General features: G+C 39.5%; 3 protein-coding genes across 4 annotated transcripts; 2 read left to right on the top strand and 1 right to left on the bottom strand.

Annotated features, from left to right (window-relative positions):
• The first annotated feature begins 23682 nt into the window (after positions 1-23682).
• On the top strand, positions 23683-29141 carry LOC126613228 (serine/threonine-protein kinase D6PK-like). Its single transcript, XM_050281159.1, has 3 exons — positions 23683-24152; positions 24853-26305; positions 28001-29141. Exons 2-3 carry the CDS (start codon positions 24897-24899, stop codon positions 28875-28877), a joined length of 2286 nt encoding a protein of 761 aa, XP_050137116.1. The 5' UTR covers positions 23683-24152; positions 24853-24896; the 3' UTR covers positions 28878-29141.
• A 1488-nt stretch (positions 29142-30629) lies between these two features.
• On the top strand, positions 30630-35247 carry LOC126613186 (putative pentatricopeptide repeat-containing protein At5g08490). 2 transcript variants are annotated; one of them, XM_050281156.1, is made up of 3 exons: positions 30630-30830; positions 31338-32747; positions 33114-35247. In XM_050281156.1, exons 2-3 carry the CDS (start codon positions 31509-31511, stop codon positions 34173-34175), a joined length of 2301 nt encoding a protein of 766 aa, XP_050137113.1. In that variant the 5' UTR covers positions 30630-30830; positions 31338-31508; the 3' UTR covers positions 34176-35247. The 2 variants fall into 2 exon arrangements, with proteins under 2 accessions (XP_050137113.1, XP_050137112.1); XM_050281155.1 differs by having other exon boundaries at positions 31338-35247.
• Positions 35248-45360: 10113 nt separating this feature from the next.
• On the bottom strand, positions 45361-50406 carry LOC126613212 (nitrate regulatory gene2 protein-like). The gene is made up of 4 exons (XM_050281157.1): positions 48983-50406; positions 48670-48857; positions 47500-47723; positions 45361-46429 (listed from the first exon to the last, which is right to left on the bottom strand). Exons 1-4 carry the CDS (start codon positions 50289-50291, stop codon positions 45640-45642), a joined length of 2511 nt encoding a protein of 836 aa, XP_050137114.1. The 5' UTR covers positions 50292-50406; the 3' UTR covers positions 45361-45639.
• Between the last annotated feature and the right edge of the window lie 21683 nt (positions 50407-72089).

Genomic DNA, 72089 nt, shown 5'->3' with positions numbered 1-72089 from the left:
AACATTAAATAAAGTTATGGGATGATTTTTGGTTAAAATGTAAAGTTTGAAGTCTTTTTCATTAGTTTTCCTTTTAATTAATTCTTTTCATTGTACTTCAATCGCCTTTGAAAACATCTTTCAACACTTTTAGTCATAGGACGGGCGACTGGGCACGCTGCTTTGAGAAAAGCAGACAATTCCATATAGTCACTATGGTCATGCATTTTGGTCAAATGTTCTAAGAACTTTACTTGCCGCCGCTCAGTACTACGGTCTTGTGGTATTCCTCTTCACTTATGAATGAGAGGTTTTAGGTTCGAATCTCGTGGATGGCAAATTCAATACCAATTTAGGTTGCCCATTGTGTGGCTTAGCTGAACTCCCTTTCCCCTTAATGTAAATATATCATTGTACTAAAAAAGAACTCTCCTTGCTTGGAGAAACTTGCGAAGCTTTAGCCACAGGACCAGTAGCCGACACACAACTATTAAAGAAGCAGATGAATCCGTGTAGCCACTATGGCTGTAATCTTTGGGTTAGGAACTCACAAAACTTTTCCATAGGACGAGCAGTCACACATGCTACTTTTAGAAAACCAGACGAGTCTGCATAACCATGGCTGTGAGTTTTGGCTTAGAGACTTTGCAAAAAAATTTAGCCATATGACCAGCAGCATGAGAGCTTGGTTGTTTCATAGTCTGCTGTTCAAACCTCCAGGAATGTTGAACTACAGGTAAGAATCTTTGCAGGCCCTACCCATTTAATGAGCGCATTCTTTTCTTCTTGGAAAAAAAGTCCACGTGTCATCTCTAAGACTTTTGGAATTATTTTTTGCTCCACATATGGTATAATAGTTTCTTTTTTTCTTTCTTTTTTTTTTTTTTCAGGCTAACTACATTTTACACCCTCATAGTTTGAAATGATTTTCAAAAGTAGTAATGTGGTTTGAATTTTCTCACATTGAACCTTAAGGTTTTGTAATTGTATCCATTTACACATTAGGTCTATTTGAATGTCTAATTTTCCGTCAAATTGATGAATTTTTAGTCAATTTAGTACGAATGTGAATACATGTCAACCCAATTACAAGTTTAAATAATTTGTTAGCCAAGAAGCATAAATTGATACATTTTTAAGACCTTAGAGTGTAATGTGAAAAAGTTAAAACCTTATGACCCAATTTGAAAAACACTCCAAACCTAAAGGTAGTTAACCCTTTTTTTTTTAGGAAAAAATAGTATTTGGTCTCTAGCTACTAATGTTTATTAACTCAGACCTTATTAATTTACAGATTTTGATCAAAGTGTAAGATCCCACATCGCCTGGGGGAGAGGAGGTGATGTGCCTTATATGTGCATGCCCACCTCCCTATAGTATGACATGTTTTGGGTGGAACCCCAAGAACAAATCCGTGAGGGCGTGGCCCATAGTGGACAATATCTTACTACGTGGATTGGGATGTGACAATTTGGTATTAGAGCTAGACTCACCGTCCGTTCGGATGTGCCGATAAGGACGTCGATCTCCCTAATGGGGGTGCATTGTAGTATCCCACATCGGCGGGGTAAGGGTTGGTCCCTGGCCTTATATGTACATGCCCCTCTCTTCCTAGCATGACACATTTTAGGTAGTGAGGTTCTCTTGCCCAGGAACAAATCTGTGAGGGCATGTCCTAAAACAAACAATATCGTGCTACGGCGAAGTCTAGAGGTGACAATTTGTGTCTTCCAGCTTTCGAATAAAGATGATAACTGTTGACTTTAGGTCATGAATGAGATGGTTCGTTTCGAACAGTTCTGACCGTTGAAAATAACAAGAGCGATACTTCATCGTGTTGTCTCTGCACAACTGAAACATCTGAAGAATACGTTCTCCTGGATTTAGAAATGATCAGGGTCATCAAAATGTGTAAAACAGGAGTAACGTGAGACAACACTTTAGTTGTCAGGAACTTTGCTCATTTTCAATAACCCAAACTAATTTAATTTTCCTCGGTCATAAGTGAGGAAAACATTGTAGCCAAAAGGTTCACCAACAATTTGTCGATAAATCGACAAGATCAAAGATATCTCAGTTTCACAACGCTTTGCGAGAATTTCAACCTTCTTCCACTAAACTCTTTTGGAAAAAGGAAAGAATGTCATTTACTAAGATCACGTCTCCCAAGAAAGTACCAAGTTAACAAGGGTTACTTGAGGGGATGGCATAAAGCTGAACATCGGTGTTCCCAAACATTCAATTTTTTATGCTGAAGTTGAGGAGAGAAAGTTGTTGGTAAGACTACACCGAATTTCGTTAGGCTATGAAAGAACTCTCGGTTTCCAAAAGTTAATCGAAGAGAACAACAACTTAAAGTAGGACTAATGGCTTTAGTCGTCAACCGATTAAGTTGTTAAAGTCTAGGTACTACTCTAATGTTTAGCCTTTCGCCTTCCCGTATAGGTTTGAGGTTCCCAAGATAAAGTGTTTAGTCCCTGGTTAGGTAAATTCCTAATTGGTAAACTTTGTAACCGAGTTTCTGAATGACGTAAGAAACGTTCAATATGAAGCAAAGAAAATTGGTGTAATACTAGGAAGTGGGTCGATGATGTACTTCACTTCACAATTTCGTGATATCCCAAGTAAAATTTTGGAATATGATGCCAAAGATGTACGTCCTCGAAACATATTATATTACTAACCAACTCTACGACACGAACTAAAAGGTCTTCACAATTTTCTTGAAACTCAAATCACTCTAACAGCAAGATATTATCTCGTACATCGATTCTACTGTCTACTTATGGAAGTGATCGAGAGGTGGCTAGTCGAAGAGGTTTTGTTTACCTAGGTAGGTGATAATGTAAAAACAACCATGAGTTTATTGTCCTAATACAAAGCTTGTTCCTAAGCTTCCATGATTCTAGTTTATTCGGCTCAAGTAGCCACTGTAAATTAGTATATCAGTAGCGTCGCTAATTAATGCGCTTAAGATATTTTAATATTGTTCGTTACCCTGAAACTGTGAACCGACATTCTGGCATAAAGGCATCACTCCCAGATACTAGCACCTATGTCCGGTATCATAAATCATGCCACCGAATGTTGGTTAACAGTCTTTGGATATCGGACAACATCATCAATTAGTAACATCATCGTAAGCTGATTACCGGTTAGAGCCCGTTCGGGTAGAAAGCATCTAGTCACTAGAAAGGAACTGGTCAAGTGAAGTAGTTTGTTGATTCTAGGAGGATTTGATCACTACTTTTGGGATTCTTATAACTCCTGAGGTATGACAACTCATACCCATGAGCTTATACTCACCCAAAAGATGAGTACAATATCGAAAAGAAAATCTAGGAATTAGCGTTTGGTTAAAAAGTTCCAGGGCTGGAAAAGACCTTGCTAAAGATCTACTTTGAAAATGACTTTATCGGGAGTCGATCTTCCTTTTGAAGATCCAGCATGAACACCAATACATTTGAAGATGTTTATACCATACTTAGGGCCTCTGTATTTAGATCTCGTATAAATACTCGAGTGACTTAAATGTAATTATGTAATAAAGGAAGGGGCAAATATGTAATAAGCGAGGAGCCCTTATTCTATAAAAGGACCCCTCACCCTCACAATTAGGGAGAGCCTCACATCCCCTCTCATATTCAGAGAAGCTCATCCTCACATAAGGAAGCTCTCTCCCCTTCTCTCCCACTTCAACATCTCAGAGAAATACAATAATCAGTGTGGACGTAGCCCAAACATTGGGGTGAACCACGATACATCTTGTGTTATTTACTTAGTTGCAGATTCACGGTCGGATTTACATTGTTCCAAGACCTCCGATTTTTTGCATCAACATTTGTCGCCGTCTGTAGGAAACAACACGAAAAGCTATGTCGGTTCTCTCTCAATTTTTCACCTCCGTCGTGAATCTGCAGAAACCCAGAACCTCTCTCCTTGGGCTTTTCCAGAAAACCCCCACAAACACAAAACCACCAAATCCCACGGTTTGCAATTTTCTGCTGGAAACGAAATTCCACACACCCTACCTGTAAATCTCCCTCCGCTCTCCTCCTCCTTCTTCTGTGTTTATTTAAGGGCTTGAGCTGTTCTAAAAGTCACAGAAAACCATGACTAGGCCCAAGAATTTCCTCAATAATCTCTTTAAAACTTTTGGGTTTGCACCCAGCAAAGACGGATAGACCAACAAAGACCAAAAGGAGGAGGAAATGGTGGGTTCAAGGCACGGTCTGTCCTCGTGGATGACCACGACGGCAGCCAGCAGAGTTGATTTCGAAGGAAATGTAGATACCATGTTCAGAGAAGCCAATGAGCAGTAGAAACTGTTTTATCCGCCGTCGGCGCCGTTTTCGTCTCTGCGATTCTCGTTAACCCTTTTGACGTTGCCAAGACAAGGTCGCAAGCACAGGCTATTGAAGTTCCTTATCAGGAGCTATATGATGTGGCTTGTGCAGAATCAAACGCGATGCTTTCAGATTTGAGATCTTCCATGCCACGGACAAGCTCAATACTTGGATCCAAAACTGTCTGCCCTCCAGAATGTAACCAGTATAAAGGAACACTAAATGTGATGTACAAAGTCATACGCCAGCTGCCAGATGATCCGACTCAAGCTTATTCTCCATTTTTTCCTCTTGTCAAACAAGAAGACGATTAGGAGATGTCAGACTGTTTGACCTGTATAGTTATTATGAGCTCCGACAGATGCAAACCCAAGAAGTGCCCCCAGGAATGCGAGAGGAGTTGTCTCGTTGTCATCACTACTTCGTAGGGAGCAATCGTAGACGGGCGGTGATGGTAGTTCTTCAGATCCAATAGCTCCAACGGTCGACCCGGATCAGCAACCAGCACCTACCGTGGCAAAGCTCAAAAAACCCAAATCCGCCGTGGCAAAGCTCCGGGTCCCCCCAGCTCCGCTCCAGTAGACCAAGACCAGTAAACCAAACCAATACCAACAGTGGATAGCCCAAAACGACGATGCATTAGATCTTGAGTATACATTCGCTATTTGCTGGACTAGCTTCGCCTTTATCCCAATTCTCAGATCTCTGTTTCTCCGCTCTCACCTCACCAGTCTAATCGATGACGTCTTTGCATATGTGATCGTCTTCAACAGTCAATTCGAACAAGGCGTACTTTTTCGGAAATGGCGGACGGCACAGCTGGCGATTTTGTGACGAGAGCATTCGAGTTTATGCTCAAGGAGTGCTCTCCTAAGAAGCAAGCAGATTTTCAGAAGGCTATTCAAGCTTATTTAGATAGTACGAAAGAGGTCAACCAGACTCCATAAATAAAAGGTGAAGTTGCAAAAAACTAATACATAACCAAGTCAGTCTCAAACTGAGGAGGCAGAGTTTGTTGCCAAGCCGACGATCACCACCATAACTATTTCAACTATCCTAACAAAGGCTGGGAACACCTTAGAAGAAGCTCAGGCAGAGCTTGTTTTGAATCCCCTACGACTTGCTTTGGAAACAAAGAACTTGAAAGTCCTAAAACATGCTCTGGATTTCCTTCATCTGAAGCCTCGTCTTCGTCAGGTCGACCGGAAACGTTGTCATCAAAAGCTGCACAAAAACCTGTAGGGCCTATCAAGCACCACCCCACGCGGTGCCAAAGTAAGCAGTGAATATACTCATCACCATTGATACGAAGGTCCTCATGGTCGGGGCAGTTGCCGACCCAGATCCCATCTCCTGCGAATACCACGGGAAAAGCAAAAATGGAGTTAAGATTATTTTCTTATTATTAATTCTATTAATCTTTCTTGTCTGCCATCTGCAAAAGGGAAAAGAAAAAGAAAAAGCAGAAAGCAAAAGAAGATAAAAAGAAGCAGACATAATTGCGGTGGTGATGGCATGCAGAAAAGGGAATTATGGGCGTGACCCATTGAACAGAGGGTCGGATTTATTTTTGAATGATGTAATTTATTTTTCTTATCTTCCAGAGACATTTGTATAACCCCATCAGAAGGTAAAAAAAAAAACCAAAAAAAAAAAACAAACGTCAAGCCTAAAATAATGGGCTGGAATGTTATGTGGAAGGCCAAGGCCCATATGCCTAAAAGAGCCAGGCCCTATAGCTCCAAAATTATTCGGCAACCTGCCACTATTATCACCAACTAGGTGATCAAAAGTACGCCCAATACTCCAAAAATTATTCGGCAACCTGCTGCTATTATCACCAACCTGGTGATCAGAAGTACGCCCAGTACTCCAAAAATTATTCGACAACCTGCCGCTATTATCACCAACCAGGTGATCAAAAGTACGTCCAGTACTCCAAAATTATACATGAGCATCACTCATGTCAATCATACATAAACATTCATGAACATCACTCATGTATGATGCATAAACATTCATGAATATCACCATGTCAATCATACATAAACATTCATGAACATCACTCATGTTAATCGTACATAAACATTCATGACCATTATTCATGCCAACATTTATGACCATCATTCATGCCAACATTTATGAGCATCACTCATGTTAACACCCATAAGCATCACTCATGTCAATCAACATAAACATTCATGAGCATCACTCATGGCAATCAGCTTCAAAAGCTTCATTTACAGAGTTCTAGCTTCAAAAGATTCATTTACAGAGCTCTAGCTTCAAAAGCTTCATTTACATAGCTCTAGCTTCGAAAGCTTCATCTACAAAGTTCTAGCTTCGAAAGCTTCATTTATAGAGCTTCAGCTTCGAAAGCTTCATTTACAGAGCTCTAGCTTCGAAAGCTTCATTTACAAAGCTCCAGCTTCAAAAGTTTCACTTACAAAGCTTCACCTACACAGTTTCAGTGCAGGGTATACAAATACCGCCTCCGAACAACCACTACTTCGACTCATACATGGATTCAATTTGAATTCTCCAGCTAATAGACTCTATTGACCGAAGACTTGGGGGACTACATTAGGTACCATATATTGGACCTCAACTGGGCCTCATGAAAAATAATGGGGGGACTTAGCCCATTATTTATGTACTGAGGAGCGAGCCCTTATTTTATAAAAGGGACTTCCTCACTTTCATTTGAGATCACCCATTATTCATGTATTCAGGAGTGAGCCCTTATTTTATAAAAGGGACTCCCTCACCTTCATTAGAGAACATCGCTGCCAGTTAAGCAACCACCTCGTTGCGAGCATCACTCATAACCCATTATTCATGTACTAAAGAGTGAGCCCTTATTCTATAAAAATGACTCCCTCATCATCATTAAAGAGCATCGTCGCCTACTGAGCAACCGCCTCGCCGCGAGCATCAACTCTAGCCCATCATTTATGTATTAAGGAGTAAGCCCTTATTCTATAAAAAGGGCTTTATCACCTTCAACGCCACAAGCCGAGCCAATCAAGGCAACATAAGCCACGAGCATAACAGCCTCGCAACTTGTGCTACTTCTAGTTGAGCATCATTTCACTTTAAGCACCGTCTCATATCAAGTATCAGTTCAAGATGACATCTAGTTACTTCGGCCCACACATGTATTAAATTTCAAGTCTCCAGCCAAAAGACTCCCTTGACTGAAGACTTGGGGGACTACTGTTTATACCATACTTAGAGCCTCTGTATTTAGATCTCGTATAAATACTCGGGGAACTTAAATGTAATTATGTAATAAAGGAAGGGGCAAATATGTAATAAGTAAGGAGCCCTTATTCTATAAAATGATCCCTTACCCTCACAATTAGGGAGAGCCTCACATCCCCTATCATATTCAGAGAAGCTCATCCTCACATAAGGAAGCTCTCTCTCCTTCTCTCCCTTTTCAACATCTTAGAGAAATACAATAATCAGTGTGGACGTAGCCCAAACATTAGGGTGAACCACGATACATCTTGTGTTATTTACTTTCTTGCAGATTCACGGTCGGATTTACGTTGTTCCAAGACCTTCGGTTTTATGCATCAACAGAAGATATTAGTGCTAAAAAGGACCAAAATGATTGCCCTTCAGACTATCTTCTGTCAAATACTACCACTTTAGCACCAGGTTGTCGTTTCAAACATTTCTAGAATCTTGACAAAGTAACTTTTGCAGGGATTCTAAGAGAGATTAAACTAATAAGTGTTACCAAAGAAACAAAACCATTTATTGTTTCCTAACTCGAAGGGTTGGTAAAAATAGTGGAAGAAAAGCAATAGGATTTATCGGTAAGTCCTTAGTTATACTCATCCCTTGATGCATTAGCCTGGCTGCGAGGCTAGCAACTCGTTCTCCAAAACAGAAATTCCTTGGTAGGAAGATTCGTCGTTTAAAGTCTAGGGGCGATTTTAAAAACGATTTTCTAAAATGACGATAAGTCATCCAAAGTACCCAAATTTAAGTTTAAATTTATTTACATCCTTTTTCCACTACACTACACTTTATGGCTTCGTCGCCCTCTAGGTGTCGGCCAGCACAACTCGATTCAAAGTCCAAGTGGACATTTCGGGTTGAGATGTGTCAGTTTGTTATCAGAGCCACTCCACAGCAGGAAGTGTGCCGATGAGGGCGTCGAGCCCCTAAAGGAGGTGGATTGTAAGATCCCACATCACCCGAGGGAGAGGAGGTGATATACCATATGTACATGCCCACCTCCCTATAGTAAGACGTGTTTTGGGTGGAAACCCAAGAACAAATCCGTGAGGGCATGGCCCAAAGCGAACAATATCTTACTATGTGGACTGGGATGTGACACAAAGTCCCTAGCATTAATGTATTAATGAATTTACATGTCAGTTACATAATTTTTTTAAATAAAAATTAGTAAGTAATTTAGGGTTTTGATACTCATACCTTTATTAAATTCCTAATTAATTTTCAGTTCAAAATTTTCCATAATCAATAAAAAAAATTAAAATAAGTTTGCACCCATTAATGTTTTATAAAAAGATTTTCAATTTTTTAATCCTAAATATACCCATTCATATAATTTTTCAATTTTTTAAATCTTAAATGTACCCATTCTTAAATGTTAATGTTTTATAAAAAGATTTTCGATTTTTTAATCTTAAATATACCCATTCATATAATTTTTCAATTTTTTAAATCTTAAATGTACCCATTCTTAAATGTTAATGTTTTATAAAAAGATTTTCGATTTTTTTAATCTTAAATGTAGACATTCATATAATTTTTCAATTTTTTTTAATCTTAAATGTACCAATTCTTAAATGTACTAATTTGTTAAATGTAAAATTTACCCATATTTTCAAAATGTAAAATGTACACACTTTATATATATATATATATATATATATATATATATATATATATAATCCATTCAATTCCTTTCTAATCCATTTTTTAAACTTATATGGGTACATTATACACACACACACACATACATACATACATACATACATACATATAGGGATAGGATCAAGGGACAAAGATTTTGACAAATATTTTTACACTCCTTTATAGCCTTTAGATCTTATAACATCTAACGGTCTTGATTAAGAGGGATTTGGAGACTTTTAAATATTAAATGACTTGGATTATGATGTGGATTACAACTAATAAGGAAAACACTACTTTAAGTTAAAAATAAATATCAAATAACAATCAAACTTTGAAATATCCAGGTTAAAAAAATATAAAAAAAATAGAAAAACAAAAGCATGAAAAATCCATCTCCTTCTTTGCCGATGAGATCTGCAACTTCCAGTTGAAAACTCTTCTTTCCTTTTATCAAACGATGAACCCTAATTATAACAACAAAAAAATTAAGTAATACCAGGCAAAGAGAACATGAGAAGGGAGAGAAAAATCCAACAAATTTCAACACATGCTTCTTTGATTCGATTGAAACAAAACTATTATAAGCTACCATTTGATCTTTTTATTAAAGGAAAAGGATCATCTCCAGATCCTCTATGTGGGGATCCGGGGGATCAATTGACACACCCCAACCGAGATCAAGGCATGTTGGCCGTCACGTGAGAGTGACGTAGCCATTTGCACAGTGCGGAAGCAATAATGATAAGAAATATAAGAATAATTAAAAAAACCGAACTACTAGAGTGCAATACTAAATAGGAAGTGTTAGGAGTAATATACAGAAGTAAACACTCCTAATTAGAGTATAGAAAGTCTAGGTGCAGTCCAATAGGACAAGTACTAGTTATACAGTACCATAAGATGTCCTACAATTATTTAGATGTGTCAGAACCGCCGAAGTCCTCGCACTTAGCAACTGCAAACTTACCTAAAACCTGGAGGGACGCAAAACAGAAACCGTGAGTAGGAAAAAACAAATGTTTTACAAAACCGTTTCATTTATCAACATATCTAACCCCTCGCTGTAAAACATGTATAATTTTTCCTAGAATCAAAATATAAGCATATACATAAATATTATGTAAATATATCAATTCAAATCATGTTTCACATAATCATATTCATATGTATGCCATGCCAAGATATAACAAAGTAAGAAATTCAGGTAAGAATAATTTCATAGAAATATAACATGTTAGCCGGAACCCCTGTGGTAATCTGTACGGTTGAATTCATAGCTTAAAATCAATCTAGCCAGAGTCACTATAATGACCTATACAGCAATATACTGCACAAGAGTCGGAACCAAAGGAAAAGGTCTGCACGACAATAATGAGTGTAATATAATCATGCTCAATACTATTCTCACATAATAGCTGGGCGATAATTCGCTAGTCACCTACGAGTCGGAACCATAAATGAGGTCTGTACGACAAGACTTTGCACCTAAATTGGATCCAATATGAGCATATGGTGCGGGAGGTGACATAATAAACAAGCCTGTTCCATAACTCTGGCTAAATCACAAACACCCTAAGTGCAGTTTTATGAGCTCAACATTATTCAATTACATATCACATCATTGATGATTCACATTACCAAACATAACTTACTTGAGCTTACCTGAGCGTCCACAGCACCACAATTATATATAACGTATCATATACCAATTCATGTACAATTTATAAACTTATATGCAAGGCGTTTATGGCATACTTTCATTTAAACACATATTTTTGGGAAAATACCAAGTATATAATATATACTGAAAACCAAAAGCCCACTCACTGGTATGTCGAAGGGTCGTAGCCCCCGAGTCGCCCTTGGATACGCTCGTCCTCGGGATAAGTCTCACCTATATGTGAATTAACTATAAAAACGGTATTTTAGAGCATATAGACAAAACTAGCTAATAACTTCTCATACATAGCTCAAAATGGGTATATAAATATACCACAGTGACCTACACAACCTCAAGATCATCCCTAAATTTTTAGATTAATTTTTCATCCACCCACGCACCGGCGAGTGCACGGCAAGACGCGCCGCCACGCGCAGGGAATCCTGACAGATTCTCTAACTGTCGTTAGGAATATTCCGTTAAAACCAACTGTAACTGTTAATTCTAACTGACGGCGTTAGCATATTCTGTTAACCTTAATAGAATATGCTCATTTCTTCTCCGGTGAGTCACCGGTCACCGGTGACTGATAGGAGCATATTTATGCGACTTAATAGGCTTGTTCTCGTGCGTTTACGTTGTGTTTCCTTAGTTATTTTAGTGTTTTAAGTCATTTTCGTTTGTTTGTAGGTCTTAATAACAACCTTGGCAAGAAAAGTGCATTTTGGTGCATGTTGGATCAATATTGGGCTCAAATGGATTGCATGCATGAGGATGGACGTTTTGGGCATATGTGTGTGCAAGTGTGTGTGTGTAATTGCAAGGATAAACACATGCAAAGAAGCCCACATGCAAACTCAAGGCAAGAGAGGGAGAAAACACATGCAAAGAAGCCCACATGCAAAGTGAAGACAAAACTCATGGCAAAGGTGAAGGAATTGTGTGTGTTTTGTGATTGAAATGATGAAGCATGTGTGTGTAAATGTAAAGGGGAAAACATGGCAGCAAACACATGGCAAAGAAAGCAAACACATGGCAAAGAGAAGAACATTGAAGCATACACATACAAAACTCACGGCAAAGTGGAAGGAATTGTGTGTGTTTTGTGGTTGAAATGATGAAGCATGTGTGTGTAAATGTAAAGGGAAAAACATGGCAGAAAATGTGTGTGTTTTGTGGTTGAAATGATGAAGCATGTGTGTGTAAATGTAAAGGGGAAACATGCCAACACACACCCACACAAGCTCACATGCAAAGGAAATGGAGTGGTCCTATCTCAAGCCTATAAATACCACCTTCCATATTCATCAAAGTAATAACAGATTTTCTCCTTGCTTTGGCCGAAATTTCCCACCACCATTCTCTCTAATTTCAGCCAAAAACCACCCCTAGCCACACCACCCATCAATCCTAAACCTTTCCATACCATTCCCCATCCATTCTACACCATAAAAACCACCCAAAACCGTCCAAAACCTCTAGTGCCGCAGCTTGCAAGTAAGGAAGGAGAAGGAACATCTTGTGCCGTGCCTAAGCCCAAGCCTTGGGAGTGTTGGAGCGTTTCTAGGTGTTTTCTATCTTTGATTTCAATGTCTAATTTTATGTATCTTTGTTTTGCAAGTATGAGGAACTAAACCCCCCTTGGCTAGGGGGGATTCAAAACCATGTTTATGCTTGCTATATGATTTGATTACTTCTAATTGCGTTTCATAAGTTGTGAATTCAATTTACTTATCTATGTGAATTACATTGATTTGTGTGTGTTGGTTGAGAGTGCACGCTTAATTATCATGCATAAATTGAATGCTAGGATATAAGGAAATTTCACCTAATCGTTATGGACTTACATTCACAAGTAGTAAAGGTTGATGATCTCAATCGCGTTAAGTAAATTCTTGGCATAAGTTTCATGCAATCATAGTAACAAGTGCTTCGTCAATGCTTATGGTTTTCATAGAACTTAATGATTCTTGCTTGTATCTCTATTATGCAATCATGTAGGGGACTTATGGGGAATGCTTTGGGTTGTCGTATGCAATCATCCAATTCAATAACGTTAGGAAAATCTGAAGGTTAATTTAAGCGGACCTAATTAACTTGTGGCGTTGAGAATTCATGGTTTATTGAAAAGCAATTGGAAATCGTTTTATATGCAAGTGTGACATGTATGGAGATGAACCCCTTAGCTAGCCTTCCATCCATTCAATTCATCCCAATTCGTTTTAAAATCTGTTTTAGTTTACAAAGTTTTGTTTTGTTTTCAAATTCGTCAAAACCAAACCCCCCTTTATTTTCAAGTGTCATATTAGTTAGAAATCAATTTAGTTTGTGTTTTTAAGTGTCTTGAGTCAAGTTAAAACCAATTTTTGTCCAAATTCTTCCTTAGTGTTCAAAACTACCTAGAAAGTGTTTTTAAGACAGTTTTGAGTGTTTGTTTGCTGTTTTGAGTCTTTTGGTTTGTTGTGGTGTTTTAAAGTTTAGTTTTGCATTCTTTGAGTCTAGTTTAGTGTTTTAAACTTGTTTTTACGTATTTGAGTCAGTTTTCAAGTGATTTAGCAATCCCTCCTAATCCCCGGCCTAGAACGATCCCTACTTACATACTTTACTACATTTGATAAAAAGAGGGTTTAATTTGTCTGCTTATATTTTACGCATCAGTGACTTCGCCGGTTTCTGGGTAAAACTTCAAAACCACTATTCTTCTTCGTTTCTTCACCATTTTCTGTGAAATTTACACCAATGGAAAGCTAGAGATGAGTAGAACAACGTTATACCTGTTTTAGGAACTGTAACCCATGAATTCTTGCTAGAGAAATTTGAGAAAACCGGCCAACTTCGAAACTAGCTATCCCGATATCCAATTTCTTTAAACGAAGTACTTCAAGCTTCGTAAGGACCTTCTTAAGCTCCCTATGAGCTTGAAATTTCCTGAAACCAACATATTTACGTATGCATGAACAGTGACAAAATCGGAGCTAGGGTTTCCACATGAAATCGAAGGTTCCCTTACCTAAAAATGGTATCTTTGAACTCGTATGGTCCTCACGAACATAATGGTGATCTCAAAACCTTCGATATGTTACGTTTCAAATGGTTTTGGGTGATGTCCGTACAAAAGAGAAGAGAGAGAGAGAGTTTGCGAGAGAGAGACAGAGAGTACGGGAAGGAGAGAGAGAAAAAGTGGGTGTGTGTGTGTATGTGGTCCAAAAGTCACCAATCAAAACTAAGAGAAACACTTAGTTCTAATTGGGTCTAACAATAGAGGAATTATGCAAGTTTGAACCCCCTTAACATGCATAACACACACCACAATTCTCACGTCTAAGGGTATAACTAACATTTCACATTGTCAAAAATTAAATATTTGTAACTGGCTATGACAATCTCCCCTCCTTATAAAATTTCGTCCTCGAAATTACATACAACCAATACATCCACTAATAATCATAAAACAAGCATGAATACATCTCTCTCATCCGATCCTCTGTCTCCCAATTAGCTTTTTCCACTGAATGATTTCTCCATAATACTTTCACCAAGCGCACGGTCTTATTCCTTAGTTCTTTATCCTTCCAATTCAAAAGAGTCACAGGTTCCTCATCATAGTCAAATCCAGATTAATTTCCAAAGATTGAGGAGGAATCACATGTGAAGGATCTGAAACAGGGATGTGATCCTTAAATGTATATTCCTATCCCTACCTAACACGAGACCTTTTGGGAGCTCACTAGCTACGGGCTCTGCAGGAACTCTGAAGTTAAGCGAGAAGGAGGCCAGAACACTCCCAAGATGGGTGACCCACTGGGAAGTTGCTCGTGAGTTCCCAAAAACAAAACCGTGAGGGAATGATAAGCCCAAAACAGACAATATCATGCTACGGTGGTGGAACGGGCCCAGGATGTAGTGGCCCCAGGCTGGGATGTGACATCAATCAATCATGTCCGTTCATCGTACATCATGTAGTCAGTTTTTTTTAGGTACTATTTATATTCAATTTTAAATTTTAAATGATTTTTAACCACACGATATACGATGAACAAACATGATTGATTGATCCCCCAGATCCCTACAAAAAGGATCCTTTTCCTTTATTAAAATCAAACCTTAAATGCTAATCAACATTAGAATTTATCAAGAACTCAAAAGATTAGAAAAAGGACTAAAAGCAGTTAGCACTAGCATAGGCAAGCATTTAGCAGCATCATTAGTTTCAACCCTACATGATTTATATTTGATTGAATTTTCATCTGGATCTAGAGTTAGAGTTTGATGCAAACACAGAATGTCATTTTCCCCTTATTTGCAATCCCAAATCATTCTTCTTGAACCTAAAATTGCTACCCGCTGCTTTAACATCGCTGAGTTTGACGGTGTGAATGATAGAAAGTTGAAATGTTAAGGTTGGATAAAGCAATTACGATGGTCGTTCTTCTACACTTGCATCGAAACATGCCATTTTCATTCCTTCTTGGGGCTTTTTTTTTCAAATTAAAAAAATCCTCTTAGTTTTTGTTGATGCACAAAATCAGTGAGGACTTTGGTACAACAGAAAGTGTTAAGTTTGTGACCTTCGCTAGATTGCTCCGGTCACTAGTATGGATAAGTATGTAAATGGATAGGGATAGGGAAGCAAACACAAGGTGTACACGGTTCACCCAATTAGCTACATCCACGGAGTATAGGAGTTCTCATTAATTGTGAAGGGTTTACATAAGTACATAGGTTCAAGCTCTCCTTTAGTGAGTACAAGTGAATGATTTAGTACAAATGACATTAGGAAATCAGTGAGGACTTTGGTACAACAGAAAGTGTTAAGTTTGTGACCTTCGCTAGATTGCTCCGGTCACTAGTATGGATAAGTATGTAAATGGATAGGGATAGGGAAGCAAACACAAGGTGTACATGGTTCACCTAGATTGGCTATGTCCACGAAGTAGAGGAGTTCTCATTAATTGTGAAGGGTTTACACAAGACATAGGTTCAAGTTCTCCTTTAGTGAGTACAAGTGAATGATTTAGTACAAATGACATTAGGAAATATTGTGAGAGAATGATCTCTATTTATAGAAGAGAGTTTCTAGTTTCATTCTGACATTGACACGTGTCGTGTTGTGATTGGCTTCTGATGTTGACACGTGTCGCGCTATGATTGGCTTCTGATGTCGACATGTGTCGCACTGTGATTGGCCTCCTGGTTGGAGGGAAACTCTTATGGGTCCTTGACGATATAACTTTGACCGGTGCTCAGTAGTTTCAAGATTGGTCAAGTATGGTACAAATAGTGCTTCCCCTAAGTTCCTGAGTGAGGGAAACTCCTCGGTTGGGGACTTGCAAGATCCAAGCCATTGAATAATCACGAAACTTCTAAGTACCGAAGTGTGGTATCATTTTCACTTGCCTTATCTGTCTCATACGTAGATGTGGCATCTTCTTTGGAAGTACTTTTCCTTCATCCAGGGGTGGTATCTTTAATCGATGAAGATGCACAATGTCATGTATCAATTTCATTTGAAGCTTACTTGTAGTTTTGAGTTTGGTCAAGTGCGATACAAAACCCTATAGTAAGAGTCCCCCAAGTCGCCGAGCTAGGAGATTTACCGAAAGAGGTAACAGACAAGGTAAGCAATCAGACTTCCAAGCAAGCAACCTGGATCGGAGGTTCAACTTCGGCTTCCGGTTGATTGTTCTCCTTCTCCTTGTGTCGTAAACAGCAACAAGGATACGGAGAAGCAAATGGAGAAGAGATGATATGAGATACTTTTGCCTTTGAAGAAGTAACTTTCCACAGGCTTATTCTTGAACTGGGCTGAAAGGTTTTCTGGTTTCCTCCAAAGTATAAGGTCGACTTAAGAATTTGAGGGTCAAAACAAGTCCATCAAATCAAGAGTGCGTTCGACCTTGATGATATGGGATACTTTTGTTGTTAACAAAGTAGTGGATGAATCGGCACGTGTTCTGTTGCGCTTGTCTCCATATGCTTCCTTGTATCATTCTCACTTGCCCTAGCTGTTCCTTAGGCAGATGTGGTATCTTTTCTGGAAGCATAAGATGTTGAAGATGAGTACTCGAGAGCAATGCTAGGTAAGTAGTAAGGCAAGGGGTTCCAGGCAGTCAGTTCCTGACTGGAAGCTTGATTCTAAGTGCTGACTGATTGTTCTCTTTCTCATTGTCTTGCAGGTAAGAACAAGGGCAAAGGAAAAGATAGGGAAAAAGCATGATATGGGATACTCTTGCTTTTGACCCTGATGATATGAGATACTCTTGCTCTGTTGTGGCTAGTTTGCATAGGTATTATTGGGGGGGAAGAAAGCTGAGTATTTCGAAAGGCTTTGTTGGGAGTGCCTTCTCAGATATGAGGAAGGGTTGAGCATTTTTGCAGGTCTGCCTGTCCGTGGAGGATGGAGGTCGACATATATAGGAGTCTCCCTAACAACAAGTAGTAATGTTATTCCTTTACCCTTCTTGGTCGTAGCAATGTAGTGGAAGTTGCAAGTTTCACGTGTTTTAACTTTGTCAGAGCACTTTGAAAAAGTGGTACACGGTATCTGGAAAGCTGATGTTGCGTGTGAAGATTGCAGACAAGCTTTATCCAAGGAAATCTGATTCTCGAAGTTCGGAGAGCGATGCCTCTTTGGTTTTCGAACAAGCAATCAAGTCGAGGATCTGGCTCTCGAGATTCAGAGAACGGTGCCTCTTCAATTTTTGAGAAAGCAATCTTGTTGGAAGTCTGGCTCTTGAGATTCGAAGAGGGGTGCCTCTTCGATTTTTTAGAAAGTAATCCTATTGGGAGTCTGGCTCTCAAGATTCGGAGGGCGGTGCCTCTTCGATTTTTGAGCAAGTAAGAATGTTATTCCTTTACCTTTCTTGGTCATAGCAATGTAGTGGGAGCTGCAAGCTTTACATGTTTTAACTTTGTCAGAGCGCTTTGAAAAAATGGTCTGTGGTATCTGGAAAGCTGATGTTACGTGTGAAGATTGTAGACAAGCTTTATCTAAGGAAATCTGGTTCTCGAAGTTCAAATTTTATTTATTGCTAGTTCTATTCCATATCATCATCCAAGTCATTTAATGTACAAAAGTTTCCACATCTCTCTTAATCAAGACCGTTGAAATTATAAAATCTAAAGGCTACAAAGAAGTGTAGAAATATTTGTCAACATGTTTGTCCCTTGATCATATCCCATATATATTGTGTGTGGTTTTGAAGAATGTACCAATGTTTTGGTACAAAATTTTTTGATTTTGATGAATTGTCATTCTTCAAAATAGCCAGCACAAACTGTGTAAGTTTATCTTAAATTGCCAATCCTAAGGTCGAATAAAGGAGGAAGGGGAGGGCGTCAAGTAGTCGATAGTCGGCACTCATAGGTTACGTCGAATCCTTATGATAATGAATTATGAACGAAATTGCGCTAAAGCTAGGGCGTCACCCTTAAGTGATGCGTTGTGTGGCTCGAGTACAGTGATAAGTGAGTAAGGGTCGCTGTATCTCCATCGGTGCCCAGATGTAGTGTTAAATGAGCAAGAGGGCAATAGAAACTTATTTTTGAATGACTTCGTTCAAAGTTGTTTGGAAGCATCTGCTCCTATCAACTTTACACATGACATGCAAAAGAAGTACTTTGATCTTATTAGACGAGGGAGGGTGAAGAAGCTAGGACGGGAGGGTAAAGTTCAATTAAGAGAGTACAATGCGTTTAGGAACGTGGAATATAGGAACCTTAACGGGAAAATCTATGGAAGTAGTGGAAGTTATAGTGAGAAGAAGGATAAATATTATGTGCCTACAAGAAACTAAGTGGGTTGGTCTTAAGGCAAATGATCTAGAAAACTCAGGTTTTAAACTTTGGTATTCCGGCACAAATAGAACGAGAAATGGTGTTGGCATCATCGTGGACAAGACCTTGACACAAGATGTTGTAGGTGTCAAAATGTTAGGAGATAGAATTATGGCAATCAAGATTGTAATAAGACAAGAACTCATCAATGTGATTAGTGCGTACACACCTCAAGTAGGGTTTGAAGGAGAAATTTTGGGAAGATATTGGAGACTTGGTGTAAGGAATCGCTTAGACGGAGAAGTTATTTATAGGAGGATATTTAAATGGACACGTGGGCAAAGAGACAGGCAACTATGGAGGTTTTCATGATGGCCATGGTTTTGGGGAGAGAAACGAGGATGGGGAAGCCATCTTGGATTTTGCAATGGCATATGATCTCTTCTTAGCCAACACCTTCTTTAAGAAGAGAGAATAACATGTGATCACCTACAAGAGTGGGTCGTCAAAAACACAAATAGATTTTCTTCTAATGAGGAAGGTGGATCGAATAACTTGTAAGTATTGCAAAGTTATACCGGGAGAGAGATTGGCTAATCAACATCGCTTGTTGGTGATGGATGTACATATCAAAAGAGAGAAACAAAGAACAAGACCTTGAAGTGCTCAAAGACTAGATGGTGGAATCTAAAAGGAGAAAAACAAGTCATTTTCAAAGAGAAAGTAATCACCCAATTCATGTGGGATAGAGAGGGGAAAGATAGCCAAATGTGGGATTCCATGGCTAGTTGTATCCGAAAAGTAGCAAAAGGGGTATTAGGAGAGTCCAAGGGCTTTGCTCCACACCAAAAGGAATCTTGGTGGTGGAATGAGGAGGTACAAACGAAGGTTAAGGCTAAGAACGAATGTTGTAAAACCTTATACAAGGATAGGACCGATGAAAATGGTGAAAGATATAGAATAGTGAAGCAGGAGACAAAGAAAGTTGTGGGAGAAGCTAAGCTAGCGGCTTTTGATGATATGTATAAGCGACTAGATACCAAATAAGGAGAGTCGAATATCTATAAACTAGCTATAACAAGGGAAAAGATGGCAAGGGACCTAAACCAAATGAGGTGCATCAAGGATAAGAATGCAAAGGTTCTTGCTACAGAGAACGTGGTCAAAGACAGATGGAGAGGTTATTTTCATAATATTTTCAATGAAGGACAAGAAAGGAGGACTTCTTTGGGGGAATTGAGTAACTTAGAAGAGTGTAGAAACTACTCATTTTATCGTCGAATTAGGAAGGAAGAAGTGGTTATAGCTTTGAAAAAGATGAAGCATAGAAAAGCAGTGGGCCCATATGATATACTGATCAAAATGTGGAAAGTCTTGGGAGAGACGAGTATTGCATGGCTCACAAACCTTTTCAATAGGATTTTGAAAACGAAGAAGATGCTAAATGAGTGGCGAAAGAGCACTTTGGTGCCTATTTACAAGAATAAGGGCGACAAACAAAATTGCATGAACTATAGGGTATTAAGCTAATGAGTCATATAATGAAGCTCTATGAGAGAGTTATTGAGCATAGACTGAGGCAATAGACACGGGTCTCAGACAACCAATTTGGGTTCATGCCAGGGCGCTCAACCATGGAGGCAATCTATTTCTTACGAAGATTGATGGAAATATATAGGTATATGAAAAAGGATTTACACATGGTCTTTATAGATTTGGAAAAAGTATATGATAGGGTCCCAAGAGACATACTTTGGAGGATTTTAGAGAAGAAATGAGTACAAGTAGCATATATCCAAGCTATAAAGTATATGTATGATAAAGTAAAGACTGCCGTAAGAACTCATGAAGGACAAACCGAAAGCTTCCCCATAGCTGTAGGGTTACATCAAGGCTCATCTTTAAGCCCTTACCTTTTTGCATTGATAATGGATGAGTTAACGGGACATATTCAATATGATATTCCTTGGTGTATGCTTTTCGTAGATGATATAATGTTGATAGATGAAACTTAGGAATAGGTAAATGCAAAGCTTAACCTTTGGATAGAAATGTTGGAATCTAAAGGTCTTTGCCTAAGTCGGTCAATGACAGAATATATGGAGTGCAAGTTCAGTGCAAATGAAGGCTCAAATGAGTATGGGTGATGATCGAAGACCAGGAAGTACCAAAGAGCGACTGCTTTCGCTACCTAGGATTTGTTTTGCAAAAGAACGGAGAATTAGATGAAGACCTCAACCATATAATACAAGCTAGCTTAATGAAGTGAAAGAGTGCATCCGGCGTGATGTGTGACTGTCGTATGCCACTGAAGCTTAAGGAAAAATTTTATAAGACGACAATAAGGCTAGCGATGCTATATGGCACGGAATGTTGGGCGGTAAAGCATCAACACGTACATAAAATGGGTGTAGCGGAGATGAGGGTGATTTGTTGGATGTGTAGGCATACGAGAAATGATAAGATTAAGAATGAGGATATCCGAGGTAAAGTAGGAGTAGCCGAAATTGAAGGAAAGATGAGAGAAATCGGTTACAGTGCTTTAGACATGTGCAACGAAGGCCTACTGACGCTCCGGTTAGAAGATGCGACTACGAGACAGAGGTCCAGGGCCAAAGGGGTGGAGAAAGACCTAGGAAGACTTTGGAAGAAACTCTAAGAAAAGACTTAAAGTACTTAGATCTAACAGAAGACATGACACAAAACCGAGCGGAATGGTGTTCGAGGATTCATATAATCGACCCCACTTAGTGGGAAAAGGCTTTGTTGTTGTTGTTGTTGATGAAGTTTACATTCTATTAGAGAGTATAATTTATCTTTTAATATTTTTAATCCACAAGTTATAAGATTTTATCTAAAATCTCATTAATATAAACAACTACAAATTTCAATTTTAATTTAAAAATAAAATAACTTATGTAGAAATACATTATTACATTAATGTCGGAAACTTCGATAAAAAACTGAAAACCAACAAGGTTTCAGTCAAAGAACATTGAAAGTTAGTAACCTCATCCAAAGTCTTCCTTTTTCTTATGTTAAAAAATCTCATCAATCCGAATCTCGCCACTCCCATTTTATAAGAATAAATGTGCAAACATTTTAAGTTTCTAAATGAAGGACAAGAGTTTGAGTCTTGTCTTCTCTTTTTCAAACAAAAAAAAAAAAAAAAAAAAAAAAAAGCAAACGGAAAAATTCTATACAATCTATCTGGCATTTACTAAAACTAAAGAAAAAGAAAATTTCACTAACTCAATGAGAGCTGCAAGGATTATTGTAATAGTTTGAATTTCATCATTTATTTATTTATATTTATTAAGCAAATTAATAACAAAAGATCATATGCGTGTTGTGTGGTAAGAAAGAGTTCCACGCAACTGCAATTATACGGTGGAGCGGCTACCAGTGGCAGTGCAGTGGTGGTGGAACACACTTACGCACACGCAGAAGAATCAGACCCTGCACACTGACTTTGTTCTTCCACTTGGTTGCTCAGTCGATCGTCGTTTTATTCGTCCAGTCGTTCTTTTAATTTCCAAAGGAACCCGTCGTTTACGCCTTCTTTTAATTATTAACTTGCATTGAGAAGCCTGCCCCTGCCATGCACGCAGTGATATATCGACATAGCAGCATGCAGCATGCTCATGCACGCCGAGTCTGCCTAGTATTTTATAGATTTATTCTACGGTAAGAGGTGGGGGAGTGAGCTGTGCCCCACAATGGACTAGCAATACTGTGGTTCAAATTCGTCTTTGGTGAGAATCGAACCTAAGACCTTTCACTTACAAATAAAGAGAAATACAACTAGACTATATAGTACTAAGTGACAAAACACTAAACTAATTAGCAAATGTATCAGTTAACGAGTATCTCAATTTGTGCATTATGGGGAGGTAGTTGTGATTGTAAGAAATGTAATTAGTTAGGCCTTCTTCAGTGGGAGAAGTAAATTCAACAACCTAAGATATGCATTTGACAACTTCACAATAAATTTCAATTTCAATAAATTTTGAAATAAAAACCCACATCTCACCGAAATTTGTAAAAAGAAATTATAGAGAGAGCATTTTAATTTTATTTATCGTTTTGGAAATCATCCCTAAAGTTTAGATTGGATTTGGTATACCCATGAAGCTATCACACCATAAAAATCATCCTAATAAGAAAAGAGAAATCATAACATGATTGTACCACCCAATTCATCCAAATAAATACGACACCCATTTATCCAAATTAGAAAATCACCCTAGAGGACCTAAACCCTAATAAAAACACGCGCAATATAAAGCGTGTGGTCATTTTCACAAAAAAAAAAAAAAGAGCTGGTGAGCGACAAGGTCATATGACTGACCCATATCATCTCCACTTCCATTTCCCTTCCCTCCTACAGTGACAACTACTCGTACACTTTTAACAAACACTCTCGACATCCTAGTCACAAACCACGTCGTTTCGGGTTTAAAGAAGTGAAAGAATGGTTGTTGCTGATGTGGCTTAATCTTTACCTTTCAATTAGCTTGAAAATGTTTTGAATGTCAAGGAGGAAGACAGCCAACAGGATCCTCTCTGGATCCTTTTGGTGTGGATCTTTGAAATCAATTAATCGTGTTCGTTCATCGTACATTATGCAGTTAATTTTTATCAGGTACTATTTGTGTTTAATTTTAAATAAAAATATTTAAAATAATTTATGATCCCACGATGTACAATAAACGAACACAATTTATAAATCTCCAGAATCCTCACAAAAATGATCCAGCGAGAATCCTGATTCGGAAAATAGTCAGGGAGAGAGTACTGGTTTGGTACTGAAGTGCTTTTATAAAAAGTAGGTATAAAAAAAGCTAAGTTCAAAAACGTGTTTGTTAAATACTTAAAAACAATTTATTTTCATAATTTTGAACAACAAAAAGCTAAATACGTAAAGCAGTAAAAATAAATTTATTTTTAGAGTATTTTTTCAAAACACAGTAATACTAAATTAGCGTCCGAATAAGTCCGCTGATCCCACTGGTTGGAGTCCCTTCTCCTCTCTGCCGGGCGGACCCTACAGACTCTCTCTCTAGCACTCTTGTCTCTCTTTCTCTCACTCACTCATCAGCTTACTGCTAAAGTGCGCCCGGGCCGCATACAAAAAAGCAAATGCTGGGTAATTACAACCGCCATAATCACGGAGACCAGGGAGAGAGAGAGAGAGTCAGAGCTCTCTAGAGAGAGAAGCAGCTCTCTGGAGAGAGAAAAGTTAGAGAGAGAAAGCTCTTGTCGCGCTTTGGCTCTCCGAAATTGCAAAAAAGGAGAAAAGTGAAGGGAAAAACCTCGGCATGTCATTTATAGCTTTTGTTTTTGGGGAGAAAAGGAAGTGAGTGTGTGAGAGAGAGGGCTCTGTGAGAAAACCCTAAATTGGAAGCTAACCCTTACCGATTTTCGTTGTTGTTGGTCACAAGGACCTTCCGTCTTCCCCAGGCGTAAATGTTCGACTTCGTTTTGCTCTGGTGCGTTTGCCGTTTCGACTCTTCTGCGTTTGGAATTTTGAATTCTGTGTTTCAAGATCTTTCTCTATGGATTCCACATTCTCCTTCTCACTTTTTATTTTGTTTTTCTGAAAAATATTTGTTGGGTTTATTGGAAATTGATGTTTTGCTGTGTTGAACCTCTGGGTTTTTCTGTTTTTTTGGTATAATTTTCTTGTTTCTTTAATCTGTGTTTAATTTGATATTCTGGTTGAGTGAGAGTGAAGTTAGGAATTTGACAAGCCATTGATTGATTCTTGGTTTGCTTTGATCAGGTTGGGGGTTGTGGAAACTTTTGACAATTCGGGTTTCGTGGTTGAAGGGTTCTTGTGGTTTAATTCACATTCCCAAATTGTTTGCTCTATTCACATTTTATATATCAAGTTCTTTATTTTTGTGTTCATGTTGTGCTAGTTTATATCGTGTTTCGGCTTTATTGAATCTATATAAAAAGAAATTCAAACACCAGACACTTTGCGTTATTCTTTAAATGGATCTTTGTTTTTTCATTAAATATTGTCTGTATGAGTGCTTTCTGAAAAGAAGTTCACTTGCTGTTTGAATGTTGTTTCTGATAAAGATGGAATGGGATTGAAGTACTGTTTTGTGGACTGCTTACACATTAAGATCTGACTATATATGCGAAGGATTCGGGTAAGCTAAATCTTGATTTACTTTGTAGATTTTTGCTGGATGATTTTTCTATGAGATACACGGTTATTAGGCATGGAGAGGGTTTCAGAATCAAAGGTGCTTCCTAAGAAATATGATGTGGGACACGAGGTGATTTATTCATATTCGGCCTCAACGAGAGGAGTGGGTCACTTGTCAAACACACGTTCTGGTTTGGCGAGAGCAGCTGTTGCTTCTGCAAGAGACAGGGGTCAATTTTCCAATGGGCAATTGGGCTTGGTGAGAGAAGAAATTGCATTGGCAAGGCAAATGGCTGAATTGTCAAATGTGCATTCTGTTATGGTAAAAGATGGAAGATCTAATGCGCGCGAGTCTCAAGATTCAGACTCGCCTACACCTTTAAGAACAACAAAAGGAAAGATCTCTTTGCCAGAAGAGGAAGAACTTCTGTCTGACTCTCTCACATTCAAGGGAAGTATAGATTCATTTGATGAAGGGGCTCCTAGTTCTTTTGCCGGGGTTAGTCACCCTCCAGAACCTGTTGATATTGATTTAATGAAACCAGTGTATGTACCGATTGGTCAGAATAAGTCCGAGGCTGGATGCCTGATGAAGAGCCTATCTATGAAAGGCCCTTTTCTAGAAGATCTTTCCCTCCGTGTTCCTGCTAAGAAACCAAGTTCAACCGTTCTTTCCCCTGCGGAAAGCATGCTTGAAGAACCCAATGACATAGGTGCATTGTCTCCACCATTTGTGGTTCAGCGTGCGTCACAAAATACGGAAAGTTCACTCCTTCCTCCGGATTCTGAGGAGAAGGAGTGTGTTTGGGATGCTTCTTTGCCTCCAAGTGGCAATGTAAGTCCACTGAGTAGCATCGATAGTACTGGCGTTGTCACTGCTATGAGCATTGTCAATAGCTGTGGTAGTACATATAGGAGTGACGTAATCACTAGTGATGGCATGCTTAGTATCGAGAGAAACTGTGAAAGTGCCAAAGGGAGTGTTAGAAGGGAATCACTTGAGAGTCCAAAATCTAGCGTTAGTCGAGCAAGTGATAGCAGTGGCCTTAGTGATGACAGCAACTGGAGCAACCTTACTGGGAGTGCTAATAAGCCTCATAAAGGAAATGATCCTAGGTGGAAGGCTATTCTTGCTATTCGAGCTCGAGATGGGATTTTGGGTATGAGCCATTTTAGATTACTCAAACGGCTTGGTTGTGGTGATATTGGCAGTGTTTATCTTTCAGAACTAAGTGGAACCCGTTGTTATTTTGCAATGAAAGTAATGGACAAGGCATCCCTTGCAAGCAGGAAGAAGTTGACTAGGGCTCAGACAGAAAGGGAGATTTTGCAACTGCTGGACCATCCATTCCTTCCAACTTTATATACACATTTTGAGACCGACAGATTCTGCTGTTTGGTCATGGAATATTGTCCAGGTGGTGATCTGCACACTCTGAGGCAACGACAACCTGGAAAACATTTCTCAGAGTATGCTGCGAGGTATGGCTTTAATTTCTGAAGCATTTTTTCAGCTGTCTAAAGTATTTTACTGTTCCTTATTTTGATCAAGAAGGTAGCCTCTATGCATATCACTGTTAAATGGTGTATCTTTTTGTGTTTATAATGTCGCCTTTTTGAGAGTTTTCCAATATGGAAATTTTTAAATTGGCAAAGATCTAATTTTTCTGCCACGAATGTCTTTTTTGTTATACATCTTAACGGCTTGTACATGTTTCTCATACTTTTAACAGTACTTTGCTGTATTTTTCATCAATCTCCATTCTCACCGACAGTAATAAATAAAAAATAGTTTAAGCTTCTATACCGCACAGTGACACCACTTCATTTTGCGATATGGTAGGGGTTAAGGAACTCTAGGACAGGTGTGTAATGAAATTATCTATACTTACTATCTATTAATAGAACTCTCTTTGCCAATCAACAATTCAACAAATATGGTGGTTAGTTAGAAAAGCTTTCTTTATGGGCTTCTGTCTTGAAAGAGCGCATCTCCTTTTTCTGATAAATGAATACTTCAATTTGCTGCTTTAGGACATTTTCATATTCACATGAAGGTACTTCGCACTTATTTGCTATCACCTTTGCCTATTTGGAAAACTTCACGATGTGACTTACCTCTATCACTATCACACTACTATTTGGATTCATTTCCCACTTATGGAAATGATAGAGTGCAAGTCATGTCTATTCCTAGATGTTAGTGACTTGCTATATTTATTCCCACGCTTCGTCTGTTGGCCCTCTATTGTATGCAAAGTCATATGATAGAATGCACAGTGATATGCTAGTCCTATGAGCGTCTTTTTGTGTCTTTGTTTGTCCTCTGTATTTTTACAGTTCTCTAGTTTCCCTTTTGTTGTCGACATCCTGTCCACCATTTTGTACTTGTTTCTCTTGTTAATGACGTTTTGTTTCCTATAAGTAAAAAGTATGTACTCCTCATCTACTTTGTATCTGAATCCAAATACTGTGTAAAACTTAACAAATTTTCTAGTATAAAAGCATGTAACTGGCTAAGAGGCTGAATAACATATTGAAGTATTAGTCGTTGGAGGTTTGGCTGTTTATGCTTGGATTGGAAGCCTTTTTGAAACTAAATAGTATGTAGTAGAATAATGATTAAAGCATCAACGTTTGTAATTGTAACGGAAGCAAGAAACTGAAGAAACCATCATTGAAAATATTGCTATTTATGCTTGGCTACATATTGTTGTACTACCTTGACCTATCCAATCTACAAATACATGAATGATTTGGAAGTTGGAGCTATTCATTCAATTACCTTGCCTTCCCCACCTTTGAAAGATTACTACTGTACTGGAGAAAGTCGTTCTTTGAAGCCAATGTAATCTTCTAAAACTTGTTCCCCACATTAAGAATTATATGCTTAAGAAAAGGGTGCAAGGATCCTGACCATGTATTTAAGAATTTTGTTCTGTTTTCATCTTATGCGGCACAGTGGCAAATTTGATAGAGTGTAGTTTATCATATTGCACGCAGATTGGATGCATTATAGTTTATCTTATTTGATTTTGTTCCGTTTTCATATTGTGTGACAGATTTGATGCATTCTGCTAAACTAGTTGTTCTACTAATGTGCTAAACTAAGCTGTCATTTTCTATATACAGAAAGTTGGCAGGCAGTAATATACAAGTCTATCTTTGTTCTTGTAGATTCTATGCTGCGGAGGTTCTGTTGGCACTGGAGTATCTACACATGCTTGGAGTAGTCTACAGGGACTTAAAACCTGAAAATGTGCTTGTCCGTGATGATGGCCACATAATGCTCTCAGACTTCGATCTTTCACTGAGATGTGCTGTTTCTCCGACCCTGATAAGAACTTCATATGATTCGGATCCGTCAAAACGAGCAGCAGGTGGTGCATTCTGTGTCCAGCCTGCATGTATTGAGCCCTCATCGGTATGCATTCAGCCTGCTTGTTTTATCCCAAGGTTCTTCCCTCAGAAAAGCAAGAAGAGCCGAAAGCCTCGAGCTGAGCCTGGGTTTGCCACCAATGCACTTCCAGAGCTTGTTGCAGAGCCTACTCAAGCTCGGTCTATGTCTTTTGTTGGAACGCATGAATACCTAGCCCCTGAAATTATTAAGGGAGAAGGCCATGGTAGTGCAGTTGATTGGTGGACGTTTGGTATATTCTTGCATGAATTACTGTATGGCAAAACCCCTTTTAAAGGTTCAGGAAACCGTGCTACACTGTTCAATGTGGTGGGGCAGCAACTTAGATTCCCAGATTCCCCCGCAACTAGTTATGCAAGCCGCGATCTAATTCGGGGGTTGCTGGTGAAAGAGCCACAGCACCGGCTTGGGGTGAAAAGGGGTGCAACTGAGATCAAACAGCATCCCTTCTTCGAAGGTGTAAATTGGGCTTTAATACGATGCAGCACACCACCAGAAGTACCAAGACCGATGGAAGCTGAGCTGCCAGTGAAATTTGGGGCAGTTGAGGCAGTTGGTGTCGGAAGCAACAGTAAAAGAATGGCTGGGGCAGACGTGAAGTCCGGGGGTAAATATCTAGACTTTGAGTTCTTTTAGTTCGGAGCACAAGGTTATTGTGCTATCTTGTACTCATACCGATCATTTAAATCCCAAACGAGTATGCCTGATTCACTGTGTTCTCTGCTAATGAACTTGAGATTATCTCATAGAAAGAAAATCCCCCTTTTAACGGGGAAAACTGTTTAGTAAAGTTATAGTAGTGATAGATTTTTCAAAAAATTATCGGGATCGTACCAGTTTTCGTGTTTAAACTACGTAGGGATGTCATTAGAGCTAATGCAATTGCTGTGTATTGAGATATTTTTCTGTTCCTGTTGCACACTGTTAATTAAAGTAGCACGAAATGCAAGTACAAGTGTTGCAAGGGTTGCTCCGTCTTCCTCTAACGTGTTTATGCAGCGGTAACATGCACATTAACAAAATATAAGGTTTTGTTTGGAAGTGGTTTTAAAATGATTGAAAGCACTTTTGGTGAAATTGATTAAAGTTTCTTTTGGGATAAGCACTATATATGTGCTTATTGTAGAAAGCATCTAAAATGCTTTTCTAGGATCCATTTGGATTTGTACTGAGGATTGGTTCTAAAAGCATTTTCACCAAAAGCATTTTCACTTATTTTAAAAGCATTTCCAAATCGAGCTCTTTAAGTAATCAAGTTCACCTGAAACGGAAATTAATCTGAAAGATGAAATGTTGTGACCGGTGATTCTTTATTGAATGATCGAGTTGTAAAGAATATCAGCAACTCAAGCTGCATGGGCATTTTGAAAAAAATAAAAAAAATAAACAGAATAAAAAGCAGACACGGTTGCCATTAGCATCACGAGGCATAAATACAAGAGATACAAAAGTATCAACACTCTTAACTAATTACAAATCAACCGGAATAATTAGGCATTGTACACTAATTTTGCGGGCTTTGGTACAAAACCTTCCGAAGAAAATAACGTGAAGGAAAAAAAAGCGCCACACATTGCTACAATTTGAAACAAAATAGGAAAAAGCCAACAACATGAGACCACTTCAAAATTATCTCCCAATAAGGGTTCTCTAACAATCCCTGCATTGAACTACTTGGATACTATTATAAAAGAGCGTGAATGCCCACTGAAAAAACAGTTTGAATGAAGACTTTGAAAAAACAGTATGAATGCCCACTGGATAGATGTCTATGGAGATATGGCACTGTACCTGTTTGACAATTTGTCTGATTTGAATTATGATCTGCAAGTTCTAATTTATGTGGATCTCTTTTCGTTTCTGAGGTTACGTTTTCTGATTCAGTGGATCTTTTTTGTTTGAATGTCATAGAAACTTCGTAGAGATAGAATTGGGTCTCAAAGATTTGGATTTGGAAAGTGAGGGGCAGTGCGGTGGAGAAGATCTGGGGAAGAGAGGATTTAGTGTTTTTTTCTTTTACTTGTTATTTTATTTTAACTAATTTGGTTTAAATAAAGGATAATTTGGAAATGCAATTTCAGAGTTCAAACTGACAAACAAGATCTTGTTTTTTTATTTGATGCATTTGGTGGTTGTGAATTTTTAAATACCTGAAGAAAAAAAAAATTCCTTTTTTTTCATTTCATTAATCATTTATTTTTTCTTAAAAATAATAAATAATTCAAAATCCTCTTATCCGGTACAATATAAACACATTATAAATAATACAGTTATTAGTATGATGTTGCATTAAATGTCTGATTAATTTAGTCAGTATTATCCGATGATAAATTATTCTATCCAACTGAAATAATTAGTACAGTCCGGGATGTGAAACGAAGGCAACAATTTATATCAAAGGGTCAAAACAGTGAGTGTATTTTACAGCCGCTACCCGAACTCTTTTCCTCCTCCACCACGTTCTTGTCTTTCAGTTTAAACACCGTTAATATTACTCTCTCCAGTCTCCAGTCTCCAGTAGAAAACGTTTGTGCAAGGAAAACGCAATCACCACCAGAAACTGAAGGAAAACGCAACTTTGAATTCTGGGTATCGTACTAAAATAACTCTACTGTCTGTCTATTATATATTGCCTGATACGTGTTTGATGAAATGCTTGAATGAGACTTTATCATCAATTTTGATTGTTTGAATGAGACTTCATCACCAACTGGGTTATTTAAGATAACACCAACTGGGTTAACCTAGATTTTGGAGTTATGTTAACCGTTTATTAGTTAGAGTGTGGTGGACTGGATTCATCAAAACAAATTTGGTAGCCAATTTATTTGTTTGTTATATTTGTATTGAGCATCAGAGGACTGAAATTCTAAGAGAGAGGAATGCGTTCCTCATAATTATGAGAGGGTTGGGGGGTGTGGCTGTTCTGGAGGATAATATTTGTTTTCTGCTTTGATTATTCGACATCTTTTTATTCAGTCTATGTTTCTTGCATTTCTATTAGTATTAGAAAAATGGGGATAAGAAAATCAAACGATGGTTTTCTTCCTTTGTTTATGTTGTGTCTAACATTGAGCTGTTTGATTTTCTCTTCAGAAATCAATGTGAGGTCTGTTGTTCTACAATGCTTCAATGGATTTCATGCAGTAAATACCTTTTTCATGCATGTGGTCCTTCTAGAAAAAGCCTCTCACACCCCTGGAAATGTGTGCGAAAAGACTAGTGAATGGATAGTCGCAGAGCTTAAATTACTGATGCCTGGGTAAAATGCTGAGAATATTCAATGTTATAAACCTAAATTTAAAAGGCACGAGAGCTGCCTATGGAAATGCTTCAATCAGATTAGAAAATGTAACCAGGAGCTACCGCGTAGATGCCAGGCACTATGAAGAGTTGTCTCTTCTGCTTCAAAGTTCCCAAAGTTCATTAGCATTCAAACCCAATTACCAAGTATTATGTGCCATTCTAAAATCCTGTGCTGCCCTCATAGCCATCAACTTTGGGAAGTCTCTTCATGGTTATGTTGTCAAACAGGGCCATCTTTCCTGCCAGTCTATCTCTAAAGCTCTGCTTAACATGTATGCCAAATGTGGTGTATTGGGTGACTGCAAAATGCTTTTTGGTCAAATAGGCTCCTCGGATCCTGTCATATGGAACATTATCTTATCTGGGTTTTCAGCATCCCGAAATTATGATGCTGAGGTAATAAGACTCTTTCATGAAATGTGTTTAGGTGGGAAGCCTAAGCCCACATCTGTTACCATTGCTACCATTCTTCCTGTGTGTGCTCGCATAGCAGATTTAGATGTGGGGAAGAGCGTGCACTCTTATGTGATAAAGTCTGGATTGATGACAGATGTCTTTGTTGGAAATGCTCTTATATCAATGTATTCAAAATGTGGGCTAGTTTCTGCTGATGCATACGCTGTGTTTAATAGCATTATTGACAAAGATGTTATTTCATGGAATGCAATGATTGCAGGGTTGGCTGAAAATGGATTCATACATGATGCATACAAGTTATTCAGTTGGATGCTCAAAGGACCAGTTGAACCAAATTATGCAACTATTGCAAATGTTCTGCCAATATGTTCTTCTTTAGATAAAAATACAGCGTACTGCGCTGGGAGAGAGATCCATTGTTATGTTCTGCGTCGGAATGAATTGGCAGCAGATGTTACTGTGTTCAATGCTTTGGTAAGTTTTCATTTACAACTTGGACGAATGGAACAAGCGGAATCCTTGTTCCACCGAATGAAATCAAGAGATTTGGTTTCATGGAATGCAATTATTGCAGGGTATGCTTCAAATGGTGAGTGGTCAAAAGCATTGGATCTGTTTCACAAATTACTCTCACTGCAGACAATTGGGCCAGATTCTGTTACCATTGTGAGCATTCTTCCTGCTTGTGCACAGTTACAGAACTTGGAGGTGGGGAAAAAGATCCATGGGTACATTCTTCGACATTGTAGCCTATTTGAAGCTACAACGGTTGGAAATGCCATGGTTAGTTTTTATGCAAAATGCGATAAGCTTGAAGCAGCTTTTGAGACTTTTTTGATGATTTCTAGGAGAGATTTGATATCATGGAATACCATACTTGTTGCCTTTGCAGAGATTGGGTATAGTAACAACTTTTTGAACCTATTAGACGGGATGCTAAGGGAAGGTATGAGGCCTGACCATATAACCATTTTAAGCATAATAAAATTTTGTGTTGCAATTTTGAGAGTAGATAAGGTTAAAGAAATTCATAGCTATTCAATTAGATCTGGCCTTTTGGTGGGCGATTGTGAGCCTACTATTGCAAATACGATGCTTGATGCATATGCCAAATGTGGTAACATGATGTATGCTTTCAATATTTTTCAGAGTTTATTGCAGAAAAGGAATTTGGTTACTTGCAATTCTATGATTTCAGCTTATGTGAGTTGCGGATCACTGGATGAGGCATATATGATATTTAACAGAATGTCTGAAACAGATCTCACCACTTGGAATCTAATGGTTCGAGCTTATGCTGAAAATGGTTTTTCTGCTGAAGCCCTCAGTCTGTTCCTTGAGTTACAAACTCAAGGAATGAAGCCTGATGCGATGACCATTATGAGCCTCCTTCCCGTGTCTTCTCAAATGTACTCAGTCCACCTGCTGAGACAGTGTCATGGATATGTGATGAGAGCTTGTCTTAGTGATCTGTGCTTGAAAGGAGCTCTGTTGGATATGTACGCAAAATGTGGTGCCATAGTATGTGCTTATAAGCTATTTCAGTCAAGCTTGGATAAGGATCTGGTTATGTTTACAGCTATGGTTGGCGGGTTAGCCATGCATGGAATGGGAGAGGAAGCACTGAGGGTCTTCTCTCACATGCTTGACTTGGGTGTAAAGCCAGATAATGTTGTTATTACTGCTGTTTTATCTGCTTGTAGTCATGCTGGCCTGGTGAATGAAGGGTTGAAGATATTTAATTCGATAGAAGAGGTTCATGGGGTCAAACCAACAATGGAACAGTATGCTTGTGTGGTGGATCTCCTTGCGAGAGGTGGACAAATTGAGGATGCATTTTCTTTTGTGTCCAGGATGCCTATTGAAGCTAATGCTAGCATATGGGGAACACTGCTGGGTGCTTGCAGGACTCATCGTAAGGTGGAATTGGGCCGTGTTGCGGCAGATCATCTTTTTAAAAATGAAGCTAATAATACTGGGAACTACGTGGTGATGTCAAATCTATATGCAGCAGAAGCTAGATGGGATGGGGTCATGGAGATAAGAAAGCTGATGAAAACACGAGATCTAACGAAGCCAGCAGGATGCAGCTGGATAGAGGTGGAGAGGAGGAAGAATCTTTTTATAGCTGGAGACTGGTCTCATCCAGAAAGAAGTGTTATTTACAGCACATTAAGTGCATTGGACCAACAAATAAAAGAGCCAGTTTAAACATGAGTTTGTCAATGCCTAATTTTCTGAATGCAGAATCATTCTGTCACTTCGCATTTAGGTTTGGCATTCCAGTGAGCCGCTCCATACATACTCTTGTTAAGCAACCAAACCTAATTTTTTTTTAACGCCAAAGTTCATGATAGCACATGGGATGCTTAGCTGCTGCTTCAGAAAAATCTCGAATCTTGGATAAGTTTGTTACATGCCCCTTAATCAAGTTAACTGATGTAATGAAGATGTGAAGGAAGTTCAGTGGTTTGGTAACCTGGTGGAAATCTCACTAAGAGTTTCCGGCAACTCTCATGTCTGGAACGTTGGAATGATTCTTACATGTTTCACCTGCGTACATTCTTCCCACGGTTCCACCATTTCCATTGGCAAAGCATAGGGTATACCTCTTGGAAGTCGCCAGTAATTCTCGTCGTGCCAAGAACATTACAGATAGCAGGCACACGTTTAAGGATTCTCAGACACGCAGTTAAGGGACTCGCACTGTGGGAGACTACACACTGCACACTAAGCAAGCTCAAGTTCCTACTACAGACATGCTACCTTGTACGGACCTATACCTTAGAGCGGAATGTCCTTACCATAGCAAATATGTTCCTTGGGAGACATTACTAAAGTCCGGTGCCACCATGGAAGTGCCAGGTGCTAGTACAGAGTAATGGACCTATACCTTAGAGCGGAAGGTCCTTACCATAGCAAATATGATCCTTGGGAGAAATTACTAAAGTCATGTGCCACCATGGAAGTGCCAGGTAGGGATGGGCAAATACCCATTGGTTATGGATAACCGCGGTTATCCAACCATTTAAATTTCACGGTTACGGTTATGGGTAACCGTTTAGATAAATAAACGACTATGGGTATAACCGTTTACTCGTGAAATTTAAATAGGTGGTTATGGGTATTAACCGTGGTTATAAACGGATAACTATTTACCTGTTTATTTTATATATGTAAAATTAACACAAACTGTGTTCCCACAAAACTTAAATCAATGCTATTGACTATAATGCATGGTTTCTATAGTTAATATAATATAGACTCAGCACAGTTTGAGGGACTTGTAGCCGTTTGATCAAATTTCAAGAGTTCGGATCTCCAGATCCTTAGGACTTGGTGGGGGAGATTCGGCTGGAATCTCTATCCCAGTTTGAGAATATATCATCTCACTGCATGTGTCCGGATATATGCTAGTGCAGTGCAATTCAGTTGTTCAAATTTTGGTGACAATTAATATATGATGCAGATGGGTATAATCCATTAGATCCATATGCCAACATAATAATCAGATAAGATTTTCTGCAGCAAAGTGGAACAAATATAAACATATTATATTTGTGTTTAAAAAATATGTAGACTCCTCGATTGTCAAATGACAAATTTTTCTTTTTTAATTTTCAAGTTGTTAAAAAACACATATAAACGGATGTGACAAGTGCATATTTTATCATCTATTGTACTCTGAAAACTACAATTTCTTAGATGCAATTTCAGATTTACATGAAAGAAATGACATGTTTTGGTGTTTTTAAGATTAGATTAATGATATGGAAAATTATGCTATGTTTCTGTGATTTTCATGTTAAATTGGTGGTCTCTAATCATGTTTGGTAAAATGGTGTTTAGACAACTATTTGTATTTATTATTTGTTAGTCTACTTTGACTTTTCCAGTTGGGTCCCTGTGTAGACTCATTTCCTATTATTCAAATTTTAATTAGGTTCCTTATTGCACTATAGAAGGATGACCATCACGTGACTGCTTCAAGAAAACAAATGCCCTTATCCTCATATTTGCACCGACATAAGAAAGGATTGTTTTTCTCTCCCAATTTTCAGAAGCAAGCCGGTGCACTGCAGCTTATCAAAATTGAAGAGGGATGAAAATCCATATTTCTATTCCACTCTCCAGTTTGTTGGGTTTGCGGTGGAAGCATGAATTGGGCATTTTTTTATCTTTAATTCTCATCAATTGCAATGGAGATTTGGGTACTTTCAAACTTGGTTGATATATCACTTTGGAGATGAAATTCCCAGCTGGAATCTAGCAGGGTAGAAAAGGACAATATGGAGGCCTCGCTGCAACAAGTAGACCAACTTGAGTGTGATTTAGGCATTCTGTTCTTTCAAGCTTTGATCAATTTTCACAAAGTGTCTGGCAAGGAGTTAAAAGGTTTCTTCCGTTTCTTTTCTTCTAATGTTTTCAATAAATGGGCTTTTAAGCCGTCGTCGTTTACGAAAAAAAAGGGAAATGAAAACAGAAGCAGCAGAGACAAACAGAGGTTAGGGATTTGGCAGGAAGAAAGGCTACAGCAGAGCAGAGGAGTTTACAGTGTTTTTCTAAACCCAATTTTCTTCTCATTTTTATTATGAATTCAATAATATTTTCGATTATGTTTATACCATACTTAGGGCCTTTGTATTTAGACCTCGTATAAATACTCGGGGAACTCAAATGTAATTATGTAATAAAGGAAAGGGCAAATATGTAAAAAGGGGAAGAGCCCTTATTCTATAAAAGGGCCTCCTCACCCTCACAAACCCTAAGCCTCAAAGGCCTCACATCCCCTCTCATATTCAGAGAAGCTCATCCTCACATAAGGAAGCTCACTCTCTCTCTCCCTCTTCAACATCTCAGAGAAATCCAATATCAGTGTGGACGTAGCCCAAAACTTGGGGTGAACCACGATACATCTTGTGTTATTTACTTTCTTGCAGATTCACGGTCGGACTTACGTTGTTCCAAGACCACTCCAGTTTTGTGCATCAACATTTGGCGCCGTCTGTGAGAATCGACACGAAAAGCTATGTCGGTTCTCTTTCATTTTTTTCACCTCCACCGTGAATCTGCAGAAACCCAAGAACCAACAACCCAACACCCACACTTAGAGACACACCCATTCAATCTACGGAGAGAGAGAAAGATGGCCAGTTCAAGCTTGTATATTCAAATCTGTGCATTTACCTTGTTTACAAGCCTTCTGGATATCACAACCCAAGCTAGCCATGGCTAATGTGGCCTTCCAAATAAGGATACACATGCAGTACCCCTTTTTCGTATTTGGGGATTCCATATTTGATGCTGGAAACAACAACTACTTCAGCACTGTTTTTCAGGGAAACTACTAGCCATATGGTGAAATCTACAAAAAGGGTCATCCTACCAGAGCTAGTGCTTTGATTGAAACTCGCCAAGGCTTAGGGAGAGATCTTCATTGTCAACTATCATATTTCAAGAACGTTAGGAAGTCGTTGAAGCAGAAACTAGGGGATGAAGAAGCCAAATCTCTACTGTCTCGAGTTGTCTACTTGTCCAACATCGGAAGCAACGATTACCTTTTCCCATTCAATACAGATTCCAGCATGCTGAGATCCTCATCCCGTGAGGAATTTGTTGGCCTGATGATCGGCAACATAACTGCAGTTATTAAAGTATGCATCACCTGTGCTATGTAGGAGAGCTCCGAACCGACGCATCGGCGCTGGCGACATCAGCACCGTCTACCTCTGCACACTCTCGCTCTTTCTTCCTCTGCTTCATCTTCTTCATCTCGCGCCAAAGAAAAAACCCAGCACAGCACAATGATGACAGCCTCGTCAACGTCGCTAATTCAGCGCGTTTGTGCCGTTCCTCTCGCACGCACTGCCTGCACTCCCGCTATGGCAGCGGCGATCATGAACTTGTCCACCACCACCACCGCCCCCAAAAGCACTGACCCCCAAGTCCTCCTCGGCTTGTCTGAACCGGAGCTCCAACAGCTAGCTATCGACTTCAGTCAGTAAGGTTACAGAGGGAAGCAACTCCATCATCTTATTTACAAAAGAAAGATTAAAGATATTCAGGATTTCAATCAGGTGCCTCTGGCATTCAGAAATGAGCTTGAGGAAGTTGGATGGATTATTGGTAGGTCACCTATTTACCAAAGTGTCACTGTTGCTGATGGTACCGTCAAGGTATTGATAAAGTTGGAGGATAACAGATTGATTGAAACTGTTGGCATACCAGTTAAAGACGAGAAAGGTATGATGCGCCTTACAGCGTGTATCTCATCACAGGTGGGATGCCTTCTTCGTTGCTCATTTTTTACAGTTGGAATACACCAGTTTGTGTTCAAACAGCAGAAAAAGAAAAAGGATGAGGCATATATACCAAAGCTGCTTATGTCGGTGCAGATCTTGTCGACAAGGTTGAAAGAAATATTCCCGAGGATGACCCAAGAAACCCAACTATGATAGCTAATAATTGCCTGCGCACTTCCTCAACCAATACGGAAGTGTTGTCTGCCATCTGCCACAAGGGAAAAGAGAAAGCAAAAGCAGAAAGTAAAAGAGAAAGCAAAAGCAGAAAGCAAAAGAGAAAGCAAAAGCAAGGAATAAACACCCCACTAGAATGATGTGATTTACTTTTCTTAGCAAATGTATGATGTGATTTATTTTTCTTATCTTTCAGAGACATTTGTATAAACCCCATCAGAGGGTAATTAGAAAAAAAAACGGCAAAGCCCAAAATAAATGGGCTGGAATGTTGTGTGGAGGGCGAAGGCCCATAAGCCCAAAATAGCTTTAACCAGGCGATCAAAAGTACGCCCAGTACTCCAAAATTATTCAGCAACCCGTTGCTATTACCACCAACCAGGTGATCAAAAGTACGCCAGTACTCCAAAATTATTCGACAACCTGCCTCTATTATCACCAACCAGGTGACCAAAAGTACGCCCAATACTCCAAAATTATTCGGCAACCTGCCGCTATTACCACCAACCAGGTGATGAAATGTACAACCCGTACTCTAATATCATTTGGTAACTAGCCATTCATGCCACCAACCAGGTGATGAAATGTACAACCCGTACTCTCCTTTATGCCACCAACCAGGTGATTAAAAGTACGCCCAGTACTCCAAATTATACATGAGCATTACTCATGTCATTCATACATAAACATTCATGAGCATCACTCATGACAATTATACATAAACATTCATGACCATCATTCATGTCAACATTCATGAGCAGCACTCATGTTAACATTCATGAGCATCACTTATGACAACATCCATGAGCATCACTCACGACAATCAACATAAACATTCATAAGCATCACTCATGTCAATCAGCTCCAAAAGCTTCATTTACAGAGCTCTAGCTTCAAAAGCTTCATTTACAAAAGCTCCAGCTTCGAAAGCTTCATTTACAAAAGCTCCAGCTTCGAAAGCTTGAAAAGCCTCATTTACAGAGCTCTAGCTTCAAAAGCTTCATTTACAAAAGCTCTAGCTTCAAAAGCCTCATTTACAGAGCTCTAGCTTCAAAAGCTTCATTTACAAAAGCTCTAGCTTCAAAAGCTTCATTTATAAAGCTCTAGCTTCAAAAAGCTTCATTTACAGAGCTCTAGCTTCAAAGCTTCACTTACAAAGCTTTACCTACAAAGCTTCAGTGCAGGGTATACAAATACTGCCTCCAAACAACCGCCACTTCGGCCCATACATGGATTCAATTTGAAGTCTCTAGCTAACATATTCTATTGACCGAAGACTTAGGGGACTACATTATGTACCATATATTGGGCCTCAACTGGGCCTCATGAAAAATACTTGGGGGACTTAGCCCATTATTCATGTACTGAGGAACGAGCCCTTATTCTATAAAAGGGACTCCCTCACCTTCATTAGAGAGCAACGCCGCCGACTAAGCAACCGCCTCGCCGCGAGCATCACTCCTAACCCATCACTTATGTATTGAGGAGCGAGCCCTTATTCTATAAAAGCGACTCCCTCACCACCATTAGAGAGCATCAAACTCTAGCCCATCATTTATGTATTGAGAAGCGAGCCCTTATTCTATAAAAGGGACCCCCTCACCTTCAAGCACCACAAGCCGAGCCAACCAAAGCAACATAAGCCACAAGCCGAGCAGTCTCGCAACATGTGCTACTTATAGTTGAGCATCATTTCACTTTGAGCACCGCCTCATAACAAGTATCAGTTCAAGACGACATCTAGTTACTTCGGCCCACACATGGACTGAATTTCAAGTTTTCAGCCAAAAGACTCTCTTGACTGAAGACTTGGGGGACTACTGTTTATACCATACTTAGGGCCTTCGTATTTATACTTCATATAAATACTCGGGGGACTCAAATGTAATTATGTAATAAAGGAATGGGCAAATATGTAAAAAGAGAAGGAGCCCTTATTCTATAAAAGGGCCTCCTCACCCTCACAAACCGTAAGCCTCAAAGGCCTCGCATCCCCTCTCATATTCAGAGAAGCTCATCCTCACATAAGGAAGCTCTCTTTCTCCCTCTTTAACATCTCAGAGAAATATAATATCAGTGTGGACGTAGCCCAAACCTTGGGGTGAACCACGATACATCTTGTGTTATTTACTTTCTTGCAGATTCACGGTCGGACTTACGTTGTTCCAAGACCCCTCCGGTTTTGTGCATCAACAGATTATGTTTCGGAACTAATTTTCCTTAGCTAGGGCTACGATGTAGCCATGACTATGAATGCTTATATTCTCAAGTGAATTATTTCAAGTTTTCAGTTTCATTGAGTATCGTTTGCTATGCTTATATGCTTGGTTTTAGTCTTTGTGATTAGCTACCATCTTGACTTTTACTTGGTAAATTTGATGCAAGTTGTGCAGATGCCATGTTTTCAACTTGAGTGATAGCTTTTTGCAAATAGATAGCATAAATTACCTAGTAGTAGATGCCATACTCTGGGATTTGTGTAGTCTTTATATAAATTTCCACTGATCATAATGAGTTTCATGATGTTAAACTATTCCAGATGCCATGGATGGTTGCAAATTGCGATATACGTAATAGTTTAGATGCCATAGATATTACATTAATTAGGAAAATTTGACTATCAATGAGATTGAGTACTTGTTAATAATTTGTGGCAGGAAATAAGTAGGATTGGTTATGGTGAATCGGACGCTCTAGCATTTTACTCGATTGAATTACAACTTGTTTTTCTTGGCTGCCACTTTGTGCATTGTGATCAAACTTTCTTACTTTCATTTGTTTTTTATTATTAATTTCAATTCTCAAGTCCATCTTTCATCAATCTTTACTAATTTTACTTCGTGCAATTGGATTTAAGTTAGTTGATAAAAATTAAATCATTTTCTGAGGGACGATGTTAAGTGCTTGCTTTTTATACTATTGAACGATTTGTACACTTGCGAGCATAAAATTTGGAACTAAGTTGGACTAATTTTGGTTAGTTTAAATTTTGCAGCAGGATGAAAAATAGGTAAATGGTAAAAAAGAAAGGATAAATGGGTTAAAAAAAGTAAATGGGTAAGCGGATACTAAACAATTACGGTTAAATGGGTACGCGGTTATGGGTATGGTTAACCGTTTATAAACGGTACGGTTATGGGTATGAGTATAACCGTTTAGGCAAATACCCAACGGGTAAGTGGTTATGCGGGTATGAGCATAAATGGTTATAGATAAATAACCGCGATTACCCGCTCGCCATAACCATTGCTCATCCCTAGTGCCAGGTGCTAGTACAGAGTAATGGTAAAAGGACTCGTCCACAGCAGTTACCAAAGGGAGAGAATTAACATTTTGGGTAAAACTAACGTTAACATTCAGTTAAGTTCCACTACGTCAAGTCCAGTTCATATTCCTGATTTTCATTTACTGTTCCCTCCCTCTTTCTCAGCGTTGGAAGAACCTTAACTGAACAAAGCTGTCTTCCATTGAAGCTTTTTGGTGATCTGAAGTAGGAATGCAGCGGGGTGATTTCGTTTTTTCTACTAAGCCTTAGAAACTTTATGAGGTACTTCAAATTTGAAAATGTAGGCTCCCCCCATTCATTTTGTAAGATTTCTTCTTTTAATCCTTCTTTGGCTTTTCTTTTTGCAGGTTTCAAATTTCTGGGCGTCGGCATTGGTTTAGCACCTTGCTGCTTCGGCATTATTATTTTTTTTTCTATTGATTTATTCCAGGTACTTTCGTTTCTTTCATTTTTTAGAGGAATCTGAATCTTACTACAATTTTTCGGTCGAATTTTCTTTCATCTGTTTGGCATGGAGTTTGCTTAAACTCTGGGGTTTGGTTTTGGTTTGATAGATGCTTACGCAAGCTAATGTGCAGCAACATGGTAAAGAAACAATAGGATTTTGGTGCCGGGAAAAATCCTCCACTGGGTGAACAAACCGGGGTTTGAGTTAGCTGATCAAGCTGTGAAAACCCATTAATCACAACCGAAAACTTGTACGGTTTTAGCTTGCTCAATCACCTAGCTCCTCTAAGTGGCAGCAATAGCTAGTATGAATATGGATCTTCCTCGACGATGGATAATCATTTCCGAGATCGTCAAGCTTCCTCAATCAATCCTGAACAAGACAGCAGAAATGATATGCAGTATGGATGAACTGGAAGCATGAACAGCTACCTGAGTTCACTCAAGGCATATGCAGTGTTCAAGCTCAACCGATTCGGTGAGGCATTGAATGAAGCAAACACTCCAGAAACTACTGTACGTCTGTCTAATTTGAGTAAGAAGCACTCATAATTCAAATAAAGATGAATCGGTCGATACAGATTAACCAAATGTATTCGATAAGGAAAAATAAGTATGGAAGGATTCAATCTCTTATATGTAAACAAGTAAGAAATGTGGAGATGTTGATGAAAAAGAAGGCTAATTGCAGTTTCAGTCAGCTACTCATGGTTTAATTGGCTTTATGCAATTCCACGAAAACCTTAACACAAGCCTTCGACCTTTGGTTGCAATATTTATTCTTCGGAAACCATTTGTGAACCAGTGATATTATTTACGTTAAGAGGAGGGGGTGGGTTAAGCCTCACAATGTGTTAACAATAATGTGGTAGGCTAAGCCACACAATAGGCTAGTAATAATGTGGTTCAAATTCGGCTTTAACGAGAATCGAACCTACAACCTTTCACTTATAAGATGGTTCAATTAATCTTTGCTTGTTGAATTAGTGCTTGTTACCATCAAAATGCTTGCTACTAATTGTTTGATTAGAATGATTAGGCTGAGATAGGAAGGAGATATCTAATAGCTTCTTGTAACAAATGCCATAAATTACATAGTGGACTCATAAGATTAGATTGTGTTTTGTGTAGTTTTGGCATTTTTCATTGAACGTAACTAAGGGGTTCCATAACTAGGAATAGAGTTGGTTGTTGTTGAGGAATACAACTCGTATAACTCGCAAGAGAGTAGTAGTGAAATTCTCTAATAAACAAAAAAATGTGGGAGGGCCTAGGTTCAATACTTCGAGCTGGTGAGTCTGCTTAATCCTGACCATAAGCAGGGTGAAAGGGCTTGGAAGGGATGGATAACCGTGATTTGCTACTACTTGTTCCCCTTTAAAAAAAAAAAAAAGAAGAAGAAAAGATTAAGGAAAATTACTGTCAACATGTTAGGTGAATGAGAGTTAATAAGCTAGGTGGGATTTAGTTAGGCTTAATCGGTGTCCTAGTGCTTTATCAAATTTTATAGTATTAATTGTTTATTTGTTGGAAATCAGTATTATTATTTTTTGTTATTTTAATTGTTTTGTTGTAGGCCAAGGATTAAGATTTTTTGCTCGTTAAATTTATGATTTCTTGTCTCTTAGGGATTAGGGTTGATTTAGTTTTCTCTATAAATAGAATGCTTTATAACTCATAGAATTTTAAGTTACTCATAATGTAGTCCTTTGGTTTGTAGCCATCATGTTCCGGGTAAGAAAATTATATATCAAGAATAACAACTTGGCTAACAAACTAAAGAACAAGCCGATAAGAAACGAATATAATTTTATTAACTAAAAAGAAAGTTTGTGATGAAGGCTACAAGCTAGAGGACTATTTTGTGAGTAACTTAAAATTCTAGAAGTTAAAAAGCATAATATTTATAGAGAAAACGAAACCAAAAATTGTGATTCTTTTCTAATAATTTTTTTATGTCTATTATATTTATGACTTTATATCAATCTATTTATATAAAGCTTGACATAAGAGACAAGCATTTTGAAACGAGTCAAATAACAATTAAGTTGTATTTCACTAAGTGAGGTCAATTGTATGAATTTTAAAATACCACCGCGCTCAGTTTTACATGAAATCTTTCGTGAGCTCCAAATACTCCATATCATGTCTTATGTCTCTTCCAAAGTCTTCATAGGTCTTCTCTTACTCCTTTTGTGATGAGCCTCATAATCGCATCTTCTAACCGGAGCATTTGTAGGTCTTCGTTTCACATGTGCAAACCATCTTAACCGATTTTCTCTCATCTTGTCTTCAATTGTGGACACTCCTACCTCGCATATCATTGTTCTTAATCCTGTCATTTCTTGTGTGCCCACACATCTAACGAAGCATTCTTATCTCTGCTATACTTATTTTTTTGCACATGTTGCTTTTTGACCGCCCAACATTCCCTGCATAAAGCATCGCTAGCTTTATTGTCATCCTATAAAAAATTTCTTTGAGCTTTAATGGCATATGACAATCACACAATACACTCGATGCACTCTTTCACTTCATCCATCTAACTTGTATTCCATGTTTGAGATCTCCATATAATTCTCCTTTATTTGCAAGATAGGTCCAAGATAACAAAAACTTTCAAGTTTTGGTACTTTCTGATCTCCAAACCTCACCTATATGATATCTCATTTGGGCCCCTATTCTCACCGAAATTGCACCACATATAATATGTCTTTGACCTACTTAGGTAAAGATCTTTAAATTTCAACACTTCCCGCAAAAAATGAGAGAAATGGCATTTCAAGTATTAAAACTAAAAAATGAGAAGAAATTTCAAATATAAATATAATCGAGACTGCCCTTAATCATAAATGGATGATTTGGTGTAGTGGTTATGATTGTGCATGTTTACCTTGTGGATGAAGATTCAAATTTCCACTCGTCACATTATTCTATTTTTGGTGGTGGTTGGCCAGAGCTTGGCCGCCGGTGGTGGTCGTCGAAGGAGAATCTCACCGGAGTTGTTAGTTATTGCTTAATTGGCAAATGGTGAAATAAAATTTAATTTTAGTAGGAGTTATGATTGTATGCAAATACAACAGGGGAATGAGATCTTAAATTACAAAATATAATGATTGTGAACTGAGCTATATGATGAGAGATGATGTCAGGATCCTAATTTGCAGCCGGCGCTACTACTACGGTATATTGGTAATTCCTCTTCACATATAAGTCGGACGATTTAAGTTCAACTCCTGCAGGGACGATCTCGGGTTACAACAATCTTAAGCGCATCCCTGTACATGCATATTTTTCCTCCCTCCAAAACAAAAGGATTTGCAAACCAAAAAATTCCACATATTTACATGTTGTAAACCCCCCAAAAGAATACTACCAACAATATGAGACCCCTGACAAAAAAATTCCAGCTCTACTAGACTCCGACTAACGGGAAACCCCACAAGCACCAAAATCACGTTCCCATCTATTTAATGGCGTAGGAACGGGTACAAACCGACTCTAGTGCCTCCGTAAATAGGCCAGAAAAACTGGTCAGTGCCTGAAAAACTCCTGGCAAGCCTGTTTGAAGATTGTTTAGTGTCATGGCTCTTGTCACCTCCACCGCCTTTGTATGCCTCATCATCTCATCTTCAACCCGCCTCTGGCAGGTTGTAAGTTCAGATTTCTTCTCAGCAAGCGGGTCTCGCGCATCCAAAACCTGCCCGTTTTCAGGCCCTGAGTCAGGAAGCCCGATGCCAACCATGGAGTAGGAGTTGTAGAATTTCTTTTCAATGTTTCGGAGAGAAGAAGCCTTTTTCTCAAGCTCCTTCGATGCAGCTTCAGTGCGTTTTTTTATCTTGAGCTCTTCGCTCTGTTTCACAGAGATTACGTGGACAACATTGATAAAGCTCTTGATAGCCTCGGAAGCTACTGTGTCAGGGACACGCTCAAGTGCAAGCTTCCACTCATCACAGAAGGAATCTACATCAGAAGATTCGTTGTGCACATTGAAGGTCATGTCGTTGTTTACAGGAAGGAGGGTGAGCTTGAACCAACTATGAACAGACCGAATAAAGTCCCGTTTGAACTTTATTAAGCGGCAGAAACTGGAATGCCAGGCAGAGACCGCCGATTCAAGGTCACGAGTTGCCTGCCGGTGCAGTTCCGAAGTTGAGTCACCCTTTGCTGACCGGTTCACAAGTCCCTTAACCTGTTGTACAATGTTGTTCTGGACTTCATGGTACTGGTGCATTGATTTCCACATGTACATGAACCTGCACTCGGTATATCACACATAAATATTGACATTTTGAATTAAGGTCACCGTTTAGATAAACCCTACTCACACGACAATCAGATCTACGCATTATTCAATAAAGCAGGGTCATCAGAATAATTTAACTACCGTATTCTACAGTTCCGTGTATGACGGGCGATAAATCGACTTTTTTAATCAATATTACAGAAAATCCTATTCAAATCTGAGCTCTAACAGAGAACCTGACACACAAAAGTTACCCTCCATTTCATTCACTCCTTCAGACAAATATATGTCCACCTCAAGAAAGAAAAGTTAATTGTCGTAGGACCTTTTGGTAATCAATGTTAGTAATTATGCTTCTTAAAAATGGATCCCACAAACACGGTGATGAATAAGTTTTCACTTCTCATAACAACGAGAGATTCTCTCTTGCAACCAATTCATAATCCCAATGGCACCACCCGGCCAATCAATACTCACCAAATGTTAAAAAATTGAAGCACCCGCCAATAAGAGCTTGCGATGTGGTGAATTGGTGACGAGAGTCACTTCACAATAATGACACCGATTTATAAGCCATACGAATTTGCAAAATCAATGATGTTACTGACTTGTTAGTTAATCAAACCTGGAAGTGGATCCAGAAACAGACAACGGTGGGACATATCATAGTTAAAGTCCAATCCACCTAACTTTCCATCTATAATAACTGTTACCAAAAGGGTTTGCAGACAAGAGGAAACATAGCCACCCCACCTGAGAAGCAGTTTTGGGATTACGGTCTAGTTTTAATAGGTGGCCAGAGATTGGATGGATTGGAGTGGATTGCATTGGACTGGACAATCCAGGACAAGAGGGAACATGTAGTTCCAGAGGAGGGAATAAGCAAGTGGCACATCAGAGGAGTAATTTCATAGTGCTTTCAACTACCAGCCACTCAGCCAGTGACCTACCCTTGTATTTTCCACATGTGCTAAATTTAAGTTACCAACCGAAATTTCATATCGAACGAAATACCCCAATATATTTTTCACCGTAAAGAAAATAAATCTTATTCGGTTAATGAAAAGAGATGAGACTTACCCATGGCACAGTTCAACAAGCTGAGGCACGAGATCAGAGTCTCTAAGATCAATGATTGCAGTGGAGGTGGTTGAGACAGCTTGAGATGTGACAATAATTAGTGATTGCAGCCTCTTTATGGACGCCTTGGTCTTGTCTACCTTGGTTTCATCCTCGCCCTTGTACTCCTGATGTTGCAGTGCCGACAGCTTCTTCTCGTGGTCAATCTTGACACCTTCTCTCGCCTGAAATTCAATAACAATATGTTGCCTGCATAAGCACTTTCCGGTTGGAACGACATGGCTTCCACATAAATACAACAATAGAAACTTATTTCCTGATACAGCCGAATTTGGGCACATGACCGTCAAGCCAATCATTTCTGCGACTCCGATCCTTGGTCTCATCTGGGAAATTTCTATGTTTCCACAATATGACAACTACGACATGATTCCCTTCTATTTGAAGTAAAAGGCATGAATAATTGAAACCATTCAAACGTACCAAAAAGAAAAAGTAAATCCATACGAAGTGAAGTTTAACAAATTTTGAACAAGAGAACAACAGAATGCGTGCATTTTTTTCCTGTGCAAACCCTCCTCTAACCAAGAAAGACGGGCGGAAAGAGTACTTGAGGAAAAGTAAAAGGCAATTTATATACGACTATGAATGTAGTAAAAACATTATACACAAACATGGAAAGAGACTCCACGAAGCTATGCTCGTTAAGATGTCGATATTTGCCAACCAAAAACGCAGTAAAGTTTCCTTTTAGGCGCTACAGGCTGCATCCACTTTATCAAAGTAGTCTGGTTAATAGGCTACAAACCCAGATTACAGGACAAAGGCAGGTTGTCCTTGTCAATTTCACAGGCTGTCAAGGGCATATCAGTCATTTTAACCAGCATTCCAAAAGACAGCTACTATTGGGGGGAAAATCAACCGTCCAAATCACAAAAAGAAGCCCTCGGGAAAAAAACACTTTTTGAAATTCAATCAAGATACTCATTTTTTCCTTATACTTTTCCTATATTACCCTTTGAATATCCCATACAGGACACCCGGTTTAATCTAGTAACGCCGCTTCAACAACAACAATCTACGATACGTTGATTTCCCATGAAAATTACAATTGGGTGAAAAACTATGAGTAAAAAGTTGATGGATGAACAATGGGAGGAAAAAGAATACCTTGACTTCCTCATAGAGCTTCTTCTCCCAGGCCAAGAGCCGTTCAAAGGTGGAGCAGAGGCTCTTTGAACCGCCCGGCTCGCTCATCAGCGAGCCGGCATCCAGCCGGTACTTGACTTCAAGCGGCGGTTTTGAACTCCAAGTGGAGCTCAAACTGCTCAGCAAACTGCTGGAGTGGTACAATGTCTCTGCAAGAAAGAATTGGGACAAAATATAAGTTAATTCCAATTGAAACCGAAAGATTTTATTTTATTTTCCCACACATTTTCCCGGGAACCAAACACCCCCAACTCCAAGTTAAAGAAAGACATACTCTTGAGTTCCCGGAAGCTCCGATCCAGCTGCGCCCGGCTGGTCTCGAGCATCTCGGAAACCTGGTCGCCGGCGGCGGCGGCCCTGTCGAAATTCTCCTCAATCGCCTCCACAATCTCCTTCAAATTCCTGTGCCGCACCACCATCTTCATATTGGAGATCTCACCGCTCCGGTAAGTACTCCCTCCCTCCGACCCCTCCGACCTCTCAGACTTGCTCGTGCTCGGCGCATACCTTGGCATCGCCTGAGCCGCCGGAACACCGCCCGAACCGGCCACCGACTCTGCCCGAACAGACTCCGGCTCGAAATTCGACCGGGTACCCATCTCGGATCTCGACTCCCTCTCGTCGTCCCCTTCTTCGTCGGAGCTCGTCGTGCTGTAGTGGTCGTGGTCGTCCCACTCACTGCACTCCACCTCCTCCCTCTCCGATGGAGCGTATTTCTCGGACTGGGCGTATTTCTGCGACGGCGCGTACTTCTCCGACTGAGCGTACTTTTCGGACTGAGCATACTCGTGTCTTTTCTGGTGATGGGCGTTCTGGGCATTTGGGTTTCGGTGGTTGAGGAAGAAATCGTACTTCGATCTCTCGGTTTCGGTCTCGGGCGGCTCCGTCTCTGTATCGTTTTCGTCCGAATGTTCGGAGTCGAGATGGTGGGGCGATTTTTGGTGTTGGCGGGATTGGGATTGAGTTTTTTGGCGTTGGTCGAAGAACTCGGAATCCGGCGGCGACGGAGGGTAGAAATTTTCCCAGTTCCACATGGAGGAGGCCTGCGACGGCGTGGTCGAGTAGTTCGACTCCGCCTGGAAAGCCGACGGAAACCCATAAGGATTGCCGAAATTCGACTTCTGACTTCCAGGAGAAGACGGAAGACTCGATTCCGACAGTATGTGTGGGAGCTTCGGGGGCGGCTGGCGGCGGCGACGGTGTTGGTGAGAGGCGGGGGCGGAGGAGGAAGAGAGGATGTGGGGAAGGTTGGAGCTGTTGATGGTGGGAGAGAGAGGCGGAGGAGGTGGGGGCGGGTGGAGGGAGGAGGGAGCTGGGGAAGGGGCACGTGGAGGGATGTGGTTGGTGGTGGGAGGGGGGACTTGGTGGAGGAAGACGGCGGGGGTTTGGTGGGAGATGGAGAGGGGTTCGAAGGCGGCGAAGGAGACGAGGGCGGAGCCAGTGAGGCGGAGGGAACGGCAGTAGTCGGCGTGGGCGGCGGCCAAGTGGTGGCGAGCGTAGACGGCGTCTTTCATGAGGCGGCGGCGCTCCTTGCACCGCCTGACAGTGTCCTCGTTGTCCAATTTCGACGCTGTGCACCCCATAAAGGTAAAATAATAATATAATAAGTACCAAAGTGGGAGTGAAGAAGCCTCTGGCTCGAGCTCAGAGCAAGGAAGGAGAAGGGAAGTTATAGTTGTTAGGCTTTGTACTGTTGCCTTGCCTGTTCGGGTAGTTTTTGTTTTCTTATTTTTTTTATTTTATTTTTTTTATTTGTTTACTTTCTATGGAAAGAGTAAAGTGAGTTTTTTTTGTTTTTTTTTATATTTATTTTTTTAATTATTTTAAAATAGAAGTATAAAATAGATTGAAAAGGGTTGGCAAATAAAATCTTTCGAAAATGTTTCTTTGTCGGGACTTATTAATTTACTTTCATCATGTATTGTTTGGGTTTGTTTCTCTATGTACAAAAGAGTAAGTGGCTAAGTAATGTCATGTTAAGAGGGGGAGGAAGATAACTAGTTTGGTGATTGTGGAGTGAAAAATAATACATAACATCTTGTAGCTAACGCGTGAAATTTACAGGAGGCGAGAATGTCCTTATTAAATAGGGGGATGTTCACATTCGTTCCACACACAATACGACTCTAGAGTTGCTAACAATTACTTCTCCAAGTTCTTATGTCCATGCCAAAGAAAAAAAGTTGAAAGCATTAAAGATACGATTAATAACCAAATTTTGTCTTTAAAGCTTTCCTTATTGAAGACCAACTCCATCAAGTAAAGAATCACCATCAAATCCAATTAGGAATTCCACGAGATAGTTACAAAGATATTATTAATTAAATAATATATTTGGGATTATTGCTCAAGTATCTTTATGATATCACAACATTTTAATGACATCTTACTGCATCCAATGGATGACGCATCTTGGCAAACTGGACGTTGACACAAGGCATGACAAACCCTTCACATGTGGCCAGGTATCTCCTTATAAATACATCATCCCATCCAATTTCTAATAAGCTTTTGCTACGTAATTAAGCCATAAACTCTCTTTTCAAAGAAACTGAATTTGGTATCAGGGATGCATTGGCCAAGCTTTCGCTAGTTCATAGGTGTGTAGATTTGGTCTTTAACTATTTGTAGGTCCACATTTATCAAAACTGAAGACGACGGATTTTTGCTACTATAGTGAAGTTATGGTATTAAAGTGTAAATTTGAAACATTTTTCATCTTATGTAGAATTTTGTTTAGATATTAGGCGTTGACATTAGGCACTAAATTAAAGTAGGGTAAATACCCATGACATAATTAAAATTAACGACTTTGGTTCAGTTTTAAGGTAAGAAAATAACGTATATACTGGCAAGCGTGCCACAACCTAATTCATTATTTAAACGTATTTAATTAAATCAAGTGTTTAGTTATAAGATGTGAATTTTTTTTCTTTCTCTTTTGTGTAAAACTCTAGCCTAAATCTAATCATGGGGTGTGATATCCACACACCTCATTTTACTTCTCACATACCTTTTTAATTTTCGGCCGTCAGATCGGATGAATTGAAGAATATCAACGACATAAATTATCAAGGGGTGTGTGAGAAGTAAAATGGGGTGTGTGGATAGCATACCCCTCTAATTATTTTGTTGTTGCAAGAAAAGTTAACTAGACTAAACCTTTTTTCTGTTCCTTTTTTTTATTTTTTTATTTCATGCATATAAAGTATAAATTAAAATTCTAGTTTGGTAATGTTTGCTTAGTTTAGTTGATTAATTAGAGACATATTCAATTAGGATTTTGAGGTATTTTAATAAATTTATAAATCTATTGATCTTAATGGAGTTTAATTGATTACTAAATATTACATATGAAATTTTGAGTTAATAACCTCACATTTTTCGAGAGGTGAAATTTGAGAATGCTTAAAATCACCATTCTAAAAATCCCTGCCTAGAGCCGCCTAGCCCTAAACTTCTAGGCGCTAGGCAGTTGGCCACCGCCCCTCTAAATGCCTAGACGTTTGAAAATTAAGAAAAGGCGCCTAGACCTACTGAGGCACCTGCCTAGACCGCCTAAGCACCTGCCTAGCCTGTACAGACCTGCCTAAACACCCGCCTAGGTTGTGACTCACTTAGACTGAAAATAGATAACTTTCATTTTGCATTTTACTTGTTTAATAAATTGTAAGAGACTTGTTGAATACTTAAAGGAACACACATTATATACTTGTTCCCCATGTTTTTATTATGTTCCAATAGATCAGAATATATATGTCATTCCATTTTGTAGTTTATGATGAAAATATATATTTTAAGTATAAACAGACACTTATTTACACGAAATATAATATATTTAATTAAATCCGCCTAATCCACCTAGACCCCGCCTAGGTGCCTAGGCACTTGGCCCCAACCCACCGCCCGACTAACGCCTAGCGTCTTTTAGAACCTTGCTTAAAATACACTACGATATATCTCCAATTCCCCAACTTTTTGAAATCCTTTAAAATCAATTTTTAATTAAATACACCTAAAATATTATAAACTCAAAGTCTTAATTAAATAAACCTAGACTTTCAGAAAATGACACACCCCGACCGAGATCGAGGCATGCTGGCCGTCACGTGAGGGTGACGTAGCCATGTGCATAGTGCAGAAGCGATAAGGATAAGAAATATACGAATAAATAAAAACCGAAAGCTACTAATGTGCACTAATAAACAGGAAGTGCTAGGAGTGAGATACAAGTGTAAATACTCCTAATCAAAGCATAGAAAGTCTAGGTGCAGTCCAGTAGGACAAGTACTAGTTATACAATACCAGAAGATGTCCTACAAATATTTTATTCTATCAGAACCGTCGAGATCCTCAATGCCATCAACAGCAAGTCTACCTAAAACCTGGAGGGGCGCAAAACAGAAAATGTGAGTGGGCAAAAACAAAGGTTTTGAAAACACATTTAACTTTCAAATGCTCTAATCCCTCACTGTAAAACAAGTATAATTTTTCCCAGATATAGTGTCACAGCCCGTCCCGAGATTTTATTCATCGAGGACGTGAAAAGATGAATTTACCCTTAGCGGGTATTAAGGTACGTGGGTGTGACGTTATTTGGATTAATTTTATAAGTTTGGATTAAATTTGGATTGTATTTTGTGTGGGTAGGGATTAAATTTGGCATGTATGGTTGTGGTTGGACCACACACTCGCTCAAGACCTCCCTCCTTCCCCCGTGCCTTCTCTCTCTCTCCTCCCTCACTACTCTCTCAGTTTCTCACTCTCTCCCTCTCAAATTGTACGGACCTCACCACAAAACCCTGAAACTTCACGGATCGAAGGTGCCAAGGGCACCATTGTGCTCGTGAAGACTCTACGAACTCAAAGACACCATTTTCAGGTAAGGAATCCTTCGTTTTCACGTTGAAAACTCGAGGTCCGAGTTTGGCACTATTCATGAACTTTTTGTTGGTTGATTTTTAGGACAATCCAAGCTCATAGTGAGCTTAGTGAGGTCCCAAGGAATCTCGGAGTGCTTCGTTGGAAGGATTTGGACGTCGGGATCACGAGGGTTAAGTTTGGCCGGTTTTGCTTGGATTTTTCCGATGAGCTTTAGTTGTTTTTGAAGCTTAAAAGTAGTATATTGTGATTCTACATGTTTAGGGCTTTAAATTGATATATTATACGAAAAAAATGGTTGAGAAACGAAGGAGAACGAAGCATTTGAAAATTCCCCAGTTTTCCGGCCACCGGAAAAACCAGTCCGGCGAACTCGCGAGGAAGAAGGTGCGCGTGGGCGAGCGTGGACCCGTGCCTTCCTGGGCGCGTGGGGGCTCGTGCCACAGTAAAAAATTATTTTAAAAATTTTTCGACGTCCGTGACGTCGAGTAGGTCAATGTGGTATATTCATATACCCAAATTGAGCACCGTATGAGAAGTTATTAAGGATTGTTGGTTAGGTGTTTAAATAACGTTTTATAGTTTTCGTATTTAGGTAAAAATGTGAATTGATGATCCGACCGTTGGATCATCACCAAACTTTGATACGTTGTAATACGTAATATTTGAGGATTATAGGAACTTACGGATTGGGAATCCGATTTACGGATCTTCCGAAATTGGAGTTGTAAGTCCATAATATAGAATGTTAACCGTCACTTAGTTTTGTTAATTGACGGAGATCCGACCGTTGGATGGTAATGAAATTTTAGGATGTTATCCTAGAGATATATTGTGGACCTCTGGAAGTTATGGATTTAAAATATGAGTGGCGGATCTTCCGGATCGAACTACGTAGTGACGTATTTTATACAAATTATATATTCTCTCGATATGAATTCTGAGGTTGGATTTGATTATTGTTTTAGGCACCGATCGTCATGACGCCTTGGCGTATTGTGCTAGAGAGTTGTAGGGGGAACTCCAGGTGAGTGGGCAGTTTTGATTTCGTATTTACCTATATACAACTGTTTTTCCCAGAAAATACGTTTATGTGAAAATTATGAATCTAATTGCCATGCATGAAACTGTTGAGATATTTAGTTTGATAATTGATATATATATATATATATATATATATATATATATATATATATATATATGTGAAATGACGCGGTGGACGCTCAGGTGAGTTTATTTATTTTCAGCTGAGTTATTTATCATGGATTGCATTGAAAGCTCATGACCTGCACCTAGGTGATAGTGCTTATATTGTTATTCACCACACCGCACGCTCGTCTTGGATCCAAGTAGGTGGATGTCGTACAGACCATGTGAGGGTTCCGACATGCTAGTCGTACAGATCACTAGATGTGATTCCGACTAGTGGGTGACCTTAGTTATGCCCGCTGATGATTGATGAGAGAAGCACTAGAGCGTATTTATACACCTATCATCGTACAGACTACTATATGTAGTTCCGAGTGACGTGCAGAGTTGAACCGTACAGGTCATCGAGGTGACTCCGGTTGGATTGGATGTTGAGCTTTAGAATCAACCGTACAGGACCACTTCAGGGTCTCCGGTTGATTTATTTTCACCTGATTTATATTGATGCATCTATATTATGTTTTTGGACACTTGGCATGACATATTTTTCTGAAAAGTGTTAAAGGATAGTGATTTGAGATATTTGCTTATATATATGTTTATATATACTATTTTCTGGGAAAGTATACAGGTTTTACGGAGAGGGGTTAGAATTATTTTTGGCGAAATGTTTTTGAAAAGCTTTGGTTTTACTGATCCACTCAATTTTGTTTTTTCGCCCCTCCAGGTTTAAGTTAGTAGAGCTTTGGTGGCCACGAGGAACCCAACGGCGTTCTGACAGAATTCACAAAAGTAGGACTCACCCTCGGGGGTTTCCATTTAGTAATTGTATTTTAAGAGCTTCCGAACTGTGTAAATGGTTACGTCACTCTCACGTGACGGCCAGCACGCCCTCATTCGGGACGGGGTGTGTCATATAGAATATAAACATATGCATAAATATATATAAATATCTCAATTCAAATCATGCTTCACATAACCATATTCATAAGTATGCCATGCCAAAACATGAAAATAGAATATAACTCAGGTGAGAATAAATTCATGGAAACTAACATATTAGTCGGAACCCCTGCATAAGTCTGTACGGCTGAATTCATAGCTTATTAGTCAATCTAGTCAGAGTCACTGCAAGTGACCTATACGGCGCTACACTGCACACGAGTCGGAACCACTGGAAGGGTTTGTACGACAAGACTGGGTGTAATATAATTATGCTTAATACTACGCTCTCATGATATCTGAGTGATAAATCACTAGTCACCTACGAGTCGGAACCACCTATAATGGTCTGTACGACAAGACTGTGTACCTAAATTGGATCCAATGTGAGTATAGGGTGCGGGATGTGACATTATATACAGGCCTGTGCCAATCTCTGGCTAATCACTAACACCGGTGTGCAGGTTTATGAGCTCTATGTTTCTCAATTAGTCACAAACGTTATTCACATTCACAATTCATAACCTCACCTGGACTTACCTAAGTGTTCACAGCACCACAATTATATATTATGCATCATATACAAATTCATATGCAGAATATAAATTTATATGCATGGCATTTTAAAGCATACTTTCATTTAAACGCATTTTCTGGGAAAATATCAAGTATATAAGTATATACTAAAAATCAAAAGCCCACTCACTGGTATGTCGAAGGGTCGTAGCCCCCGAGTTGCCCTTGACTGCGCTCGTCCTTGGGATAAGTCTCTCCTATATGTGAAACAACTATAAAAAGGTTAATTTAAAGCACATAACCAATACTAGCTAATAACTTCTCATACAATGCTCAAATGGGGTGTTTAAATATACCAACGTGATCTACACAACCTCACGAACATCCCCATATTTTTAGAAAAAATTTCTAACCACCCACGTGTCGGCCAAGGCACGGCCAGACGAGCCGCCCACGCATGGGCACTTGCCAGGCACATTGACGGCGGCAATTAACGCCATCAGGGATATTCCGTCAAAAAATAAGCATATACCGTTAATTATTAACGGCCTCATCTAACGCTGTTAGCATATTCCGTCAAAATTGACGGAATATGCCCTCATATTCTCCGACGAGTTGCCGGATTTTGGATTTTGTTTCAAAATCTTATATCTTCTTCATTTCTTAACCAAATTCTATGAAACTTGACCCATTTTGAAGATCTCACCAAGACGAACAAAACCAGACTTAAGTCGAGCCCTGAAACCATCGGAAACCCGTAGCAAAAAGCCTCGATATTCTGGTAAATCTTAAAACTCGTCGTTCTCGATAATCCGACGTCCAAATTCTTCCAACGAACCACTCCGAGCCTCGTGAGGACCTCCTTAAGCTACCTATAAACTTGAAATCCCCAAAACACACGATTTTACGATTGCATGAATAGTGACATAAATCAAGTTAAGGTTTTCACTAGTTTTCGAAGAAGTTCTTACCTAAAAATGGTACCATTCAACTCGTATGAACCTCAGGAACATGATGGTGTCCTTTAAACCCTCGATCTGCAAACTTTCCACTAGTTTTGTTGTTAATCCGTGATAGGAGCATATTTATGCGACTTAGTTAGCTTGTTTCTTGCATCTTCATAATTAGTTTGTGCTTATTTTAGTGTTTTAAGCTATTTTCGTGTGTTTGCAGGTCCAAATGACAAAGTTGGCAAGAAAGTGTAAATTTGGTCATTTTGAAGCAGTTTTGGGCACCAAATGGATAGCTTATGAATGGAGCAAGATGGATGGACGAATTTGAAGTTCAAGATGCTAGGAATGTGCTAAAAAGATGAAGAAAATAAATTCAAGACAAAGAAGATAAGGAATCAGCTCAAAAGAAGGAATATTATCCAAAACCTTATCCAACCTTATCTTAACCAAACAAACCTTATCTTATCTTATCCTAATCCTATCCTACCTTAATTCCAGTTGCAAACGGGGATTATTTTCAGATTTGGACACATAAAAATATGATTCTAGAGGCCTTATCTCATCTCCTAGGCCTATATACACACACATCTATGCGCCTATTTCATAACCACCACCCTCTACCACAATTCACATAACCATTCACCACAAATTCGTCCACACACAAGAGCCTTAAGTTAGAAAATCCCCATTGTGCCGCAGCTGTGCAAGGAAGGAGAAGAAGGAGCTACCTGGAGCCGTGCTTGCCATTCAAGACGTTGGATTGTTAGATTGTTTCTAGGTGTATTCTATCTTTATTTTCAATGTTTAAATTTAATTGTCTTTGTTTAATTGCGAACATGCGGAACTAATTTCTTCATAGTTGGAGGTGAATTCGAAGCCATGATGATTATATGTCTTATATGAATTGATTACATCCAGTTATTGTTTCTTGAGTCTTGAATGTGATTTGCTTATCTGAGTTATCAAAACTTATTTATGTATGTAGACTACGGGTCGACACTTAATTTGCATGCATAAATTTGATGCTAGAGTATAAGGGAGTTTCACCTAATCGTTATGACCTTATATTCACAAGTAGTAAAAGTCACTAGTCATGATTGTGTTAATTGAATCCTAGGCAGGAGTATCATGCTTTTCATAGTTACGAGTGCCTCGTCAACGCTTATGGTTTTCAAAGAACTTAATGACCTTTGATATGTTTTCTATCATGCTTTTCATAGTTAGGGAACTTGAGAAGGATAATTTGGTTATGATGCGTATCCCGTCCAATTCAACGAAATAGGGAAAATCTGATGGTTAATTTGTGTTGTCACGGTTAACTTGGGGAGTTGTCATTCATGGTTTAAAGGAACAATACTGGAACTTGGTTCGTATGCATATGTCATGTGTGGAGAAGGACCCTCTAACTAGCCTTTCACCCTTTTCAATTCACCAAATTCGTTTTCTTAAAGTGTTTTATGCAAAGTTTCTGTTTTAAGTTTTGAATTCGTAAAAAACATTCCCCCTTTCATTAAGTCTTGTTAGTTGTGTTGATGCACAAAACCGGATGGTCTTGGTACAACGTAAATCCGACCGTGAATCTGCATGAAATGTAAATGACACAAGATGTATCGTGGTTCACCCCAAGGTTTGGGCTACGTCCACACTGATTGTATTGTATTTCTCTGTTGAAGAAGGAGAGAGAGAGCTTAGAGCTTAGGGGTGTGAGGAAGCTTTGAGAGGGATGAAGAGAGACCCTAGGAATTGGCCTCTCAGAGTGAGAGTGAGGCCCTTCCCAATTGTGAGGGTGAGGGGTCATTTTATAGAATAAGGACTCCTCACCTATTACATATTTGCCCCTTCCTTTATCCCATAATTACATTTAAGTCCCCTGAGTATTTGTACGAGATCTAAATACGAGGCCCTAAATATGGTATAAACAGTAGTCCCCCAAGTCTTCAGTCAAGAGAGTCTTTTGGCTGGAGACTTGAAATTCAGTCCATGTGTGGGCCGAAGTAACTAGATGTCGTCTAGAACTAATGCTTGATATGAGGCGGTGCCCAATCTGAAATGATGCTCAACTAGAAGTAGCACATGTTGCGAGGCCGCTTTGCTTGTAGCTTGTGTTGCCTTGGTTGGCTCGGCTTGTGGCGTTTGAAGGTGAGGGAGTCCCTTTTATAGAATAAGGGCTCGCTCTTCAATACATAAGTGATGGGCTAAAAGTTGATGCTCGTGGTGAGGCGGTTACTCAGCTGGCGGCGATACTCTTCTAATGATGGTGAGGGGGTCCCTTTTATAGAATAAGGGCTCGCTCCTCAATACATGAATAATGTGTTAGAGTTGATGCTCGCGGCGAGATGGTTGCTCAGCTGGTGGAGTTGCTCTCTAATGAAGGTGAGGGAGTCCCTTTTATAAAATAAGGGCTCGCTCCTTAATACATAAATAATGGGCTAGAGTCCCCCAAGTATTTTTCATGAGGCCCAGTTGAGGCCCAATATATAGTACATAATGTAGTCCCCCAAGTCTTCGGTCAATAGAGTCTATTGGCTGGAGACTTCAAATTGAATCCATGTATGGGCCGAAGTGGCGGTTGTTCGGAGGTGGTATTTGTATACCCTGCACTGAAGCTTTGTAGGTGAAGCTTTGCAAGTGAAGCTTTTGAAGCTAGAGCTCTGTAAATGAAGCTTTCGAAGCTGGAGCTTTTGTAAATGAAGCTTTTGAAGCTGATTGACATGAGTGATGCTCATGAATGTTTATGTTGATTGACATGAGTGATGCTCATGGATGTTGTCATGAGTGATGCTCATGAATGTTAACATGAGTTATGCTCATGAATGTTGACATGAATGATGGTCATGAATGTTTATGCATGATTGTCATGAGTGATGCTCATGAATGTTTATGTATGAATGACATGAGTAGTGCTCATGTATAATTTGGAGTACTAGGTGTACTTTTGATCACCTGGTTGGTGGTAGTAGCGGCAGGTTGCCGAATAATTTTGGAGTACTGGGTGTACTTTTGATCACCTGGTTGGTGGTAGTAGCGGCAGGGTGCCAAATAATTTTTGTAGGACTGGATGTAATTTTAGTCACCGGGTTGGTGCTATTGTGGACTTATTGGCCTTTGCCCTCCATGCAACATTCCAGTCCATTTATTTTGGGCTTTGCTTGCTTTTTTTTTTTTTTTTTTTTTTACCCTCTGATGGGGTTTATACATATTTTCTCTGATGGGGTTTATACAAATGTCTCCGAAAGATAAAATAAATTACATCATTCTGGTGGGGTGTTTATTCCTTGCTTTTGCTTTCTTTTTGCTTTCTCTTTTCTGCTTTGTTCCCCATTGCTTTTCTGCTTTTCTTGATCTCCGCACCTTTGTTGATTTTGACTTGCTTGAACCGACAAATATGACTCATTGGTGACAGCTTGCACCTCTTTTGCTTTTGTCTTTCTTTTTTGCTTTTGTTTCATGGATCCTAGCTTGGATTTCTTTGGATTTCTTTGGTGTAGATCCATCATTGAGTTCACCAGGCTTGCAGGTCCACACACCACACTTTGTCCGCATTAAACATTATGTGGTTCCACACTTTTGGATTACTCCAACCATAGACAGATGATTGAGCACCGCAGCGAACAAGACGCGGAGAGAGATAATCATTTGACACAAAATAATAAATAAATGAGAACCAGAGAGAGAGATTTGGTTTCTTCTCTTTCGCGGCGAAGCACTCCATCGACGACTGGAACTTGTGGTTGCTGCTACGGCCTTCACTCTTACTCCGGTGAAGAAACTCCTTCAGAAAAACCCACATTCCTCTGCACCGATGACGACCGCGATGACGAAGCTGAAACCGAAGGAGTAGTACTGGTCAACGTTTTTCATAGTGATGGTCCTGGACGATAATCAGGTGGTAAGGCTCGAAGTACGGCCGCCACATCTCCAAGAAGTCCAGATTTCGAATCGTAGGGATCACGATGTCGAGCTCGTCTGGGAAGTTTCTGCAAAAGTCCCTATCTTGAAGGTCTGATCCTCGCTGAAAGGCTTGGTCGGTGTGGGGTCCGTGTGGGGCCCGTGCAAACCCTGGTCCTTGTGGAGTGAGACAGGGAAGGTAAGCCAGCCATATTGCTCTGGAATCTTGACGATCCCTTTCGTAATCTCCCTCCATGACTTGCAAACCGAAACGCAAGCAATCATATCCCTCCGAGCAGGCCAAGAAGTCTCACTAGCTTCAACGCGTTGGACTATGTCGAGAATCAACTCCGGGGGCAAGTTTGCCCACTTGGTTTGCTCAACTGATGCAGGTGATGACAATATATGTTTCTGGGCAATGTGACATTTCGCACGGCGACGCGTGTGCTTCCTCTCTTCCCCTCCTCTTCTTGATTTATTCCTCTTGTCATCTCTCATCTCGAATAGCTCGTTAAACATGTTTCTGAATTGCAGTGCTCACTAGACTAGTATTTCCACAACAACTATGATCACAGTTCAAATGTCGTAGATGATACTTTTCGTGATTTCGCAAATCTCGGATGAGGAATGGAGAGAGATGTTTTTTCTGCCCTTCCTCCTATTTCACCCATCTGCAACTGGTGAGTCTGCTTCTTCAACTGCCACATCGGTTCCTTCGCCGTAAACGGAGATATTCTCGCTGGGAAAACTAGAGTCGCGACAGAGCTCGCAGTTTCAATTTTTCAGGAAACAGGGGCTGTATGTGGTTTTGTTGGGAGGTTCGATGAGAACTTGAGCTACTGGTTTGAACTGGAGAAGTAGAGCTCAGTGAGGACCATGACTCGGGTTTGGGAGTCAACGGGGACCGAGCCGTGGCGCGACCAAACTGAGCCGAGCTGAGAAAGAACTCGGAACTGTTGAGTCAGAGGGTTGCTGAGGACGAGTAACTGGGTTGACTCGGGCGAGTCGTCGGCGAGCTGGGTCGAGGAGACCTTTTCGAACGAGATGCTGAGGCAGAGCTCCGGAGCCTTGAATTGCAATTAGGGCGAATAGGCGTAGCTGTTCACTCCATTGGCCAGTGAGGGACTGAGTTTCACTCTGAGAGAAAGAAAGAGAAAGACATGGCCTTGATGCCTACTGAGAGATCTTGATCTCTACATAAATCACAGAGAGAGATCTGGCCCTTGATGTTTACAGAGGACCAAAACTGAGTGATGGAGAGAGAGAGAGAGATGAGTGATTTTGAGATCTGGATCTTTTCTGTTTCTGGGTTTTTGCAAATTTTTGCAGATTCACGGTGGTGAGATTTGATGAAAAAATGAAAGAGAAACCGACATGATTTTTTGTGTCGTTTCCCACAGACGGCGCCAAATGTTGATGCACAAAACCGGATGGTCTTGGTACAACGTAAATCCGACCGTGAATCTGCATGAAATGTAAATGACACAAGATGTATCGTGGTTCACCCCAAGGTTTGGGCTACGTCCACACTGATTGTATTGTATTTCTCTGTTGAAGAAGGAGAGAGAGAGCTTAGAGCTTAGGGGTGTGAGGAAGCTTTGAGAGGGATGAGGAGAGACCCTAGGAATTGGCCTCTCAGAGTGAGAGTGAGGCCCTTCCCAATTGTGAGGGTGAGGGGTCATTTTATAGAATAAGGACTCCTCACCTATTACATATTTGCCCCTTCCTTTATCCCATAATTACATTTAAGTCCCCTGAGTATTTGTACGAGATCTAAATACGAGGCCCTAAATATGGTATAAACAAGTTGAGTCATAATCTGTTTTCTTTTAGTATTTTGAGTCAAGTTAAGTTTTATTTTCGTCCAATTCACTTGTTAGGTCTAGAATTGAGTCTTTTTGATTGTTTGTTGTTGTTTTGAGTGTTTTGAGTCAGTTTTGAGTCATTAGAGTTTAGTTTAGTGTTTTTGAGTCTTATTTGTGTTGATTAGCATCCCTAGTTAATCCCCGGTCTAGAACGATCCCTATTTACATCTTTACTACAATTGTCATCAATAGAGTTTAATTTGTGTGTCAATAGAGTTTAATTTGTGTGTCAAGTTAATTTTCACATCAATCCGTACGGGAGAAAGGAGAGAGAGTGAGTCCGAGGGAGAGAGCACGGGAGAGAAGAGAGAGAAAGGTACTTTTGTGTGTGTGTGTGTGGTCCACGTGGGTCACCAACCAACCAAAGAAAACATTTCAAGTCCTAAGTATTCCAAAACTTAGGAAAAATCTTAGAATTTGGCCAAATAAAACTTCACCCACATAACCACACAAAACGTCCAAGGGTAAATAAGTAATCTCACGCCGTCGAAATTATATATCTCGGGACGGGTTGTGACAATCTACCCACCTTATAAAAAATTTCGTCCTCAAAATTTATACAATCATACAATCGAATAATAATCATAAAACAAGCGTGGATAAATCTCTTTCATCCGATCCTCTGTCTCCCAAGTAGCCTCTTCCACTGAGTGATTTCTCCATAATACTTTCACCAAACGCACTGTCTTATTCCTCAGCTCTTTATCTTTCCAATCCAAAATAATCACCGGCTCCTCGTCGTAAGTCAAATCCGGATTAATTTCTAAAGGTTGAGGAGGAATCACATGTGAAGGATCTGAGATATAATGTCGAAGCATCGAAACATGAAACACATCGTGTACCTTAGACAACTCTGAAGGCAGCTTAAGTCTATAAGCAACTTCACCAACTCTTTCAGTGATCAAATATGGCCCGATATACCTAGGACTTAACTTGCCTTTCTTTCCAAACTTCACAACATCTTTCCATGGTGATAGCTTCAGAAATACCTAATCACCTACATTATACCTCTGGTTTGTGGCATGCTTGTCTGCTAAGGTCTTTTGTCGATCCTGGGCTGCTTTAAGGTTAGACTTAATTACTTGAATATTCTGAGTAGTTTCATCCAAAATCTCCGGGCCCACCAAAACTCTTTCACCAACTTCTGACTAGCATAATGGCGTTCGACAAGACTTACCATAGAGTGCCTCAAATGGTGCCATACCAATACTCGAATGGTAACTGTTGTTGTAGGCGAACTCCATCAAATCCAAACTATCATGCCAACCATCGCCAAACTGCAGCACTGAATATCTCAGCATATCTTCTAATGTCTGAATAGTCCTCTCGGATTGTCCATCTGTTTGAGGATGATATGCCGTACTATAAAGTAATCTCGTACCAAGGGCTTCCTGGAATGCTATCCAGAACTTGGAAGTAAATCTAGGATCTTGATCCGAGATAATATCAATTGGAATACCATGGTACTTCACAATCTTCGATATGAATAACTTAGCTAATCGACTTAATGGATATTTTTCCCTAACTAGAATAAAGTGTGCTGACTTAGTAAGCCGATCAACTATCACCTAAATGCCGTCATAACCATTCTGTATACGAGGAAGTTTGTACATGAAATCCATAGTAATATTCTCCCATTTCCACTGTGGAATGGGAAGCGGCTGTATCAACCCAAATGGTTTCTTCCTTTCAGCTTTAACCTGTTGGCAAATGGCACAACTACTCATATATTCGGCTATTTCCCTTTTCATACTCGGCCAATAATAAAATGGGCGAATGGTCGAATGGTATGATACATCTTGGTACCTCCTGGATGCATTGTATATGCCGAAATATGCACTTCATCAAGGATTTCTTTCTTTAGCTTTGCATTAATTGGCACATACATTCTACTCTCTTGCATAAGCATACCATCAGTTTCTCGAACTCTGAAATCTTTCTTCTTCCCCTGATTCCTTGCTTGAATTATTTCCTGGGTCTCTTCATCATTCACCTGGGCCTCGAGTAGACGATCAATTAAGATTGGCCTAACTTGAAAATTAGCAAGCAAGGCTTCCTCTCGATCTTCCACTCCTAACTCCACTCCAGTGGACCTCAAATCTGCAAGAATAGGAACATGACAATCATAGATGACATTAAGTCTAGCAGGAGTCTTCCTACTAAGTGCATTCGCCACTGCATTTGCACGATAGGATGATACTCAATCATGCAATCATAATCACTAAGTAACTTAATCCACCTCCGCTGCTGAAGATTGAGATCTCTCTGAGTAAAACGATACTGAAGACTCTTATGATCTATGAAGATCTTACATTTCTCACCATAAAGATAATGTCTCCAAATCTTCAAAGCAAAGATGATAGCCGCTAACTCCAGATCATGAGTAGGGTAATTCTTCTCATAGGGTTTCAATTGTCTCGAAGCATAAGCAATCACCCTACCATGTTGCATCAATACACAACCCAGACCATTTAAAGAAGCATCACTGTAGACCTCAAAATTACCACTATCATCTAGGAGTGCTAAAACAGGTGCATGAGTGAGATAATACTTCAACTGCTGAAAACTTTGCTCACAATTATCATCCCACTCAAACTTAATATCCTTCCGGGTCATCCTCGTCAATGGAAAAACAATCACTGAAAAATCTTAACGAACCGTCTATAATAGCCTATTAGGTCAAGAAAACTCCGTACCTCGGTGACGGTTCGAGGTTGCTCCCAATTCTCCACCGCTGCCACCTTATGAGAATCCACTCAAATACCTTGAGCTGATATAACATGTCCCAAAAATGCCACTTGATCTAACCAGAATTGGCATTTGCTAAACTTAGCATACAACTGGTGTTCCCTCAAACTTTTCAACACCAATTTAAGATGTCTAGCATGCTCTGCTCTAGTCTTAGAGTATACCAAAATGTCATCAATAAAAACAATGACAAACCTGTCCAAATACGGCTGGAATACTCGATTCATTAAATCTATGAAAGCTGTGGGTGCATTAGTTAACCCGAATGGCATCATAAGAAACTCATAATGACAATATCGAGTCCTGAATACGGTCTTAGAGACATATTCACTTCTAATCTTCAACTGGTAGTAACCAGACCTCAAGTCAATCTTAAAGAATACACAGGCACCTCGGAGTTGATCAAATAAATCATCTATACGAGGTAACAGATAATGGTTCTTAAGTTACTCGATTCAATTGCCTGTAATCAATGCACAGCCTCAAGGTTCCGTCTTTCTTCCTCACAAATAAGACTGGAACTCCCTAGGGTGAAGTGATAGGAGCATATTTATGCGACTGAGTTAGCTTGTTCTCATGCATTTATGTTGTTATTTCTTAGTTAATTATGTATTTTAAGCTATTTTCGTGTGTTTGTAGGTCTATAGACCTTATAAAGCAATAAGATGCATTTTGGTGCATTTTGGAGCAGTTTTGGGCTTGGAATGGATAGCACATGCATGGAGCAAGGTGGATGGACGAAATTGAAGACTAAAGAGGCTAGGAATGTGTTAAAGAGAAAGAAGAATTAATGTAAAAAGGACAAAGAGCTCAGCCACAAAGGGGTGTCACTCCACCATTCACCTTTCCATCATTGCCGTGCACCACCATTGCACTCCCTTTGGATTCCTATGCCGTGCATCATCATCCATGTTCCCTCCATTGACTCATTTGTTGCATCATTCCATTTCCTTTCCTTTGTTTACCATGTGCACAATATCCTTTCACCTCCTTACACTAATTGATTCACCACTTACTCACCTTTCCACCCATGCCATGCATAATCACCCTTGTCCCCTTCATGCACTTGATTTTTTGCACTCATTTCATGCACCATTACACTCATCATCCACCCATGTCGTGCACCACCCTTGTCTCCTTCATTATTTCTGATTTCATGCATCAAAACATTAAATCATTGCACTCAATTGCTGCACATTTCTTGTCCCCTTTACCCATCAGATTTCATACAACTTTTACCTCCACTACATGCACTCATTGATGCATCATCCACCACATTTGGAATCCCATGCCTTGCATCATGAGTCTTACTGCAATTTTGACTCATTTATACACTATTCCACCTCCCTTTCCTTTCTCTACCATGTGCACAATCATTCATGTTCCCTAGTTGCAACACCACTCCATTTTACCGCCCTTGCTTTGCATCCTCACTTCACTTTCCCCTTTGAATCATTTCAAACACCACTCAATGCACTCATTGCTACAACACTACTCCATTTTACCCCCCATGCTTTGCATCATTACTTCATTTTCACCCTTGAATCATTTCAAACACCACCAATTTCCCTCCATTGCCGTACACTTCCTCTATAAAAGGAAGTGTGTGTGGCAGCCATATAGTGGAGTTTTTGCTTGATCATTCATCCCAATTTCAATACAACCTTCATCCAAACACATCCATTCATCTTTACATCACTCCTCCATACAAAAAAACCTTCAAACACTCACCAACACCTTATGTCGTAGCAAAGGAAGGGAAGGAAAGTGCTTGGACGTGCTTGCTGTCCAACTTGGATTGTTGGAGCGTTTAGGCGTTTTCTTTCTTTTGTTTCTAATGTTTAAATTCATTTTCTTTTGTTTTGTTATGAATATGAGTGGCTAAACCCCTCTTAGCTAGGGGTGATTTCAAAGCCATGATTATGTGTGTAATATGATTTGATAAATTCCAGTTATGAACTCTTGAATTGTGAATGCAATTGGCTTAACTATTTGATTGATAACTTATTTATATTTGTTAATTAAGGGTCGACACTTAATTGGCATGCATAAATCCGTTGCTAGAATATAAGGAAGTTTCACATAATTGTTACAAACTTATATTCACATGTAGTAAAGGTCGCTTATAAACGATCGCGTTATGTTCAATTCCTAGCATGAGTGACATGATGTCATAGTTGCAAGTGCCTTGTCAATGCTTATGATTTTCATTAAACGTAATGATCTTTGATTGTATCTCTATTATGATGTCATGTAGGGAACTTTTGAAGAATGTTTTGGGTTGTCAAATGATGTCATCCAATCCAATAAAACAAGGAAAATCTGAGAGTTAACTAGTGATGTCACGATTAATTTGGAGCATTGTCGTTCATAATTCAATGAAGTAGTAACTGGAAATCGAGTATTTTGCATGTCATGTGTGGAGAAAAAGCCTCTAGCTATCCCATCCATCATCTTATTTCTCAAATTTGTTTTACAATCTGTCTAGTTTTTCATACATGTTAGTTTGTTTCAACTTCATCCAAATCAAACCCCCTCTTTTAGTTTCTTGTTTCAAAGTGTTTCAAATCTGTTTTAGTTTGTGTTTTTAAGTGTTTTGATTCAAGTAAAAGTCAATTTTCGTCCAAAGTCATTCCTAGTGTCTAGTTTAAGTTTATTTGGTTATTTTAAGCTGTTTTGAGTATTTTAAGTTTGCTTTGAGTCTTGTGAGTCTTGTTAAGTGTTTTTAAGTTTAGTTTTATGTTTTTGAGTCAATTTAGAGGTTATTAGAAAGCCCTCTTAATCCCCGGTCCAAAACGATCCCTACTTATACTTGTACTACAATTGTCAAAAGAGGGTTAAATTTGTGTGTTAAGATAATTTTCACATCATGAAGTACTAGGTTGAATAAAATCTTTATCCATTAATTCTTGCAACTGAACTTTCAATTCCCTTAATTCAGCAGGAGCCATTCATTAAGGAGTCAAAGATATAGGATTCGTACCTAGAAGAAGATCAATAACGAACTCCACATCTCTATCTGGGTGCAATCCAGGCAAATCATTAGGGAACACATCCGGAAAATGCCTAACCACAAGTACATCCTCTACATTACTAGGAGCATAATCGTTCAACACCATATGAGCCAAATATCCCTGACAACCTTTCGACAACAATCTTTTGGCTTTCATGGCAGAAATAACACCATGCCTCACCCTACTAGGCTCTCCTACAAATGTAATTTCAGGTAATCCAGGACGATGCAAAGGAACTGTCTTTCCATAACAATCTATCTTGGCATGGTTGTAGTGCAACCAATTAGTGCCCAAAATCAAATCAAAATCCACAATGTCTAATGACATAAGATTAGTTGGCATAACAACATCCTCCACCATCATTGGACATCCTGGATATACCCGATCCATAAAACATCTATCCCCTCTAGGCATAGAAAACTTTAAATTGTATCCTAAGGGTGTAGGATGAGGTTGCATCACCTGAGCAAATGTATGAGAAACAACAGAATGTGTAGCACCACAATCAGTCAATACTCTATCAAAATGACCAAGAATGTTTAACGTACCCATGATTAAATCAGGATTGTTCTGAGCATCTTGCAGTGTCATGTTATGGATACGTCCCTGATTCTGCTGTCGTCTACCATGACCTCTGCTAGCATGAATACCTCATCCTTGCCTTGGCTGACTAGACTGCCTCGAAGATCCTGCACTGTTAGAGCAATCTCGACCTGCTAGGGCTGTCCCCCCTGATACCACTAGGATCTACCTGCTGAATGTGGCTGATAAGGCATGGAACCTCCTTAATATGAGGGTAACCACCACGATAATGAGGATCCTATGAGTACTGATACTACCCTGAAGTATAAGGAGCACTGTCGTCCTGATAATGATAAGCACCTCCACGACCAGTCTGAGCATAACTACTAGGTCCTGAAGCTTGCTGGGTCGACGCAGGTGGTGGTACAGAAAGTTATTGGGGCCTCTGCTGATTCTGAGGGCAATGAACAGCCCTATGCCCCATCTGTCCACAAGTGTAGCATGCATTGCTTCCTCTCCTACACTCCCTAAAATGCCTATTATTACACCTACAGCATAAATGAGCACCTGAACCACCAAAATCCCTTTGCCTCTGAAATCTCGAGCCTCCAAAAAATCTACCACTTCTCCTCTGCATATTAGAGCTCAAACCTCCACTAGAAGAGCTGGAACTACCACTATTTCTCTTAAAACTCTGGGACTTACGAGGTCCCTGAAATGATTGACCTTTACCTTTATCATCTCACCTCTGGTTCCCGTTCTTTTCTTCTTCATCTTCACTCTCACTGGGCATGTTCTCTGAGTCCTCAATCTGCAGTAAAACCTCATAAAACTTCTGGTAAGTGGCACAGGGAGTCGATGTCGCTATAGAACGCCATTTCTTCTTAGTACCCAACCTGAAGCGACGGAGCATCTCGATTGGATTAGCAGCAACCTCTGGATCATATCGAGACAAATCAGTGAACCTCCTATAACACTTATTCGCTGACATCTTTCCTTGTTTCAAATGCGTAAACTCTTGTTTCTTCCGAACAATGTACTCATGGGGAATTAACCTTTTCCGAAACAACTATTTAAACACTTCCCAATCTATTACAACCTCTGGTGGCATCTGATATGACTCCTGTCTCCACCAGGATGCAGGCTCCGGACCCAAAAACCAGGTAGTCGTCTCGACCCACCTATCAGGAGGACAATTCCCCTGACTCTGCATCACAAGGAAAGTCTTCTCGACATGATTAAGCCACTTCTCTGCTCCTTCATGTCCTTCATTTCCCTTGAAATGATTTAGCTTCATATTATACACAGTCTCAAGAGGTGTCATTTGAGGAGGATGGAGCGAAGACTGAATGTCATTAGCGATAGCTTCCCCTAATTGAGTAATATCAGGGAAACTAGGCTCAGTTGAGTGACGTGGCTCTTTACGAGGTGGCATAGTTCTAACAGAAGACATCATAATGACTAGATCATTCATAAGATATACAGGATTGCTAAACCTAGGCTCTGATACCAAACTGACACACCTCGACCGAGATCGAGGCATACTGGCCGTCACCTGAGGGTCACGTAGCCATATGCACAGTGCGAAAATGATAAGGATAAGAAATAACGAATAAATAAAAACAGAAAGCTACTAATGTGCACTAATAAATAAGAAGTTCTAAGAGTGAGATACAAGTGTAAATACTCCTAATCAGATCAAAGAAAGTCTAGGTGCAGTCCAGGAGGACAAGTACTAGTTATACAGTACCAGAAGATGTCCTACAAATATTTTATTCTATCAGAACTGCCGAGATCCTCAATGCCACCAATAGCAAGTCTACCTAAAACCTAGAGGGGCGCAAAACAGAAAACGTGAGTGGGCAAAAACAATGGTTTTGAAAACACATTTAACTTTCAAATGCTTTAACCCCTCGCTGTTAAACAGGTATAATTTTTCCTAGAGATAGAATATAAACATATGCATAAATATATATATAAATATCTCAATTCAAATCATGCTTCACATAACCATATTCATAAGTATGCCATGCCAAAACATGAAAATAGAATAAGTAACTCAGGTGAGAATAAATTCATGGAAACTAACATATTAGCCGGAACCCCTGTATAAGTCTGTACGGCTGAATTCATAGCACATTAGCCAATCTAGCCAGAGTCACTGCAAGTGACCTATACGACGCTACATTGCACACGAGTCGGAACCACTGGAAGGGTTTGTACGACAAGACTGGGTGTAATATAATTACGCTCAATACTATGCTCTCATGATAGCTGTGCAAAAAATCGCTAGTCACATACGAGTCAGAACCACCTATAATGGTCTGTACGACAAGACTATGCACCTAAATTGGATACAATGTGAGCATAGGGTGCGGGTGGTGACATTATATACAGGCTTGTGCCATATCTCTGGCTAATCACTAACACCGGGGTGCAGATTTATGAGCTCTATGCTTCTCAATTAGTCACAACCGTTATTCACATTCACAATTCATAAACTCACCTGGGCTTACCTGAGCGTCCACAGCACCACAATTATATATTATGCATCATATACAAATTCATATGCAGAATATAAATTTATATGCATGGCATTTCAAAGCATACTTTCATTTAAACACATTTTCTGAGAAAATATCAAGTATATAAGTATATACTGAAAACTAAAAGACCACTCACTAGTAAGTCTAACAGTCGTAGCCCCCGAGTTGCCCTTGACTGTGCTCGTCCTCGGGATAAGTCTCCCTTATATTCGAAACAACTATAAAAAGGTTAATTTAAAGCACATAACCAATACTAGCTATCAAATGGGGTGTTTGAATACCAACGTGATCTACACAATCTCACGAACATCCCCATATTTTTAGAAAAAATTTTTGACCACCCACGCGCTGGCCAAG

The sequence above is a fragment of the Malus sylvestris genome, chromosome 2, assembly GCF_916048215.2.
Source record: "Malus sylvestris chromosome 2, drMalSylv7.2, whole genome shotgun sequence".
In the NCBI taxonomy this organism is placed as follows: Eukaryota; Viridiplantae; Streptophyta; class Magnoliopsida; order Rosales; family Rosaceae; genus Malus; species Malus sylvestris.
Note: the sequence above shows the minus strand (reverse complement) of the source record. Positions and strands in the feature narration are given on the sequence as shown.

Coding starts and splice junctions, on each gene's coding strand:
- LOC126613228 (XM_050281159.1), top strand. CDS start 24,897: ATGGAGAGGGTTTCAGAATCAAAGGTGCTTCCTAAGAAATATGATGTG. Junction 26,306..28,000: donor TTCTCAGAGTATGCTGCGAG/GTATGGCTTTAA, acceptor TTGTTCTTGTAG/ATTCTATGCTGCGGAGGTTC.
- LOC126613212 (XM_050281157.1), bottom strand. CDS start 50,291: ATGGGGTGCACAGCGTCGAAATTGGACAACGAGGACACTGTCAGGCGG. Junction 48,858..48,982: donor GAGCTTCCGGGAACTCAAGA/GTATGTCTTTCT, acceptor TCTTTCTTGCAG/AGACATTGTACCACTCCAGC. Junction 46,430..47,499: donor CTTGTTGAACTGTGCCATGG/GTAAGTCTCATC, acceptor TACCGAGTGCAG/GTTCATGTACATGTGGAAAT.
- LOC126613186 (XM_050281155.1), top strand. CDS start 31,509: ATGCTGAGAATATTCAATGTTATAAACCTAAATTTAAAAGGCACGAGA.